The sequence below is a fragment of the Rhinolophus hipposideros genome (genome assembly GCF_964194185.1).
Source record: "Rhinolophus hipposideros genome assembly, chromosome: 17".
In the NCBI taxonomy this organism is placed as follows: Eukaryota; Metazoa; Chordata; class Mammalia; order Chiroptera; family Rhinolophidae; genus Rhinolophus; species Rhinolophus hipposideros.
Genome location: NC_138063.1, coordinates 1,451,821 through 1,523,909, shown reverse-complemented (window position 1 = coordinate 1,523,909; position 72,089 = coordinate 1,451,821).

The following is a 72,089-nucleotide window of genomic DNA, read 5'->3' as shown; positions in this document are numbered from 1 at the left end:
CTTGAAGGTGCCGAAGGGAGGATTTCACATTTTTAATCGATAACCATGCAGAACGATTTTTCTCTGAGCTATGAGCTTTAAACTAAAAGACCATGATGTTAGTTAGCAGTAGTTACCATGGTAACAAAAGCCAAAGCCAACTTTATCCCAAACTTCTCCCTGACTCCCTTTGTAAAAACTATTCTGGGTGAGGTTTTATTCATTTAATTTAACTGTCAAGGAAATGTTGAGATTTAAGTGGCCCTTGATTTTCTGTTGGTGGGAAAGAGTCTCTAGAGGTCAGTGAGTGGCCCCTGTTTCTGACAGGGAGCGGCTGGAGAGATGCCATCGTGGCTCTTTGCTACTGGAGGCCCTGGACAGGCAGTGCCGGGCCAGGCCCAAGAACAAAGGGGACACACGGCTGCAAAGTCATTGCAACACCATCACGAGGGCACAGAAACTAAAATGCTGCTGCTCGAAGGGCTCCGCTTACTGTTCTTCTCTAGGCCTCGTGTGTCACCCTCCACCCTCAATGACCTGCCCGGACGAGCAGTGAGAGGCCATGGCTCAGCCTGGGAGGAAAGGACCAAGGTGGGTTGGTGAAGACACTGAGAGAAAGGGGGAGTTTGGATCCTGTCTTAGATTTCTTGGGAGATTCCTTCAATTTCTCTGGGCATCTGTCTGAGTCAGGGAGGCTAACATGGGCAACAGAACAAGGGTGGGGCCGGAGACCTTCAAGCTGCATGTGTCCCCGCACCAGCTTGGCCAAGGGCATCTCCGGGGCATGTGCACGTGGCTTGTCTCACCTCAGTGGTGACCCCAGGGTACGCTTTGCCGGCAACAGTTCTAGCCCTAGTCTGCATTTTTGTAAGCCTAGTACCAACAAGGGTGTCCCTCATTTTAAACACAGATCACTTCATTGAACACCTGGCATCCAGCTCCATGTCTTTCCATTGATTTAATTAGATTTCTGCTTATTGAAAAAGATTAACACTATAAATTTGAGTTAGGAGGTATAATAGTATCATTAGGGTAAAGGAGGAATCGTATCTGAGTTAATTTTGAAATGTACTATCTTTATGAAATATTTTAAATTTATTTAAAGACACTTAAGCGTATTTCATATTTAATAATGGAGTTACCAGGACAGCACAGATCCTCATAATAATATTCATTCAATAATTTTCAGCCATGCAAATGCAGACTAATGATTTTTTTCAGAGTGAGTTTAGACTATGTGAAATGTATCAAACCATTGATTAGAAAATCTGAGGTAAACCACAGTGTGAATTGTGGACCTTCGTATTTAGAATGCAGCACTTACTGATGGTGAGGGGATATTTAAGCATAAAAGTCTCTCAGTCTGTCAGTAACACAGGTGAGAAAGACAAATGTTCAGGTTACTTCTCTTCTGTCACTGGGGGGGTACTGATAATGAAAATATCTCCCAACACAACCTTAACTATTTCCAGAGGCTCAGGATACTCTGAAGGGACAATAAAAGGGAAGTTTTAAGCGACACTAAGAAATGCCAGACACAGTGACTTTGGGAAGTCCCCAGGCCACCCTGTAGGCTCCAAAAGTCCAGTCTCAGAACCTGGGAGGCAATTCCTAACGCTTCACCCCCAATGAGTGTGACACCAGGAGTGTGAGAGAGGATGGAGAAAGCAGGCTGTCAAGGTAATTAGTTACTTATCTTAAAATTTAAAGTGTTGAATAAATAAAGCATGTATTGACTATGAGTGAGGAATGATGACTAAAAGTTGCACACACACGCACCACTCAGTTTAGGGAATTACTGTTAACTTCGAACTCCTCTTACACTCCCCATTCCTATGTAACCAAAACGCTAAATTATCTTCCTTTGGCTTTTCTTGATGGGACATGTATCCATCTTCAACAAAAGAAACGGTTAATTGTTAATGTGACGGTAGTCCACTTTCTGCACAATTTTACATCTTACAGATATACCATAATTCTGGCCTAGCCGGCGTCCCCAAGTTCTGCTCTTACAGATCATTGTCTGGCCACTTGCTGTGCTTGAACAAGACTTTCTGTGATTTGCACCGGAGAGCAGAATCTCCGAGTCCCAGATGGAACATCTGCAACTTTACAATTGAACCCAGCTGATGTCCATACTGGTTTTACAAATTTGCATCCCTACCAGAAATGAGCTCTGGTGTCCATTTTAATTGCTGTCAACTTTTTAGGGGGCAAAAGGAGTTTTAAAATATTTATTAAAAATCTAAAATAGATAACACATTAGTAACACATTTAAGTGGCTCCTACATCAAAATAGCACTCTAAAAATATGCACTAAAAATTATTCCTTGTTTTCCTGGAATTCAAATTTAAGTCAGCATCTTGTACTTTATCTGGCAACCCCGGGTGCGACCTTTATCATATTCAAAATTTCTGCATATGCTCCCAAATGCTAGCTCTATTTCAGATTGTGGGTTCTGCTCCCTTGGTCAGTTATATCTCGCTTTCTTCCTTCTTTCTTGCCTCTGTTTCAATTCACCACAAAGCATCACACATAATCAATGTGGAGCCTGCACCACGGTCGGGTGGCCTCCTATGAGGTCTGGCTGTAAGTCACGGCCTGGGGGCAAAAAGCCTTCGATTCATTTGCTATCCTCTGAATGTGAGTGTTTTTGCCTAAGGGACGTGTCTCTAGTCAATGTGGAGAACACACACCTGTTGATTCATACACCTGGTTTTCTATCTGAACGTGACATCAGCAGGGGTTCCTTGTTTACAGTGTTGTTGGTGCACGAGTGGGGGTGAGGCAGCGTCAAGCTGGCCATTTCGTCCCAGATCACTGCAGGGTAGTGATTAGAGGGAAGGCAAAAGCATGCACATTTTGGGAATAACCCTCACGGTTTCGGAGGAACTGGCACAGGAGCGATAACGTCCACCTGCAAACTGGCTCAGAACAGTCAAGATGAGAGATGGGGCACAAAGCTGTGGTTTTCACTGCAAAGAGCATGGCCTCTGGAGCCAGACAGAACTGGGATTGTGTCTGTGTTTCACCACTCATTTTCTGTGTAACCTTACGATGCTATTCACCTTTTCTCTTCGATGCACCCATCTATGCAATGTGGCTGGCAAATACTGTCCTTGCCAGGCCGTTTCGGGGACATTAGTAATGTAAACAAGGCATCTGGCACATGCAAAGTACTGTTTATCCTCCTGTAAAAGCATCCAGCATGCTAAATGTGCTGAAAATAGATGGGCTTCTGCCTCTATGGTGGAAGGGAAGCGAGGTGTTGTGAGGATGTGTAAAGAGCTCCGCGTGGGAAAGACAGGCTGGCCAGATCTAGATACAAAAGCACAGGGTGCCCAATTACATGAGAACTTCAGAAAACGAGTAAGTTTTTGTTTTTCAGTATAAGTATTTCCCAAGATGCATTTGGGATATACTTACACTACAAATTATACTTTGCTTTGCTGAGAATCCAATTTAACTGTGCGTTCTTTATCTTACCTAGCAACGCTAGTGGGAGACTATTAATATATTGAAAGACAGTTCTTTCTTTCCTTCTTTCCTTCCTTCCTTCTCTCTCTCTCTCCCTCTCTGTCTCTGTCTCTCTCTCTCTCTCTCTCTCCCCCCCCTTTCTCTCTCTCTCTCTCTCTCTCTCTCTCTCTCTCTTTCTTTCTTTCTTTCTTCCTTCCTTCCTTTCGTATCCTGATGTCTTACTGTTTTCTCAACAGCATCAAGCAGTGTTTGGCAAGGGTAGAACAAGGCTGCCGAAAAAATTAAAAAAAGAGCTGGATTGATGATCTGGGCATAACATACCTCTACTCGGTTTACAAAATAAGGAAATGATACCACCCATTTTGCAGGTTTGTGTATTATTATGATTAAACGAGTTAATCAATGTAATGGAAAAGCTCTCAGCATGTAATAAATGCTCACAGTGTTAGTCTTTACCATATTTCATCAGTTTTAGTTTGTCCACTCAATTCATATTTTAAGATTCTTGAAATCTGCAAGTGTCCCTCTAATTTAAAATCGCTATTGGTCGGGGAGGGGTGCGCAGACCTATGCATGGCCTTGGTTACAGCTGTTTACGTGGTCGTGGATTCAACCGTATTATATGAATTGTTTGGAAAAAAACATGCTTCACTCTTAGGAGGAGAGAATTCAGGGAATCTCAAAGGATATGAAAAGAGAAACCTTTCTCTTAGAAAGAAATTCTTCCAGGCTCAGGGACTGAGAAAGTCTCCTGGAACATATGAGTGAGGCGTGCTAGTTCTCCGTGCATTTTCCTGAATGTGAACCTGAACGGAGAATACGGTTGTTAAAAAATGGAGTCCCAGTGCCATGACGGACACAGCGACTTCTTGGTGATTCAGTCGACAAACCCTTTATAGACCCCCACCCCCCACCGCTGGCTGGAAAGATCAGGAAAGTGCCCATCTCAGAGCAGTGGCCGGTGTATTGGCGGCGACGTGAACTTGAATGCTTCATGCTGGGGTCCGTACTCTCGCTCTTAGGCTGCGTCCCCAGCTCTCCGGGTGATAGAGGACAAAGTTATGTAGACAAAACATGGATACTGGTGACTTTGAGAATCAAGCAGAGATTCAGAACAGTCAGCCTCCACGTGAGAAGAAGCCTCACGAGTGCCCTCACCACTTTGCATTGCTCACATTTATTACATGAGCACAAGAGATACTGACGATGAAATGGGTAGTAAATAAACCTGGGATTTCTCTAAATCAGAATACAATAACAACTTGAAGTGACCTGTGTCCTTTTCCACCGTAATTTCTAAGTGCCTGAAGTACTGGTATGACCTAGAACCAGTGGCATTTTTGAGTCGATAAGAGAGCTGTTATTTGGACATCTCCTCTAGTATTGTTCCTGTGAAGAGGAGAATAGTGATCTCCCTGCACTCAGGAGACCAGCCTTCATGCAGCATTTACAGGTGCTGGGCTCTGAGGAGAGGTACGAGGACAAGAGCCTGCCATGCTGTGGAGCGAGGCACAGGCCTTCTCTGCCAAGGGCCACATGTCAGCATTTTAGGCTTGGTGGTCCATACAACCTTTGTAGCTACTGCTCAGCTGTGTGCAGCGTGAAGGCAGATGGAGATAGTATTTGGGTGGGTGAGATTTTGTTGTCAAAGCTCTATTTGTGGGCACTGGAACTTGAACTTCCTATGATTTTTATGTGTCATAAAATATTATTCTTATTTTGCTATTTGTCATCCATTTAAAAACATACAATCCATTCTTAGCTCTCAGGCCATACACAAATATGTGGTTGGCTATATTTTGCTCATAGGCCTGGGGTTGTTTTCCAACCCCTGTTCTGGAAGGTGAGAGCAGCAGAACTCAAGCAAGAAAAGAAGAAATGAAAAAGTGCGTATTGTGAGGGAGCTCACACGAGGGCCTGGCTGAGCCTGAGAGGCGGTACCAGCTGTGGGAGGAGCTTCTCTGAGGATGAAGTCGCTGGAGGCTAAAGATAAGGAAGACACAAGCTGAGGTAAAGGGATGGAAAAATATATTTCAAATACAAATGAAAATACAAATGAAAATTAAAAAGCTGGGGTAGCAATGCTAATACTAGACAAAAAAGATCTGCGGTACATGTACACAATAAAATGTTACTCAGCCATAAAAAAAGAATGAAATCTTACAATTTGCGACAATATGGATGGACCTGGAGGGTACTGTGATGAATGAAATCAGGCAAAGACAAATACCACATGACGTCACTTATATGTGGAATATAAGAAACAAAGAAATGAACAGACAAAACAGAAACAGACTCATAGATACAGAGAACATTTTGACTGTACTAAACTTATGGAGGGATCACTTCATAAGTTAATAAATGCCTAATCACTATGCTGTACACCTGAAACTAATATAATATTGAATGTCAACAGTAATTGAAACATAAAAGATTTTATTTTTTAAATCAGCTTCAGGTGTGCACGTCACTGGACAAGGGCTCAGCAGAGGCACAGCTTACATGCAGAACTTAAAGCAGAAAAATGTGCGCGTATTGGGGCAACTAGGAAAGACCAGTGTCACTGGAAAGGACGGGGTAGAAGAGAAGAGATAAGGCTGAGACCAGGGGAGAGGGGCAAGTGCCGGAGAGTGGGGTGCTGGAGAGGAGCAGCACTCACAGGAGGGCTCCTCTGGCAAGCGAGTCCTCTGTGCGGGCGGTAGCCGTGGGCATCCACAGTGCGTGCTTGTGAAGCCGCTCTGGCTAGACTTGGCAATAAGAGAAACACAGTGAGTATGTGTGTGCACGTGTACGGGAAAAGAGGTCGTTAGTAAGCACCCATTATGGACCAGGTAGGCACTCTCCAGTCGGTGAAGACGGGCAATTAGCCTCAGAACACAAAGGACGTGCTGTAGTTTATTCCGCTCCAAAGGCAAGTTCATCTATCCTGAAAGCCTGTGCTATTTCTTCAGTTGCCAAAAGAAGTGAAAACAGAAATAATTGCATATAATAGTAATCTTCTATTGTTTATGAGGAAAAAAGAACAAAGTGATAGATTCAATGTGGGAACGGAATGAGGATTAATTATAAGCTAGTTTCATGCCTTTATTTTGTAATTAGTTCTTTCATGTATAATTTTAAAAACCTGAAATGATGTATAAGAGAGCTATCGCATGAAGACATTTTGAATTAATGTATCGATTACTCCATATTCTTCTAGAAACGGTGGTGCTTGTTCTTGCTGACTCTCCACTGGTGTGGCCCCTGCAATCCCAAACGCTTGGGCACAAAACAACTTCTCTTTGACCGGTTTTCTTTCCATCTGTTTGTCTTTCACAGATTTCCAGCCTTCTTCTCAACTCTGAGTTCAGGAAAGAAACTGAATGTATTAATGAGAATCTCCGTTTTCTTTTCTAAGATCTGGTTATAGACACAGTCTGCAATTTTACGTCATATCTGGAATGTAAGGCCCTTCCTTCCGCCTGAGGTTTCAGAATGGCCTGGTGTTTTGAGCACTGGAAAGTACATATTGATTTATTTATTCAAAGAACATTTGTTGAACAGTTAAGAGGATGAGCAGCCAAAAGATAGGCAATAAAGACTTAAGAGACACTCGCACATTCACCATATGCTGTCGTGCTTGGCCTATTGTCAAAAGTAATACTAAGGAGCACAGGGAAGGTCGAGGAGGGTAAAGGGGGTCAAGTGTATGGTGATGGAAGGAGAACTGACTCTGGGTGGTGAACACACAGTGTGATACATGGGTGAGGTAATACAGAATTGTACACCTGAAACCTATGTAATTTTACTAACCAAAGTCACCTCAATAAACTTAATAAAAAATAAAAATAAATAATTCTAAGTGGGGGTTTGAGGAGAATTGTGGCTGCTGTCTTATTTGTGTAAATATCTTTCTGTTTCAAGATTGTTTTGTTTCAAATTATCAAGTTTGTTTGGTCCACTTGCTGTTTTCAAAATAGTTAAAATATAGCAGATAAACTGGCATCTTCTTACAGAACTTCTAAGAAAGAGACAAAGCTCTTTAGAGAAACTTTAGCTACTATGTTTTTGGGGAAAAAAAGGACATCAAGCTATTTATTTCTCTACATCAATTTTAAAATCTTCTACTGTACTAGATTCTCTGTTTTGCTTTGGTCAGAAATTCAAGTTTGCTTGTTTATTTCTTTCTAATCGTTATGTCTCTAATTGCTTTTTCTTTTCTAATTGCTTTGTCTGTAACTTTTGTGGAAGCCTCAAGTGTTTTCCCATTAAGGGAGATGCTGTATTTGGGCTGAAGCACATAAAAAACAGTCATCAATTTCTATTTATTGCATATTTTAAGGTGAGTGAGCGATCAGTTTTATCAAATATCTTTTATATATCTAGGAAAGTCATATGATTTTTCTTTACCTCTATTAATATGATCAATTTTGTTAATGGGTTTTTCTAATACCGAGCCAATCCTGCATTCCTAGAATAAGCCTCCTTGCTCATGATGTACTTCTTTTTTAATTATTCCAATACTGTGATTGTTAATATTTTATGTCAGATTTTTGTATTGGTATGTCATGAGACTGGTCTGTATTCCTCTTTTTGGTACAATTGTTTTAAAAAAAATGTCTATCTGCATGCTTTTATTGCCTATGAAGATAGAATTTTGTACTTAATTCTTTTTCTTATAATAATTTTGTATGAATCTCATAAAATTGTATGAGATTTTTTTCTCTTTTGATTATTTTGAAGTAAGAGTTGTTGAGTTATTTTTTTTTTTTTTTTTGAGGGAGAATTGAACCAGAATATAGGAGGCATATATATATATTTCTAGCTTCACAGCTTTGGAGGGCCTTTATTTATTGCCTTGTTTCTTTGTGCTTCAATGTGATAAAAGATACGGACTCATAATTTCTGAGACCTTTCTTTTGCTCTCCTCCTTCCTTTTATCTAGACATTCCCTTCTTGTCTCTGATCTGCTCGCTAGGGATTTTTTTGTAGTAAGTGAAAAATTCTGTCCTTGAAGGTGTCTTTGGTTACTCTGATCCCCAGGCAATTTCAACACTCTTATCACTCTGTTCGTGCTGTTCATTTAGAGTTTAGTGTCATTTAGAATTTTGTGCAGACAGATAATGCAATGGAATGTTACCAGTGAAAGAACATAGGTGAGAACTAAATACTCTGAGAAAACAAGGGAAGGCTTCAGAGAAGTGTACATTTTTGAGACAAGCTATCTTACTAGAAGTGTGAACTACGTTATGGATGGCCAGGCAGTCACATGGCACCGAGATGTTGTGTAGAGCCACGTCTCAAAGGATGTAGCAAATGAAGAAGACTCGTTTGCCACTAAGTTGATTCCATCTGGAATGGATATAATATTTGTTGTATTTATAAATGTCTTGTCAATTGTTGCAAACCTAAGAGAGTAACAGTGCATTTCTGTGCAATCAAAAATATGATGCGTTGGGAAACCTGCCTGTCAGACGTCTGAGTCGTTACATTTGCAGGGCACCCAAGAGAGGCTGGATTTGTATGGCTTCAATGTACTGACTTCTTGTGTCTGGTTTGCAAGTTTTTACACATTAACATCTACTGACCTATATATGTTGTAAACTTTTGATAGGTCAGGTAGTCATTTACTCTCATCCAAATAAGAACACATTTGAGAGTGAAGAGGGGGGAAGAATTACAGTTACTTTCTACAACAAGTAATCTGGGCTGTGCTGGCCTAACCAGGCTGTGTGATCAGTACTCAGACCACATCTTCTTTCTGACCTTCCAAGTCAATGTCCAGTTAGGTATATGCACAGATGGTTTTTCCTTGTAATTCTCAAATTCTTCTTAGCAAACACTGAGGCTGAGACCTGTTATAACTCTATCTTGTAACAATCAACTTGTTTGAGGGATAAAAGTAATTCACTTAAATGTGACTCAAATCACATGAATAAAAATGGGAGTGGTTTATTCAAAATAGGCACAAACAGGCAGTCCAGTAAAGACCTCTAGGAGCCTTCAGAGTTCACGGTACTCAGATGTATGGGGAATCCTGGAAGTTCATGTAGGTGGGGGCTGTTGGTCCTTCGTCCAGATATGCTATGGCCGAAGTGAAAACTAAGGCCTAAGGCGTCTGCTCCTTCAGTTAGGCTTTCTATGAGCCTAGAGGCTCCACTATTAAGTAATCTGCTCATTGTTTCAGTTGGTTTTTTTGGGAGAGGGCATTGTAAAGTGACAAAAAATGAACTTTTTTGCAGTTATCTTTTTCTCAGTAATTATATCAGCTCTTATAGTTCAGTAATCTGTAGCTGGATCTCTAGTCACCCAGACGCCACTTCCTGTTCCCTGTCTGTTAAACATCCCCCTTGAATGTACCATACTCACCGCATACTTAGGTCCAAATGGATTTTCTTTCTCTTCAGACCTGTTGTTTGTCAAGGCTCTGTTCCCAAGCCTCGGGACTCAAGAAGCCCTCCGAGTGTCCCTCTCCACTCCGATGGCTAGTCTTGTCATCACTGGATTATGCACTTGCTTTAAATCTCCTTTCACAGTCAATGTGACTTGTTTTCCAGCTGTCCCATTCTAGTCTCATTCTCCATTCCTTCAAACTTAGATTATTCAATCCACTGTTTCCGAAGATAGTGTCTTATATTCCACTCATTCAGCTAAATGTGATCTGATTCATTGTCCTAAAGTCTGCGTTTTATGGCTCCTCTCTGTTCCCCACAACCCTGACCAACACTTGCTCCCGGTAGAATAATTTCCAAACTCCGACATGCACGATGCTCCACAACATATCCTAAAGCTTCCCGTCAAGTCTTCCTTTTAAAACTCACCACTTGACCTCAACTCCTTTCAAACATTTCAAGCCAAGGGGCCATGGAATAGTTCATGCTGGCTCTTCCTGTTTGTGTTGACGTCTTTCAACCTTTCGTTCTACACATTCAGTTTTTGTCCCCTCTGTGGCAGTGGCCATAGCAACCTTCCCGAAGAGAACATTGGCTCCAGGAATGGCTGGAGGAGCTTGGAACAGCCAGGTGTCCAGAGCGATGGCTCCTTAGCACCCTCAAAGCCCGGGCTGGTCGACTCCCATCATGCCTCCAGGATGATGTTTCACAAACGAGGCCTCGCGAGGCTTCAGAGCTTGGGTGTCTACTAACTAGACCAATTCCACGTCTGTTTGACGATGGGATCATGGTGTCAGATGGGACTTCCTGAAACCAACAATCTCAGCCTGACCCTTTTTCCAAGAGTCAGATCAAGTCTTAGCATTGAAATAAATACGAACTCTCTTCAGCCCCCTTGCAGTCACCCTATTGTTCTCTAACCACTGTTTCTCGCCCTGGTCTCCCAGCAAGGCATCCACTCTCTGTGCCGGTTGTCTCAGTCTTCTCTCCACATCTGTGTTGTGAGCCCCTGGAAGGCGTTTCCTGTGCCCCTTTCCTGTAGTCCCGACACCTAGTCTTGTTCCCTGTCGGCACCCAAACAATACTTCCTGATTACATAATTTGAACTCATGGGCAGTGGCCATCTTCATGAACTTTGCATCTCTGTCTCCTGGCTTACAGCTCTGTGTCACCTTCAGATTTGCAGTGGGTATCCTATTCTCTGGTTTCCACATTTGTAGATGTGTAAACTAAATGCCTGGGCTTTAGTTGAGTGGTACCACCTACTATTACATTCTATGCTTTTGTTCATCTGGAGTGGATGTTTTTCTTTTCCTTTCTGGAAGGAAATACTATCACTTTGGTAGGAAAATATGAATAAATTTAGTTATGACCGAAAAGGTAGAGTGGCAAGGTTTGTGGATTGCACAGCATGTGGCCCCCTGGCTGCTCACAGGGCCCCTGCAGTGCTCCTGCCACTCTGTGCTCTGGCCAAACTAATGGAAACGCTTTCATCAGAATCCCAGCAGAGCCTGTATCATGCTTGTGATCAAATGTTCTTTCAAAAATTGCTCTAACTTTTCATCACTATAGTTATTGCTACATGAACACATTCATTTTGTTATTTCAAAAGGGAAAATGCCTTTGGTCAATGTGTTTTATCTTGTACTTTGCCACAGTATACACTCAACTGCAAAGGGAAGCGAAAGTTGGGTAAAAGGAAGGTGGGCTGGAAGTTCCACTTTGATTCTGTTGTGGAAACTACATATGTGTGTACATTTAATTCTACTGTCCTTATACGGGTCCATGATTCCTTAGCAGCAAGGACAAAATCCACAAAGCTCTGAGAAATGAAGCTCTTGTACGTCTCTTCCAGTCAAACTGCCCCAAATGAATGTGAGCCTAGTTCTAACCTGTGCCTGTGTGGAGAGTCTGGTGATGAGCCACTCTCCCAGATCCCACTGGGATCCTATATGACATGAAAACATTCTTAATTCTGAAACACATCAATCCCCGAGACTTGGGAGGATTGTGGAGACTTACAGGGAGTGTGGACCTGTAATACGTAAATCAGCCTTGATAACTCCAATATTATAGAATGGTGTTAAATAGAAAATAAAACATTCTGGTCTTCAACCCCCATCTACTTCTCACATGACAGTACCTTTAATACTTCTTTTTAGGTCTCGTGATGAGTTATCACTGTAAGTGACATCTTTATACATTTAATTTCTTGATTTCAGGTCTTATACAATGACGTGCTACTATAAAAGATGGGGAATGTAGTGCGATTAGGTCAGCAGCCACTTTATAACTTCAAATGTTTATCTGCATTTCTGACTCTATCAAAAGTATTCAGTAACTCTTAACACCCACAAAATCAAATGAAAACACGAGTGCCCCTTGAACTTCCTTCACCTGTTCTCCCTCACCTACTCTCATATAACTTATATCATTTGTATCCTTTTTAAAAATTATCAGTATCTTAACATTTTATTTTTTTTAGTAATGTTGTGCTCATTTATAAATTATCTAAAATAGAAAATCAGCAATAGCATTAACACTATTAGGAATATGTAAAAGGGTTTTACTACTGAACCACGTAGTGTTGTGAGACCCTTGCAGAAAAACATGTGATTACACCTCAGCAAACAGGAGTCATTCTGAAATGTTCCAAGTGCTGAGGCTAGAGTCTCTGTTTCTCTTTCTCTTCTCTCCCTTTTTCTCTACCTAACCTTCCATCACTGGCCCCAAATTATAACCTTTCATATTATTTTATTTACCTACAGAGCTTAATTTTTAAATAAAAATTGTTGGGCATTTCCCTGTCATTTCTTTTCTATATAATTGAGAAAACAAATGTAAATAAGGTGATCATGTTAAAAATAATCTCATAGCATTTTCTCAGCAATTACATTACCACTCCCTTTACAACACATAATTTGAGCTGTAATGCAATGATAACCAAACCATATATTGGAAAATCTCTCAGAGCTTAAAAGTCAGGCAGCAGCAAATGCTGTTACGATTTTTCCTTTCTGCGCCCTTCTTCCGTGTTATGTGATCTCTCCCCCAGCACGGTTTTTAGGATAAAATGACACCAAATGCCAGAGCACTTAGTAAAATCACCTGCAGAGAGGCGATAATGTTGTTTCTGAAGGACTTGAGTCAGGCCTAAATGGGTAAAATGACCTGTTCCTGTCCTCAGCACATAGAAGGTGCCTAAAAATATTTGCCACTTTTAGGGCAGTTCCTTAAATCAATGCACGTTCTGGTTATGTTGTTATTACAATGATACTAGGATTATGAGAAGCTTCTATACAAAAAAAAAAAAAAAAAAAAAAAGGAGGCCCGTTTAGTAGAACAGAATGTTGATGTCTGGAATAGCACTTATTTTAATTAATATGAGTCGATGAAAGCAAACGTTAACAGGCTTGATGATAGCGGTGATGCTTGCACCAGGGCTGGAACTGGCTGGCTCTTGTGTGGATTGGCTCAGGAGCTGAGCAGGGCTCCTGGGGACCAGGGACAGGCTTCTGGCTGGCCAGGGGCTCCCTTAGCTCACTGTGGGCCAGCCTCCCAGCTCAGCTTGCAGAAGGCCTCACATGGACCTACCCATCTGCTACAGCTGCGGCTTCTAGTAGATTCCACTCATTTCTAACATTAGCCTGAATGTTAACATGACTTTCTCTGTAGAAAAATGAACAACTGTGAGAACCCACTGTAAAAATTCCCATACGACCTTAGTACCTTTACACGTCTCTGATTTCTTTCCAATACGTCGGTCTCCTTTTCTCATTTATGACCCCCACTGACTCTGGGAGAGCCCCGCTAAGCTCGTACCTCCTGGTGGGTGAGTGACGCAGGGACAGTGTCCCCTTCCCACGTGTCCGGGACATTGATTTTACATCCGCTTACATGAGTATTCACAGGATAAGGTGCATGTTCTCATTGAAATGATTCCAGCAAGAGGGAGGGGCTTTCCTTTGGTGCTGTGAGGGGGAGTGGGGAGTTCCTCACTCTTGCCAGCTCTTCATCAGAAGACAGGGCCCCTTTCCACTCCACCAGTGTCTTTGAACAGACAGGGGGCATCTGCGTGGGTTTAAAACCACTGGTGCTACACTTGTTTTTCAAAGGTGCCAAAACTCAACAGAATTGTTTAAAATTTAAGTTCAAGATGAGAGATTCCCAGAAGTTCTCCGATGCTGGCGCCTCCCCAACCCCATATTTCATTTGTTTCCAGACCTCTGGAGGTCATTCATTTATCCGATTAGGTATGAAACCCCATCCCTAAAATCAGATTCTAACCACCACCGAGAAGAGGTCTGAAGTAAGTGCTTCGTGCACGTGGTTCCCATGGTAACACGCATCTATTGCTGTCTCAACAACCTACGTGTTTATGCTATCTATTTCATTTAAAGGAAGAAGGCTGGTTGTGAAGGATAGGTGCCTACAACCATTAAATCATTAATTCTCTTTCAGCCACTAGCAATTGAGTGTTTGCTTCCCACTTTGTTGTGAGAGAAAAGAAAATCAAGGTTCTGATTCAGAGATGATGACTAAAAAGAAGCCGCCCTAAGTGACGACACTAACAAAGAATTTAGTGTAATATCACTACAATCTCTTTTTTAAGAGTGGCTCAGTAATGAAATTAGTAAGAGAAAGTCTGAGGAACGTGCAAAAGATGGCTTTCTTCCCCTTGCAGCCATATGTCTACAGCAATTTTATGTTCCAGTACTGGAGGGGAATCACCTCTGCCTCAGTGTCAGGAAATGTTGCAGGACGACGTTTGAATCAATGTGTTGATACTGTGCCTGGCTCTTTCAGTCTAGAAACCACGGGCTATGAAATTTGGGGATAATCTGGAACAATGCTCCTCAGACTTTTTGGTTTCAGGATCCCTTTTTATGCTTAAAAATTATTGACCATCTGAAAGTAATTTTGTTTTTGTGAGCTATATCAAAAATTACAAAGGCCTCTAGGTAAATACCACACCCAGAGAAGAAGGTATAAATAAGATCTTTCTTTGCTCCAAATAGAGCAACAATGTAGACGTCTACATTGAGTATGAGGAAACTTTGAACCAATTCTGAGATGGCCTTAGAGAAAAAGAAATGTTTTCCCTTAAAATAAAAAGTCTGCATCTAACCTATTTTTCTTTTTATTTCTTTACTTAAGTGTTGAGACCTTTTAATGTTTCAGCTGGCTTTCAGAATATGCTTCAGAACTTGAGAAACAAAGATGTGCATGGTACGACTGGATTGAACTTCCCACAGATATCAGTGACAGACGTGTCATAGGTGGGGCGTTGTCTAAATGACAAAGCCAGCATCCCAGGAGGGGCCACTTCCTGTTTAAGCCCAGCAGGCAAACCACACACATGCCTAATAGTGTTGCTATGGAAGCTGATTGTATGTCAGAGCTCCCCTTTGGATACAATTTTCTTTCCTGTAGAGAGGCAGTGCGACTTCCTCCACTGGACTGGCCATGCCATAAAAATAAAACATACGTTGATTCATTTATCACCAAGGAAGGGAAGTCTGGTTGTTGGGCATGACTTCGTTGCCATGGAGTCCATGTGGAGAGGCTGCCTTGGTTATTAAGTTATATTTACATCTCCAATCATCACAGCAAGGCCATGCCTGACAGCAGCTGACATGGCAGCTTCACGTTAGATGAGGGCGGCTGATAGTCACATGTTGTGTTCACTCTGTTCCCACCTTTTCTCAGTTTGACCAAACTACTAAGCTAGTTCCCTGTCCCAAAAAACCATACTTCTTATAGTACATTTCCTAAATGGATAAGCTTCTCAACCTGTATCATTTCCTGACAGATTCTTAGATTAGAATCTACTTCCATGAGGTTCTTTCTAATTTGGAATCGAATGTGAGTGTTACAAACATTGAAAACACACACGTATGGAAATGTCTTCAGCTGGTTATCCTATCCACATAATCCTCAACATTTGACCTCCGTTTTCCAAATGCATAAGTGTTGGCAGTGCTTGAGGAAAGCAGCCGGTATTGGTTGGATCTTCCCCATTCATTGGAAGCTTGGTTTTCAGTAGGAAGCCATGCAGCCCACTGAGGCTGGAGGGAACAGGAGAAGCCGGTGAAATTTGACTTTTGGTTTTCTTACAGCCCATTCCCGGTTCCTACCTCATGCTCCGAGCTTGTCCTCACAACTTCAAACTTGTTAGAATCCCATAGACAATTAAAATTCCATTCCCTTTGCACCTTGTCATCAGTTTCTCTACTGGGGCATTTCTGGATAACTGTCTGTCCAAGGAGTTAAGGAGGAGAGTGTCCAAATCTTCCTTAGCTCACCTGGTGGAAAGGTTTACACTTAACTACTCACCATGATATTAAGAAGAACAAAGCCATTTATTGGCGTCTGGGAAGAATAAGGAGGGAGTGAGGCCAGCTATCGTCCTCCCAACTGTCTCTTAAAAAGCGCTACTATTTTGCCTTCCTTTTATCATTATGTAGTTCGTACTGTTTACTACCTATAAAATGCCTTTTAGCTCTCTGAGAGTATCTGGAAATAGTACTCTAAAAAGAAAATAATAAATGCAACTTTAATAGAATAATGATGGTAAGAGTGACTTGTCTTACAGACTTTTGTTGTTTCAAAGTGTTTCACATTTTATATTTTGTGAGGAGTCCAGAGAGACTCAGCTTCCCACTTCCAGTATGAGGGACCTGGTATTAAGCAGGCTTCGAGAAAGAACACATTTCAGAACCAAGATTCGATCTCAACTTCAAGGCTAGTGCTCTTTTCCTACAAATCAGGAGAAAAATTAACTTAAAGTACATTTGACTGCAAATGACCCAGTGACGACCCAAACTGAATCTGAATGATGATGCAGAGACTGATAATTTGCCATAACACAGGTGAATGCGAATGCCATAATTATAACATTTACAATGATCACCTAATAACTTCAGACTTGTATATTTAGTCGATACGACTCTTTAAAATATTGCCCTTAGTTAAAACTTCAAGGTCATCGCATAGACTGTGGCTCTGTTTACCTCCAGAGGGGAGTGTGTTAAAACAGAAATCTTGTGTCTCCGCTGATTTAACCACTGTGATCATGTGATCATTACGCTCAGATTGTTATGTAATGATACAGCTTTCTACCAGGAAATTCACTGCTTTTGTTTCCCGACAAGTATGCTCCTTGTTCCACATTTTCCATAGTTCTACCTCTAAAGAAACATTCTCCACAGAACCAGCAACAATCCAGTGAGTGACCGCAGAGGACACTGCGCATCAGTTGTGCAGTGTTATTTACTGTTTCCATATCCTCCTCCGACTCGTCACATTGCGCTTCTTCTTCAAGCCGAGCTGAAACGCCGTCCCCAGAGAGCTGCCCATCCACTAACAGGCTCTGGTGTTAGTCTGGGCATGTCTCTCCAGGGGACCCACAGGGACACCACAGCCGGAGAAGCAAGTGTCCCCAGGTGTGTTGTTCATCCTTCTGTGCCTGTAACCTTCAGGGCACATCTATAATACTTACAACTATTGCTGGGGTCTGCTTAGTCTGTGTGCCCTGAACACTGAAATGGATTCAAATGCTATTTTAACTGCAAGGTCACGCTATATCAAAGGCATGAAAAGATTGTTTTCTGTTCTATTCCCATTTCAAATTATGTTCAGCAACATTGTTCAATAAAGCTCATAAGAGATTCTAGAATCCAAATAAATGATGATCTACAAATAAGTAATAAAAATTACATTCCTATACTCTAATTAACTAACAGTGTAAATTGTCCCAACTTTGAATATAAATTCCCTTTACAAAACTCCTGGCTGAAAATCTAAGAACAAAGAGCCAGCCCTTTGAAAGTTGAAGTCCAAACAAATTGAGGTTCTAAATCAAATTATCTGTTTCTTGTGCCTTAAATGGCCAAAGAAACTGAAGTCTGCAAAGCGTCCTCCTCCCCTGTTTCTTATCCCTCTCAGCCTAAGCCCGAGGCGCTCCTGGTGGGTGGGGGAGACAGGCCTTCCTGCCGCTGCGACCACAATCACTGATTCAGGGCCCCCACACCTGGGGTGGTTCTTTTCATGGTGTGGAACCTGCTCCTCCATCAGCAGCGGCCCGTGTCTCCACGCCTCAGGCGAGTCCCCACCCACAGCCACAGTGGTGAGAGCACTGGCCTCAGTCTCAGAGTAGAGAGAAAACAAACACCCAGTCCATGGAGGGTTATCCAGAGCAAGCAACTGGTAACAGGATTGTGTTGCTTAAGGATTTCGGAGACCCCACACCTAATCCAGACAAAGACACTGGCACAGTGACCTGAGGAATGAAACGTGGGGTGAGGAGGGTGGGCAGCAAGGTCTCAGCTCACGCATCGGGGTTCCAGGTAGTCTGATGCCAGCGGTCCTGAGTCCTGCCTCACAGTGCGACGGGCTCTCCATCCACCCGCGAGCGTGCCGACGGCTCTTCACAGAAGAATTTGCAGTGTTGCCATCTTCTGGGGTCTCCCTGGCAAGTCAAATGACATACACTGTCAGTTTTTACACCTATTTTCCTGGGAAAACACTCAAATCTGTCCGAGTTTTCTGAAACCACTTTGTGTAGCGATGACTGTTGAAGCGCTGCCCCAACCCGACTTCACTGAAGAACATTCTACTGTCACTTAACAAAGCACGTATCAGTATTTTACAAATCAACACTTTCCCGGATCCTGGCTCCCTCTGGCAGTGACACTAGCCTAGTGACTGAGATTTTCCTTATTCTGTCGGAGTTTCTTGGTCCTCATCACTCCGCATAGCAAAGGAAAACTCCTCTCACCTCCCTGCACCAGGGGAGGTGGGACCCAGGTGGATGCCATTTCCCTCTCACTGTCATCCAGTTCTCGCCCTGCCATCTAGGTGTTCCCATATCTTCCCAGCTGTTTTCTCATGTCTCATCATTTCTCTCTAACAATCCCTCTGATTTTCCTAGTGCAATCATCTTTACTTTGTTCCCATTTTGCCTCTGTCCCTGTTTTGCTGGCAAGATGGAAACTTGTTGTCCAGACCTCTTTACTTCCAGCTTGAATCTCTGGACAGCTGAATTCCTGGTGGCAGAGGTTTCCAGGCAGAGACCTTCATACACCTACTTTGCCTTGGATTTGAAATTTCATTGAATTGCTTCTTAACTGCATTAGTTTTCTAGGGCTGCCAAAACAAATTACCACAAATGTGATGGCTAGAGAAACAGAAACTTGTTCTCTCACAGTTCTGGAGGTTGGAAGTCCCATGTCAGGGTGTCCGTGGCCAGGCCCCACCTGCGGGCTTGAGGGGAGAGTCCCTCCTACTTCTTCCAGCTTCTGGGGTGTGCTGGCGTCCCTTGGCTTGTGGCTGCCTGATTCCAATCACTGCCTCTGTCTTCCCGTGGCCTTTTCTTCCTTATATTTGTCTCGCTGGGTCCTCTCCTCCTCTTGCACGGACACTATTCATTGGCTTTTGGGCTACCCGAAATCTAGACTGATTTCATCTTGAGATCCTTAATTACATTGGCAAGAACCCAATTTCCAAATAAGGTCACATTCTGAGGTTGTAGTTGGGAATAAATCTGGGGGGACACCACTCACCCACTAATTATCTGATGCCACAAGCTGGCATACTTTCCAGTTTTCCTATCCCTTTCGTGACTTTTAGCAGTTATAGTACTTCTTTAGGGAAGCCACGTAGAACAGAATCTCAGAAATCTCAGGCTTCCCACAGACACAGCACATGTAATTGACAAATCCAGAACTAACCTGAAAATCATGTTGGGGACTAGCTTTGGGGGCTATAGATAAACACACAAATTTAAGGATAAATCTTCTGTGTGTGTGTGTGTGTGTGTGTGTGTGTTTTCCTACTCTCTGGAGGAAATTCAAAAACAAAATAAAAGAGAGTAAAATTTGAAGAAATAACCTAATATCCCTGGAGCCAAGTCTCCAAAGATAGCACTTCACCCGGCTGGCTAGCTCAGTAGACGCAGAGGCTTCTGCTTGCAGGGATACATATAACTTTTGTCTCAGACCCTGTTCCAGCTAGCAAATAAACATACTAGCACTGCGATTTTAACATGAGTCTGAACAATGCAAACTAATGAGCTTTGTTATTACAGTTTTCTGCAATTTCTGAGAGGATGACTAAAGAAAAAGACACAAATAACAAATAACTAGAAAATGAAACAGTACACAAGGATGTGAAGAACTCATAACACTCACAACAATTACGTTAAATGAAATAATAATGGTGACTTAAGCATTCATGGTAGGTCAACTAATATTGTTTTATATTCATGTTCCTAGACTATTGAGTTTGAAGAGAGATACAAGGGCACACTTCAAAGAAAGTAGAATCCACAATCTATTCCTCAGAATTTACATATTAAAAAAAACAGAAATGGGGCAGAGAAATGTACTTTATGACAAGTATATCTTTTACATTGAAGGAGCATAAAGTTATTAATGCATCAACTCTTAATTTCCCTCCTAAGTTGCCAAAACTTCAGCGCTACAATGCTTCCAGCGTTACGAACATAACTTTTGAAAGTAAATTATAAAATGAATGATGCTCTGGGGCAAAATAATTGTTTTCTTCCAAAGACTAATAAAAGGAGAACTTCATTTGAACTCCAGGAGTTACAAAACAAATTTAATTTATGTCTTGCATCTTGTGAGAGAGAGCAAATGGGGACAATCTATGGCAAAATAGTAGTCATTTCAGCAAGCAAATGAACCGTGCTCGTGAGCACTTGAATGGGGATATTAATGGGAAATGTTTGTCCTTCGAACCTTGGAAACTGGGACTTAATTAACCAAATGGTCCAGTGATGCTGATGGCAGACTTGTGAAGACATAGCATGGCTTGCTGGAAAACTGAGTGAGAAAAAATGTGTGTGGGGGAGAAAAACAAGGAGAAAACAAAAACAGCCAGCAAATATCCAACAAGAAGTCTATAAAAATGGCTTAGTGGAAGGACCTAAAGGGACGGATAAAACCATTTCTATGGGGAGAACCCATGGCTGGTGTTAGCAGCTGTGGGGAGAGGTTCTAAAGAGTTCAACATATTGTTTCCACAGACTGACCTGAAACTTAGGCTTACGTGGGACAATGTGACAAGGACATTCTCTATTCTCTCTACCATGTGAAAATCCCTCCCTCATTCCGTCTCTAACAGAGACTTGTTAAGACTAACAAGTTTACCTGGTAAAGGTATATAAATATTATCATAGGTGACTAATCTCTTGAATAAATTTATTCATCCAGGTATTCAAAAACAGATAGTAACATAACAGGGAGAATAAAATTGACAATGACCCTTCTTTTGTAGAACTCAGGAGAGTCCAGTGGTCACCAACTTTATGAGAATTTGGTGAATGGACATTATTTTTTTTACATGAAATGTAATCACACATTTCATCCATATCACTCAGATATTTGTGGAACTCCTGGAACCCATCTGTGGACACGAATTTAATAAATTCTGATATAATGGAATGAATCTATTGCTGTTTTTTCCATTTTGCTTAGAGTTACCCTTAAATTTTATGTATGTACTTTAACCTGTATAACCACAAAAAAAAACAAAAACAAGAAAATTGAAATCAGGAAATTAGCATATATAACTACCATCAAATTTTCAAACAATTTAAGTTTTGCCCATTATCTCATTATTGTCCTTTGTGGCAAAGGGTCCAGTTCAGAATCACACATTTCACTTAGTTCTTATTGATGAATAATTGAGTTCCCCCAAGCTTTTTATGTTCAAATCCTAACCCCCATGATGACGGTGTTAGAAGGTGGGAGGTGTGTAGATGAGAAGGGTGGAGCCATCATGAATGGGTTATTGTCCTTACAAGACAGCAGAGAGCTCCCTTGCCTTTCCACCATATGACGACACCGTGAAAAGATGGCTGTCTGCAATGAGGAAGAGGGTCCTCACCAGACGCTGGCGCAATGGAGCCTGAATCTTCTACTTCCAGCCTCCAGACGGTGAGAAATCAATGCCTGTTGTTAACAGTCTCCCATTCTCTTGTATTCTGGTAGAGCAACTCAAACAGACTCAGACAGTCGTCATGACCTGCAGGCTCCTCAGCTGGGCACAGCTTCTTGGCCTTTCCTTGACCCTTATGATCTTCACATGTCAGAAGGTTAGAGAAGGAATTTCTTGTAGAGAGTCCCCCAACTTGGCTATCTTTCACATGAGCATCTTTGACCGAAGTATCCCAGAAGTGCCGTCGCACCCCCTTCCATCCCACCAGGAGGCACGTGCCTTGGTTTTGCCCATCGATGATGTTCACTGGTCAAGGTGGGGTCGTCTAGTTTTCCTGCTAAAGTTACTCTTATTTGAATTAGTACATGTTTAGTGAGTAATTGTTTACAAACTATTTGAATATCCCATTTCTCATCAAATTTTCAATCATTTATTTGTATCAGTATAGACTCATAATTTCCTATATTATTGAATAGGTTAAATTGTCATTATTTACTTTGATTCTCAATTTGCCTTATAATTGGCCATTGAGAGCCCTTTGAGCTGGCTTCTGTGTCCTTCTAACGTGCTCCCCTCACTTTTTGAGCATTTCCTCTCTTTCTGGAAAAACATGTTCTAGTTCGTTTTTGTACGTTTTTATTCTTGTACTTTCTCTTCCAGCCTTGAAATCAGCCATTTCTCCAAGGAGACTTGCTTCATTTTAGTAGAGTCTCATTCAGCAGCCATGATCTTGGAAGGTTCAAGGCTATTGGGGTTTCACTGCCTTCAGGCCATTTCAATGGACTGATGTGGGGAATATATACATATACATATTCCCTCCCATTCTTAGGAAGTTTTTTCACTTTCCCGTTCCCGAATCCCAAGATATAAACTGTTTTCTGTTCTCCACGATGAATCATTTCTACAAAGTGATGGCCGATACTACCAACCACCTGGGTTCAAGGAGCTGATTTTTCTGATTTCCTGACCAGCTTTTCTTGGGATTCAGGAACAGGAAAACGAAAAAAATTCCTAAGAATGGGAGGGAATTCCTGCCTGGAAACACAAGTATAAATATATATGCACATACCTATAAATCAATCAATCTATCTATCTATCTATCTATCTATCTATCTATCTATCTATCTATCCATCATCTCTCATCATCATATTTTTTGTCTCTATTGAAGTCTGTGAATCCACACCAATAATACCAATTTCAATCCAATACGACAGTGCTCGTTCTCATCCTCTCTTTCCATATTTGTAACTGTTTCCAACACTGGGAAACCTGGTTCCCTTTACCTCAATACACCTATTAATATATTAGTAATGTGATATTTCCTAATATTATTGATCCTGTTGCATGCAGCCAGCTCCCATTCCAGTGCAGTCCCCTTGACTGCCACCTGGACATGTCCCTCACCTGTAGGGCTCCTACTCACTGCTTCCGATGCCCATCCTTGGGTCACCCTTTTTCCCACCTTGGGCTCTGACATCCCTCTCTTGGCCACTCTTCCAGGAGGCTGCTTGACTTTCTGTGATTATTGAGTGTTTGGAGCTTCAGATGAGAAGCAGTGACAAAGCATTTCTTCAGGGAAGAGGAGATAGATCTTCCAGGACACACCGCACATCCTGACCCCAATCCCATATGACAAAGAGAAGAGGTTACGTCCACAGCAACCAGTCAGTGTGCCAAGTTCTTCGTTAGCCCCTGCTTTGTTCTTTCTGGTGAGATTACTACCGTATTTTCCCGAAAATAAGACCTAGTTGGACCATCAGCTCTAACGCGTCTTTTTGGAAAAAAAATTAATATAAGACCCTGCCTTATTTTACTATAATATAGGACCGGGTATATAATATAATATAATATAATATAATATAATATAATATAATATAATATAATATAATATAATATAATATAATATAATATAATACTGGGCCTGATATTAACTTTTGCTCCAAAAGATGCATTAGAGCTCATGGTCTGGCTAAGTATTACTTTTGGCAAAACATGGTAGGTAAAGGAAGTATGAGTTACCTAAATCTTTAGATATTCTCTTCATTTTGGAAATGCTATGATTCTCAGATTTCTCTGTCATAAAAAATAAGTACCCATGAGCAAAAGTAGCTTGGAAAACTGACCCTGACTCTGAAATTACTGTGTGGCAGGATTGAAGCACTAAATCAAAACTGGGGACGCAGACCACTGAAGTCTGTTAGGAGAGAATTCAGGTGAATCATCAGATAGACTGTCATCACCTTGCAAACATTGCTCTGGCAATTCTGCATTTTCTCACCTGTGTTCAAGAAGCAACTATGCTGAATGTGTTTGCTATAGTCTTGGTAATTGCCAGATCAGATGCCACTCAGTTGTTATTGCAGCCTCTGTTAGAAATATTTTCTAATATACCCGTCTGAGATAGGACGTAAACAAAGCACTCAGTGAAATTACATGAGCCTCAGAGTTCAAGCATTCTTGAAAGTAATTTAGTATTTAAATCATTTGAGTGTTTGTAGAAAAGATAAAATCACTTTTGATTTACTTTTCTCATTTCATGGCTGATGAAAGCTGCTGTAGAAAACGTTTTTTTTTAGGTTGTTTTTATTTAAACTCGAATTTTGGCTAGGGCAAGAAAGAATTTTAGAGATTCATCTTCTATCCTAATGGGCCTACTAGATCTAAAGACTACATTTGGCTGATTCATATTTATATGACTTATTTTTCTACAGGAAAATTAATCTTGTCTTCCTCACTCTCGTCATAGGTTTTTTTTTTCTCTCATGGAAAAAAGATCCATGGAATTCACATTCTCCTTTGAATTCGTAAAGAAGACATTTGAATAAAAACCACAATTCAACATATATATGTATATATAACACATACAGGCACACTGAAACACACCTTGAATGCTTTCTCTTTCCTTTCTTTCATGCCAGCTCCCAGATTATGTTTCCTAAATTGTAAATGGGCAATATATATTTATAAAGCATAGCTACAAGCATAGATATTATATGCCCCTTTTTAAAAATTACCTGGACTGATTTATTATAGCTTTCAATATCTCTTTATAAAACACAACAAAAATCGAAACAAATGATTACATTAGCTATAGATTTCACAAGTTATAATATTCTTTCCTTTTAGCAAAGATTGTACGTGTCAAGGATTTTGAGATCACGATTGGGATTTTCCGTGTGATGATGTGTTCGGAGGTTTACATAGAGACGTTCAGTGAATGGTTTTGATGGCACAAGAGAAATGAAAGAGCCAGACTGACAACTGGAATCAGAAGATCCATAAATGAATCAGTTCATTTTGCCTCTTCTATTCTCTACAACTATAACAAACTGGATTCAATTTCCTCATTGGCCTTTTAGTGCCTGCCACTCCCCAAATCTTGAGAGTAAAATTATGATTACATTCAGAGCATCGAAGGAAGCTAAGATCTAAGCCTTATGTGAGCGGACACATTTCCTGCCATAATGTTATAACATTCTGGTACACAGCTTTGGCTGAATAAGTGGATGAATGCATGGCAATTGGAGATTAGAATCTGAGAGGTCACCAGGTACTGAGAGCAATGCCCGCCTTTCTCAGGTCCTTTGTGTCCTCTGGTTTTTCCTTACTTAGCCTGGCTAGAGGCTTATTGATTTTATTGATCTTTTCAGAAAACTAGCCATTGGTTTCACTGATTTTCTCTATAAATATTCTGTTTTCATTGATTTCTGCCCTACTCATTGTTTTTTCTTCTGCTTGCTTTGGTCTTAAATTGCTCTTCTTTTTGTGGTTTCCTAAGCTGGAAGCTTAAGTAATTGGTTTTAGATCATTTCTAATGTATGCAATTCAGTGCTATGAATTTTACTCTGCTTTCACTGCATCCCAATTTTGATAATCTGTTTTTCATTTAGCTCAAATTGTTTTTTAATTTCTTTTGAGGTTTTCTTCATTGACTCACATGTTATTTAGTAGTGTGTTGTTTAAACTCCATGTATTTTGGGATTTTCCAGTTATCTTTCTGTTATTGATTTTTAGCTTCGTTCCATTGTGACGTGAATGCTGACATTGTATGATTCCTATTTTTGAAAAATTTATTGACATGTGTTTTGTGTCCCAGAATGTCGTCTTTCTTGATAAGTGTTCTGTGTGAGCTTAGAAGAATGTGTTTCACTGCTGTTGGGGTCTCTGTAGAGGTCCGTCCCACCCCGTTGATGGATAGTGTTGAGTCCAATTATGTCCCTACTGATTTTCTGCAGAATCTGAACATTTCTGATAGAGAGATGTTGAAATATCCAAGTACAAAGTGGATTCATCTATTTCTCTTTGCCATTTTATTAGTTTTCACCTCACGTGGTCTGAAACTCTCTTGTTAGGTGCAAGCACACCAAGGATTGTTATGTCTTCTTGGAGAACGGACTTCTTCCTCATTATGTAGTGCCATTCCTTATCCCAGGTAACTTATCTTGCTTTGAAGTCTGCTCTGTCTGAAATTAATACAGCGACTCCTGTTTTCTTTTGATTAGTGTTAGCATGATATGCTTTTCTCCATCTATTTGTTTTTAATCTATATGTGTCTCTATATAGAAGATGGGTTTCTTATAGGCAACAACAGATAGTTAGGTTTTGCGTTTTGACCCACTCTGACAATGTCAGTCTTTTAATTGGTAAGTTTAGACCATTAACCTTTAAAATGATTACTGATGTCGTTGGATTAAAAGCAGCCATATTTACTACTCTCCCGTGTTCTTTGTTCCTATCATTGCCTTCCACTCTTTTTTTTTTTTTTTGCCTTTTGTAGTTTCAGTTGATCATTTGATATGATTCCCCTTTCCCTCTTTTCTTAGCATGTCTGTTATACTTATTTATTTTTTTTGCAGTTGCCCTAGAGTTTGCAATGCACGTTTATAGCTAATCCAAACCCACTTTTAGAAAACACTGTACATCTCATCCTCAAGGGGCTCCTTGCTTTTCCTTCTTTTCCAATCTAGTTACTCAAATTGACTTATTGGTTCTGCTCATTTAACACAACACATTTTCAGAATCTTCATTTTTAAATAGAAAATTGTACGTATCATTTAAAACTCTGAAATAGTGTGAGTTACCATTAACAACTCTTCATAAGGACAATACGTTTTGGAGAAATCGTTTGTGTTTTCTTCCTGTCTCTTTCCGTCGCTTGCCGTCTCTTCCTATAAGTTTCAACACAACACTGATAGCCTGAATCATCCCTATCCTTGAAAAATGCAGAGGCTTCTCAGCACGCAGCTTTCTGAGGGTTACCAGAAACGAAAGGAGGAAAGGCTGCTGTCGGGCCAGGGGTGCTCAGGCCGCTAAACCATCTTCCTCACGGAGCTCTCACTGACCGTCTGCAAGATGTCAGCAGTGACACAGACTGAGTTCTGCACAGCATCTTTGGGGGATGGCGGGGTGCCCACTTGGTGTGTGCAGATGTACAAGGGAGGCTGGTGACGTTTTCCGGTGCTGCCCAGCACCCTGACTTCTTGGAATGGTACTTAACAAAATATTTCAGTCAATTCTAGCAAAGTGGTCACTTCAATATAAGTAGCAACTATTGAGAGACTTAATTCTTTAGCACTTGATTAGTATGAAGATCTTATGAGATATAAAGTTGAAAGCATCGTTTGCCCCTAAAAAGTGAAGGAAAACATTGCATTTTGCACCAGGAGAATGCAGGTGGTTCCCAGCACATTTCAGGTCACATTTTGATGTTTTCTGCCCTTGGACAGAGATGCTGGGTGGCTTTTCGGTTCACTTACATAGCTCATGAGAGCTCCTTCTGATCTGTCCACAATACCTGACAGAAAAGAACACTTAACCGAGACATGCAAACCTGGGAAAGATACTTCCTTTCTTTCAATATTTCTGAAGGTCGTGAAGGTACCCAGGATGTGTGGTGCTGAGAACCAGGGGGTTGGGCCGTGAACGTGGTCCTTCTGGAATCACAGGGGTATGAGGCCACAGACGAGCAATTGCAGGAATAAACTGTGAAACAGGTGATGGGAGAAAATGACAGTGTTAGGGCGACTCAAGACTCTGAGCCTGCTCCCGACTGAGTGTCAAGGAAGCCATCTTTTCAGGAATGATCTTCAGTGGCAACATAAAGAATGGTGAGGGCGATGGGTGTGGAGGGCCAGGCTTGCTGCGAGCTCTGAGGAAGAGTGAAGGTGGCCTGTCTGAGGGATGTGAAGAAGGCCAAGGTGGAATGCCAAAGCTTTCCTGGGACAGTGAGGGGAGTCACCCGGACGATCCGCTAAGAACTGTTACCTTCACCCCCAGGGGGACAGAAATCCAGTGAGATGCATGCAGCAGAGAAATGACATCAGTACATTTGCTTTAAAAAATAACAATTTGTTCTGAGTGGAGTGTGAAAGAAGCACTGCAGAAGGGAGAGTTGATGCGAAAAGCCCAGAGGTGCTTGCACTGTGGTGCGGGTAAGAGGTGAGAGCAGAGGAGGAGAACAGATGTGAGTGGGTCAAGAATAAAAGAACATGATGGCTGATTGTATTTGATCAGAAAGGTAAACAGATATAAAGAGAAAAGAGTGGCTGAAGTGAAAATAGCCACCTATCACCCTGACACGTCCTGCCCCCACTCCAAGTTAGGAGAGAAATGTGGTAAAAACAAATACAACATCAGTAGCCCCTCCTGGACCAGAATGGGCCTGCTGCTGGGCTCCATTGTCAGCTGGCTGGGCTACTCTTATCTGTTGAGTAACATGTGCGTGCCACCTCTCAGCTCTGTGACGAGGACCTACCAGACGTCTCGGACCCGCGTCTGCATGGCACTGTTTCCTCCCTATGAAGAAGGTACACCAGAAGAAGAATGCTTATCTCTCCTGATTTTATGTCCTCCTAAGATCCAATAAAAGTGTGAGAATCTAATTACCCCTGAATGAACTACTCTAACTTATTTAGGGAGAAAAATTGAATAAATCAGACATTCTTTGGACTGAATCATGTTGACATGAGCTGTTATTCTTGATTTATGATACATTTGGAACCATAACATACTTATTATTTGAAGATAAGCATTAATATAACTCTGTGTTTATTCTCCAAGAAGAAAAAAACAAGAATGGAAATGCACTAGGAAAAGTTCCAAGATAGTTTGACCCCTCACCTACCATTTTAATCTGAATCTTGAAGTCTACATAACACAAAGAGAATTATACAAAAATTTTCGTATGGAAACAATTTAATACATTTCTAATATAGGCAAATAAATCCATCCCATCCGAAGGCCCAGCAATTGTTTTGAGCCTCCCCCCTAGAAATACTATACAACACTCATTCAGTCATGAATTTAACAAATGTCCACTGAGCTCCTAGCATTTGGTAGAAACACCCAGTGAATAGTTTGTTCAACTGTAATATTGAGTCAATATGCTCAGTGAAGGGTTGAGTGTCGGCTGCTATGGCATATTGTGCTGAGGAATGGGGCCATAAAGATTAACAGGACTTGGCTCTTGTCGTTAGGAAATGAACACTGCAGTCTATATCTTACTTTATTACGTTATTTGAATATTCCATGATACATTGGTGGTAAATATGTTGAAAAGACATTCACTTCTCAGGCTACAGAAAACGTCTCAAGAAAACCAGATAAGACTCAAGTTCAGCCTACAGGTATGTCTGGCATCGCAGAGTTGCTGAAGACCCCAAATCCATGAAACTGGATTTTTAGAAATGTAAAAAAAGGAGTGGGGATGTTGGTGAGTTTGGAAAGGAAGTGTGCGCTTAGCCTACTCCTTTACACACACAGCTCTCGGTATTAATTCTAATACTTGATTTTCAGATCTTCCCCCTGGTGTTGGTGACAACATTGGCTCTTTCTTTAGGAAACACACTCTAAATTTCTCTGGGAGGGAATCTGACAAAACAGGCTATTAGAGGGAAGAGAAATCCCCATGAGGGGAATGTCCTGTGCAGACACATCTTTAAGAAAACATTTTGTTGAATGCATTGAATTTGGAGACATTTTTGTTTTGTTTTGATCAAGGAGAAATAAAAAAATAAACTATTAGACTTTTTACAAAAATCAGTGCAAATAAAACGAGGAGTAGTTGTTCGTTTTATGGATTTTCTCCTGGGAATTAATGAACTATGGGAAGTATCATCTAGTCCAATGTTTCTCAAACTTCCAGAGAGGTAATCACTGGATTAGTGATAAAGGCATACTCCTATTCTAGAGGAACACACAATTTCACTTAGAAGATAGCGTAAGAATTTCTATAAACAAATTTTTTCACATATATTTTAATTTGTACAATTATTTGTGGAACATAAAAAAAGAGATGCAACTTGATATAAAGTTGTTTGTAGTTTTCCTGTTGCCCTCTAAGGAGAACGGCCACTTGTAAAGGATGGGTCATTCGCTGAGTAACATGGCAACCATGATGGGAGAAATGAAACCGGGGTTATCATAGGAGACTGAGGCAGCCAGGTGTGGAGGTGGGAGCTGGGGCTGGAGGGTGTTGAAGGAGGCATTAGAGGGGAAAGTTTTAGAGAAAAGATGCATCTAACTAGGGAGTGCTGTGTGCTCTACACTATAGTTTGTTCTCTCTTCCATCTCCCCTGTAGAATTACTAGTACAGTAATCATTTCTCAGTAATGCCCTGTAGGGTGGATTTTCTTTTTTTAGAAGGAAGAGAATTGATCAGCCTGATCCAAGGCCATTACAGGAAAAAAAAAATGTTCACTCTTACATACATGCTCGTCACTCATTACATTCACAAATGTATTTTTAAAAATGCAGTGGGATAAACCCCATTCCATCAGAAGGGCTAAAGTACAATGTTTCTTGAATTGGAGCTTTTTTATACAAACGAATTGGAGTTTTTATACAAACTCTGACAGAGTGTCAGTGGTAGAATGAAGGCTTACTTCCTGCAGGGCACCAAAATTCCTTTTATTTGAGAAAGGAATTCATTCCTTGAGAAGGAGCCCTGGGGAGTTATCATTGTATTAAATACTTCTGCTGAAGGTTTGGGTTTCCTGGTTGATGTCAGTAGTGATCCCTCCTTACTTACAGCTTGCTTAAAATCATGTTTCTGACTTCAGACACAACCTCTAGTCCAGTCCTAGGAACAGCTGTAATAACTTGGAAGACCTCCTTCAGAGGTTGAGCACCAGAGCTCTTTGTAAATGAATTTAGAAGACTTCCTGTTTCTGTTTTGTAAATCACCATGGTTAAATGAAGATTAAATCAATGTCCTCAGGATCTTGGAACATTTAACCTATTCTTGAACTGAGAAGATACTGATATTTCTCCCAAGACCTCTGACACAATAAAAATTCTGTGGAATGATGTATTTCGCAAACAACAACATAGAGAGAATGGCAATTGAAAATTACTGGCTTTGGTATTTGTGTAGATTTCTGACTCTAAATTGAGGAAAAGCGATGGGGTTTCACATAGTTGGCAATTGTCACTTAGGGAGGAGGGGAACCCAGCATCCCAGAACCATCTCAGAAGCTTGTTCACCAGCCCACCTAGACCCACACTGGCCCATCCCAGTTGCAAGTATGCTTTTGAGAGAGAGTAAAAATTACTGGTGGAAGGAAACATTCCTTAGGTGTTTGGGGGAATAAAATGGTGGGAAACAATTTGTGGAGACCTCATCTAGCATAAGATTTTTTCTGGAATCTGCAGCCATTGGTGAAAATACATGTAAATTCATTACAATAGTTGACTGATGTTTTATAATTTGAAATGAAGTCACGAGGGAAACACTTATAATAGGTCAGTGCATGTTTTCATTCCTTTAAAAACAGTTTAAATACTGTTGGAAGAACTGTATCTTTTGATGTGTGCTCTTTAAATACGTTGTTTCAGGAAGTGAAATTAGACTGGAGACGTTAACATAGGTGGTAATGTTTTCGGGAGGCAGGAGCTGAGGCTACCAGACCTGAACATCTGGGCTGCGGTGTCCACGGCTCACTTCCTCTGTGTCTTTCATGCAAAACTCTGGTCTCAGTTGTTTTCTGAGAAGCAGGCTAGATTGCTGTGAAGTTCAGAATGATTATTTAGAAGTCCCTACACTGAAGGTTGATTTATAGAGTGTTTGGCCCACATCACTTTCTCCACCAAAAAAGGCTTGGGTGGGCTTTTATTTTCCTTCTATCCAACAAAATTTCTGCCAATGCCATTGAGAATCTGTTGAAATAAACCTGAATAACTAAGAGTCCTAACAACTCAGCTTCTCCTCCATTCGGCCAGCCTCCATTGCATGTGGGTTGTGTGCTGGACACTGGGCTGGGAGCTGGGAGAAAAAGACGACAAATGAAGTCTCCATGAGCAGAGTGTGCAGGGGAGATGCGGAGTGTGGGGGAAACTACAAATCTGCAGAGTTAACTTGGTCAACAATTTAAAATCGCTTGCCTCTGTTACAGAGACTCCACGTATTCTGGGCTGAAAATATTTTTGAGTAGAACAGAATAATTTGGTCTGGGGTTTCTCATCTCATGAGGTACATATGCCAAGAAACTTTTAACATCATCTTGAGGCAAGAAAGTCGAGTTTCTGAGCTGTGCTTCTAGAATTCTGCATGTCTGTATCTATGCCAGAATAACATGTTTTATCACCTGTACTTGATTTAATGAGCTTAGGAATCAGGGCTGTTAAGACACTTGTGAAATTATTTGAGGTAAAAATTAATCAACTTGTTTACCTTTTTTATTTCTCCAGAAAAAACTAAGTCTAATGAAGTTATTTAAGCTAAAATCTTGCTCAATGTTATACATTTGTTTCATTCCTCAGTCATAAGAATGGAAGTGACTGGACCAAGTCAGTTCCACTTCTTGGAAAATCTTGTCTCTTGGAAAGAAATGGATTCTTTCCTCAGGAATCTATTTCCTAATCATCAACATGCATGTTCTTTAGGTTTTCCTCAGGAATTCTAATACCTATGTAAACAACTGACACTGTTTTCATTGCATGGTCTCAATTCGGGAAACCTTTAAGATAAAGCAACAATGCAGGTAAACAAAGGGCATGCTATCTGGAGGTGGGGAAATCGTTTTCTCTATTGTTCTATGGCAAATAACAACAACAACAACAACAACAATCATAGGAAATGTTGGTCCTGTAATAGCAGGGAGCCTGCCATGTGCTAGACTATGACAACTTGGCCAGATCAGCAACTCTAGGATAAGACACCAATTTGTAAATCCTGATCAAATTGAGCAGGCTGGGGGAGGGCATGAGGCCGAGGACGGAATCCCCAGGGCTGACACCTGAGGGAGGACATCCTTGATGGTTGAGGCTCTACTTCTGTGACTATTTCATATCCAGTAAGCCTGGGCTGCATGCTGCGTCCACATGGCCCATGGATTAGAAGCAGGAGTGTAGAGGAAGTGAGAATAGCAGTCAGGAACCACCAGAAGTAACTTCAAGTGTAACAGGCAGGGGAGGGAGACAGAGGGAGTGACGCTGCGGAAACATGAGCCCTGCCCAGGCTCGTGGACTCTGGGAGCACCGGCAGCCTTTTGCCTGGTCCTGAAGGAATGTCTGGAATTAATCCAAGCCCTGCACTCATTCTTGTGCCTGCTGGAAGGCGGAGGGAAAACCGCTGAAATCCCTCATCCCGACCAAGACAGCTCATCAGAAACAGTGTTGTACACTGGGAGACCGAGGTCAGGCGCTGCCATTAGACGACCTGAGATATTAATTGCTGAGTTCTGGTTACTGTTTGCACAAAAAAATTATCAACAAATAAAATATAACTTTTAAAATTCTTTGCGTTATTCACAGGAATTATGCTATAAAATGGAAATGTTATTTTAATATCAAATATTAAATCTTCATAGTTATTCTCCTAAACGGTTGCACACTAAATTAAACCAAGAAAGGAAACAGATGCCACAATCTATTAAAGGAATGACTGAATGGGCTGTATGAGAGAGACACTTCCTGGTTTGGTGATATGTATTATAGACCCATATGTATTACATGCATACATACACATATATATGTATATTCATAACAACCTTGGCATTTGATAAACCTGTCACATTTTTTGACACAAGTTTCCCTACTTTCTATCTGTAAAATAGTGGTCTGTTGGAACTTAACATTTTTGGACTTATTTCTTTAACAAATTTTACATACAATGAGCCACCATCTCAGCATACATTTTTTCAAAAGCCCTTTGTCCCCAGTGTCCCTCACAGAAGCCTTATTTCAGCATGTGATTAAAGCATTTTAAAATTTAATTTCATCCTTTTTCCTGTTTCATTAACTTGTATTTAATACGCTTTGACCTCTGTTTGCTCTTTTCCCGTTTCCTGTCCTTAAGTTTTCGCTGTTTCAAGTGACAAAAATTGACTTTCTGGATCTTAATTTTGTTTCCACTCTGCCTCACTGATCCTTAGAAGACCAAATTGTGTTTATAATTAATACCTTTCTTCTCTAAAAACATTAGTTTACATTTGACCAAAGTTCCAATTGTTTTAACTGAAGTCTATTGTACCAGAAATCACTGGTTCAAACTGGCCGGTCAGAGCCACGTCCCCTGTGCCTGTTCTGTGTGCAGACTGTGAGGTGAAATGAGGAGGTGACATCACACTCTCAAAGTACCAAGTAGTATTGGAGTAGAATTTGGTAGGTTGTTAGGGAGCTTTCCAGAAACTATCCTCACAAGGGAACCGGCAGTGAAAGTGGACATGAGCCCCCAAACTGTGTCCTAAGATCCCAAGAATATCTGTACAGTCATTGGTGTCATACAGTTCGAGTCGCATTTTCTTAGTATTTGTGTTATATGTGCCAGAAGGAAGATGATGAATCTGACTTGGAGATGCGGGTTGTCTTCTGAGTTGAGTTGAAAATAATAAATTTTTCACATTTCATGATTACTGTCAGCAGTGATTGTTCCCCAGAGAGTCTGATGCATTAAGTGTTAGGTGGAACGTGAAGGAACAACCAACTAAATATTATAATGCATGAGACCTGTTGTAATCACCACGGACCTGCTTATGGTTTTATGCATAAAAATATGATGGCCTCAATGAGCTAAAATGCCGAAGAAATGTGAGAAACTTGGTGTCTCTTTTGTTAGCTACTTCTGGACCCCTAGAAACATGAAGAAAATTCTCTACATGTGTGGGTGCCAGCAGGTCTCATGGTTTTTTTTGAGGAATCAGCGTAGTTATGATTGAAATGTTTTACACAGATTTTTGTCAGTCTAAGCCTTTTGTCAGGTGGCCTTTGAGTGTCGATAAACCTCTGTCAGACTCTTTCTCAAGGGTTCTACCTTAGACTTCCTTTACTGAACTCTGCCCTGCCTGGAAACCTCCCTGAGAATGGACATAACTGGGGCCACCCACCACCACTGACTGGGGGCATTCTCTTAGGTGTCAGAAATGCAAAATGCGTTCTCCTACTTTCACTTCTGAGAAGTTTTCCAAGAGAAAGGCTGGATATTTGTTTTCTGAAGCAAAGAAACAGTTATCTCTATTAGTTTCACTTACATAGAATTATTTTTTTTTTGGCTTAGTAATTAATTCAACTCAGGAAATAAGCTGGGTCGCTTGTTCTCTTTACGGGTGCGTTCACGAAAGCTGTACAGACTGGATCCTTGCCTTCACTGTGTGAGAGCAAGCCATTTTCCTTTTTTCCTGTACAACATGATAATGTGTCCCTGTGTTGAATGGCCACTGAACTATGTGACCATTGTGACTGTACATTTTGTCTTTGTTTTTTTTTTATTTCACAACATAAAAATATTTGATGGAAACAATACATTTGATACCAAAGGGAAAACTACTTTATTTTGGTAGAATCTACAAAAACATTATTAACCAATAGTTTCTAGGAGCACATGGAGGCAATTGATTTAGTATTCTAAGGGAAGTGTACTAACTTCCTTTCCTGGAGGTGGCCTCCCAGCTTTCCACCCATCCCACTTTCTCTGGTTCTATTTTTCAATAGTTTAACCAAGTGATTGGTTTGATATGGCTTGTGATAGAACACCAAAGTCTTGTTCAATGAAAGCTAACAACTTTCCTCTACCGAAGGAAGAATAGGTCAGTAGGAAACTAGTATCAAATTAACCCAAGAGAGAAATCTTATTATAATTCTTCAGTTATGATTCACCATCATTCTTCAATTTTTTCAATTTAAAAAGCTAATTTAGTTTTCATGAGGGATTTTAGTTTTTTTAATAAACAGCACGAAAGGTATCGCTTGTTCTCTGCAAAGTATGGGGAAATAAAGTACACTATCATTTTGTCTGTATTCCTACCTCACTAGCATTTGTACTCTTCCAGTCCTCTTCTCAGCTGCTTGTAATGAACTCATTTCGACACTGGATATTGGCCCACCCTAATTGGAAGAATTGCATAAAATGAATTTCACTGAGATCTGAAGAATCCTTGTTTAAACCAAATGAGAGAGCTGTGTACCTAAGAATACACTGCTCCCTTCTTCCTCATAACACATATCTTGCTTATTCTCATCATTAAAAGTACATCAGACAAATGACTGTATATGTAGATACTCATATTATGGCCATCAGAAGTTCAGTTTCAACCAAAAAGTACTACAAATTATTCTTTATGTCTGTAAGTAAAGATCTGTGTCTTCTGCGTATACCACCGAAATATTTTCACCGGCACTGCCCTATTTTAACAGTGAAAAATGGGTCTCCTTTAGTCTATTTCTCAAGAAAACAAATTATTGGCATAATACGTAAGTATGACAAGAGTGTGGGCACAGAAGTAGATGAACTTGTCGATATCAAGCTGTTTTCATGAGAGTATTTGTGCGTGCAATCGTCCCTTCTTAATTACCGCCTTTCCTAAACAGAGCCTCGTACGAGTATAATTTATTGTGATGCCGCCTTGGATGTAATGCTCTAAGACATATTGAGTATGACTGCTACGAAGACATGTTTGACAGTGTGAAATATGAATTCGAAGCACTCGGTCGTGGTGATTGATTAGAAAAAATGGATGCAATGTTATTGAACATTTTTTTATGAAATGCATTATGAATAGAGAAATATCTTAGATCACTTCTTATCACTAAAAAGCAATTTATCATGACATGTATTGATTTTATTCTTTAGAAATTTCCACTTCGCTGACTGTTCTAATCATGCAACGCACTGACATTTGTCAGTTGATGAGTTTAATCTGAAATAATAGCATACTTAAAGTTTCTGTTTATTGGGAGTTGTTTTAGAAATAAAGCGGGGATGATTTTTAATTTGTACTGTGTACCCTTTGCTTAGAATTCTTATTTGACTTTACAATGACTTTCCATATAGGTGCATATTTCAGTAAAACCATTAAAACTGCACTGTTGTGAACTGATCATTTTCTGCTAGGTGGAGCTAACCTGCTAGAATCAAGTCCCTGTGCCCCAATTCCCCATGAAGCTCTGCCAGATGCAGGTGACCATAGATTAGCAGGGCATGGGACTTCTGAGATTCGCCATCCATGATGTCGGAAGAACACATTTTCCAGCTGCCAGCATGACACGTGTGCTAATTTTACTTTGAAGAAGGAACTCATTGTAAGTACAGCCTCTGTTGATTGTTCTTTCGTCATGGTACTTAGCACGTACAAGATCTGCTGGGACACATGTGGAGGGAAAGTTACCGTGCAAGGTGGAGAGGGACCGGATGCCACAGAGCACCTTCCCTGAAAGACAGATGCTAGTTTTCTCATTCCAGCTGAGGGGCTGAAGTGCGTCCTGGGTCTTGTGCACTCTGGGAATTTTTAGTTTCAGTCTGTTTGCAGCCCATCCCTCTGTTCACCGTGACCAGCATGTCTCCGCTGAGTGTGGCATGGAGGTGTGCTGGGGCTGGCTTGTCCTCATGTCCCCTCTTGTCCTTCTCCACGGGGCAGGACAGGGGCCTGTCTCCCATTTGACGGGTTGGCACACAAGCCCAGGACACTCAGCACCCAGGTCACCTGCATGTTGGGGAGGGGTGAGGGTGGAGGGCAGGGTGGCCATGAAAGAAAAGCAGCTGGTCTTCCATGGAGTCTGGGGGAAACCTCTCCACTGTAGATTTCCTGTAAGGAATAGAACATGCGACGGTGGTGGTGACAGCAGTGCCACCTACTGAGGTCCTGTCATGTGCCAGGCACTGACCTAAATTTCTTACGCATATTAATCTCATCAATGAGCTTTTGAAGTAAGAGCTATTATTGTCCCATTTGAGCTGGAATTTAAATCTGATCTGTCTGATGCCGCTGTGGGGCCATAATGGAGAAAGGACATCCTAGATGGGAGGGGATGTTAGTGAAACAGAAAACATGGTAACCGAAGTCAGTGCGTCCATTTGGGGCACATTTTATGGTAAATTTGACCAGAAACAATACTATGACAATACTGAACAATACTATGCTGATCAGCCTAGCTGCTTATCAAGGTGTAAGGATTAGAGGTGAGGCTTTCCCAGGCAAGGGCACCCACTCTTAAACCACATGTACCTCTTTGCTTAGACCAGAGACATTGGCTATGTCATTACTTCAATCAAAGTTTACGTTTAGTATCTAAGTATCAGGGACTGAGTGCTGGTGTTTCCCCCAAATTCAAATGCCAAAGCCTTACTGGCCAGTGTGGCAGTGGGAGGAGGTGGCGCCTCTGAGAGGGATTAGGTTTCGATGAGGTTGTGATGGGATGACTGTGTCCTTATGGAAAGAGAGAAGACACCTTGCCCCCTTCCTCTGCACCATGTGAGGTCACAGTGAGAAGCAGCAGAAAGAATGCTCTCACCCTGACCTCCTGACCTTGGGCCTCCAGCCTCCAGAGCTGTGAGAAATAAGTATGTGGTGTTGTTACGGCAGCCGAGTGGTGTGTCTGCGGTGTATAAATGTTCATTTATCCGGGACGACTCCCAGCACGGTACCTACCCACTTAGGATAATTCCACAAATCAGGAAAAACACGGAGGCAAGCGATGAGAGGGAGTGAGGAGGGCGCAGGAAAAAGTAAGATGACTCTTACTTCTTATTTACACCAAGAAAGCACATATCCCAATGAAATGGGGAAACTGATATAAAACCCTGGGCTCCATATTAGCGATGTTAGAAACTGGAAGAAAGCTCCAAGACGCAGTAGACACACAAGACTGGGAAATTGGCTGGTCTTGGAGATACTTTAAAAGAAGGAAAGACACAAAATGCTAAAAGCAAACAGAAGAAACACTTATAAGAAAGGCCCCCCTCCCATCCGAGCACTGGGGTCACATCAAGGTTGGCCATCCACCTTGTCTCACGTCTGCATATCCCCTGCAGAAGTGGAGGAAGGGCCCCGCGGGGGCTCACGCCCAGTGGAGGGCCCGAGAGAAGATGATCTGCTGTGACTGTGGTCTGTGCAGAGCACTCCCTTCTGGGTGAAGCTCTCCCTCAGAACGCACATCGTGCTGAGCTCGTCCACCTGCACCTTCAGGAGGAAGGGGGCAGTTTCTTCTCTTGCATAAGAAGAGGAGATAGTAGGGGATATGTCTGTATTTCCTTTCACTGGACCGTTGCCTTCGTTTACCTTAAAAATGTGTATGGGAAGAAAAAAAGTGCGTTTTCAGGGAGATGAGATGAAAGAGGAGCTAAGCGGTTGCTTATAACACAGAATGGTAACAGCTGGTACAGTATGTACGGGTGTTTGCCATATATGGATGACTTCACCCTAACCGGTACAAGTGACAGTGTTTGGAGAGAGTCTCGTTGGCTCCACACATGCGCTGTTAAAGTTTATTATTATCTAAGTCACTCCTTGTATTACATACTTATTAACAACTTTATTGTTGTCACAGGAAAGTAAAGCTGAGCATAGTCATGTGTCCTGTTCACAGCTTGTAAATGACTGAGCTGGAATTTGAAATTCATCTTCCTTCACTCAGAGCCCCAGCTGGTGAGTTCCACAGAAGACCGTCACCAATCGCTATGTGGACACATTAGAGTATCAAGTATGCATAATGCTGGAAGCTGTAACAAGAGTGAACAACAGTAATAATATTAATAGTGTAAACAGTAGCTAGAGCAATGCTGTTCTATTTTAAACCCACGCTTTCTATTGTTACACTATCTCCAGAGACCATTAGGGCCAAATGTGTATTTAGAAATCCCGCAGCAAGCCATTTCTTTTCTCCTCCAGGTTTCTATGATGAACACACAGTATGAAAGGGGTAGGTAAGTGACACTGGCATTTACAGCACAGTTTCCCCTTCACTTATACAACACATATATTGTCCATACCTGTGATAGGATAATGTGTTGTTTCCTTTTTTTTTTTAAACTTGAGAATGTTCCATTCACTTGTCAGAGACACCCTCTCAGGCTTTCTGCTATTCTGCCCTCAGTGCAAACTCTCTTTATATTTAACGTGAGGCATTTGAACAGGCCCATTGTAACTGCACAAGCAATGAATGAATATTTTCAATGTCATGAGCTCTTCTGGAAGGATAGGAGGCAGCCTGAAAAACCTGCAGAATGGAGGGAGTTATCTACAAAGAACCCGAAGGAGGTCCCTAGGAAGCCTAGCCTTTGCTTGGTTCCCAGGTTGGTTTTTCAGAGCACCTGAGAGCTCACTCAGACACAACACGTCCCTTATTCCCTGTGCGTTGCTTACTGGACCCCAGGAAATGCATGCGGATATAACAATATCCGGGCCTCCCTCCGCTGCTGCCCTCGTGGACAGTCTTTCTAGAGTTGGTTCCACTCCAGCCACCTGGGTGTGGTTACCCAGGTGGAGAATGTAGAGAAAGTTGGCAGGACCTGCACAAGCAGTTTCCGCCATCATTAGAAGAAACCTGCAGTGTGGATGGCACAGCAGGACACACATCTGTGAAGAGTCTTTTAACAGAGGAATGAAACTAATTCTGTCTCAGTAAGAACGTCACCAGTGAACATCGCTTCCAGGGAATTACCTTCCCGAGAAAGAACCATCTGATGTTGGCGTGGAAAGAGCGTGGCGGTAGCTGCTCGTCAGCAGGAGGAAGCCGGCCAAGTGTGTCATTAGATGTCACTGAGCATGAGTGCTGGTGTCCTGGCAGCACCGATGGCTGCCTGGGCTCCCTCAAAGTCCTGCCAAGGCCTCTGGTTCCTGTGGGAGTTTTGATTGCCCACTGGCAGCCTGGGCACCAAATGCCAGCTGCTCAAAGCTCTTAGAAAGAATTTCCTGTGTGAGGTGATGGTAACAGAAAGAAATGATATGAGAGTAGCCAAAACAGATTTCCTGTTCCCCAGGCTCTTTTTTTCTTTTTCTCACTGACACAATGAATATAATATCTGTGTAGTTTACAAAACGCAGTCACTCATTGGGTTGCTTACAGTGGAAAGAACTGCATGGGGGTTCCCTGTGGCCACTGGGGGATTCTGACCCTAGGGCTCTCCAGGACCTCCTATGGCTCTCAGGCTAAGCTTCTCCCTCCTGAGTAGACTGTCTGTAACAAAAATAGCATATTGGCCCCATGCACCGTCATTTTGTCTTATTTCTCATTTTTTTGAGAAATCTACTAGAAACTTCCAACCCACAATAACCGTGTGTAAGGCTACCCATGACTCACTTTCTAATAGTGGTATTTGGGGTACAAAGGTTAACTTGTACCTACACTTTAAATTATTATATTTTTGAAATAATTTTTTTTCTGTGCTAGATAATTGCAAAGAGTTATCATCTATCTTCAGAAAGTTTTAGAAGAAACACATTTTTAAAATCAAAGCATGGTAGCATTTTATCAGAAAATGGTATATCCAGTAAGAAAAATCTCATTTCTATGTCAAATAAAATCAACAAAGATTTATCGAACACCTTCTCTGTGCCTTTGTTACGTATTATATACTATAGTTATTATGAACATTCGAGGGCATCCATCTTAGAACCAATTCTACGAAACAAGATACAAACACATGAGTGAAAGAACAAACTATCTCTATACCCGTTTTTGAACTCACTGCCACACTTGTTTTTTTTGCCTTTGTTTGCTTCAGCAGTTCAAATGGAGGCTCTGGAAGGCTCCACAAAGGAAATAAGATTTGACCTAGATTTTGAGAGACAGAGTTTAAGGCGACAGAGAGAAGGCAGAAAAGCACCCCAGGCAGGTGACTTGGCAGGTGTACATGGCGGAGGTGAGAAAGACCAAGGTGCACGTGCAGGGCAGAAAACAAAGCCCTCTGGGATGAGGCTCTGTGGCTGGTAGACCAAAGGAGGGGCAATCAATGGACCACTTGCTTGCTCATCTGAAGAACTGGAAAGAACTGTCCCAAATTTACAATAATACTTTCTGGCTGGATGTGACATTGGTTAGAAAGATAGGTAACCAGTGGTAGAGACAATTGTTAGTCTCTGTATCAAGTAATGATTGTTCAGACCCAATGAGACGATTTCATGAACCAAAGCCAAGAGGATGCCCTGGGCAAAGGAGCTGATAGTATGTATACAGTAATACTTATCACACACACACACACACACACACACACACACAGTGTTTGTTACAGTGAAATCACACAATGCCTGGGAAAGATGCTTGAAACCCCCCAAAGTACTGAGACATGTAAAGTATTTAGCATATAGAAACTGAGACATCAATAACACTTCAATAGGGAATTTCATATTCAGATCAGTGCTGGGTGCACATGAGTGGGTTTCTCTTGGAAAGGCTGAAAGGCGTGAGAAAGCTATTATAATACTCAGTAATGCATAATGGCACAGACACCTTTTTCAGCCTGACAATATATGCTCACAAGTGCTAACTGTGTTATTACAAGAGTCAAAGATGTGGAAATGAAGCTATGTGGGTAAGACCTTAGCATTGGAAAGTGTGAAACAGTTTGGAAGACTGCTCTGTCTGGGCCTGTGCATGAAACGGAACATAGGATGAACCGGAGCTGGCAGGCCTGCTCTGATGCTCCAATAACACACTTTTTATTGGGAGGAGAATCGAATAATTTCCCCCAAAGTGGGGATTTACAAAACACTTTTCTGGAAACTTATTTTTGTGGAATTCAAAGATGGGTGGAAGTATGCATTGGCTCCTTCTTTTGGACTTTGGTAGCATAGAACTGAGTTAATCCGATCCTCAGTTCATGACCCCACTGTTTCCTCTCCAAGACCTTAACTTCCTTGTTATCTCATCCCCCATTGGCGATGCCATCATTCAGTTCGTTTAACGTCTCCATCACTGGGACAGAGACTTCACCATATTTCAGTTTCTGTGGAGAAACGTTTCGACTATCATTTCTTCACTACTCGACAAAAGGGGATGGGGAAAATGAAGAGGGTAAAGAGGGTCAAATAGATGGTGACAGGTGAAGGCTAGACTTCGGATGGTGAGCACAGAGTGGGTACACAGATGAATTATAAACTCGTACACCTGAAATTTATGCAATGTTATTAGCCAATGTTACCCCAATATGCTTAAAAAACAACTTGAAAAAGAACTATACGTTGTTGCTGACAGAATTTGGGATGAGGAGACACATGCTGTTTCACACAGACTGGAGAGAGACTCATCCCAGGGCCATCTGCAAGTATTTTGTGGGTAAAGTGGTAATAATAACAACTAAATAACTGACATCTTTTGAAACTCAAATTAGGTAGCATGGAAATATCTGGCTCCTAATAGGCAGTGGACAATTCTGTTTTTTCCCCCAAATTACTGCTAAATACTAGATAATAGACAAAAACTACTTCAAATGTGGCATAAAGATTGGGGCAGTCAAAATCTAGCACCCTGAAAAAGCATTGCACATGCACCGAAAAGATGGAATTCCAAGTTGTCTCCCAAATAAATTACCGCAGCCTTGCTTGAGGACTAAGTCCAGGGCATTTTCTAATTACAAAGAGTGTGACACGTGCAATAAATAAACATTGAAGGGAAAAGGTTAGCGCATCACTCCTTCTGAAAGTAAACAAAAAGTCATTTTAATTCATGTTTATTTGGGTGTTTTCATGATGAATGAATATGAGTATACAGTATCACGTTCTAAAGAAAACTGTAATGGCCTCTTGTTTAAGTAAGAGTAATGTGCCCGAGATTATCCATCTATTTCATCAGGCACAATAATTGGGCGTCCATGGAGACATTCTTTAAACTTTATCTCCCTGTCTGTACTCCTCTTCCACACAAAGTTTCAGAAGAAATACTTGAACAGATAGCCAAGACCCCATTAATACCCAAAGAAAGAGAGTAATCCTATCTCAGTATCCCCTAAGCTCTAAGACAGTGCTATTACCTGGAGAAAAAAGTGATGAATCCAATCAGCTTTTCAATTACCACCCTAAATAGCTGCATTATAAATAATCTCCTTTAATCAGTGGCACGGAGAAGTGACTTAAATGATACTTGCAACCATGTGGATTAGTTCATCTTTAAAAGAAAAGGCATATAACATGTATATAATACTGTCTTGTAAATGTTTTTATTGTCTTAGGTGACTTTTGATGATATTTTAAGAGTTTCATTTATCACTATGTTTTTCTAAAATTATGTTTAAGACAATTTACGAGCAGGTTTATATATTAGCATACAAAAATCCCTCAACTCTTAAAGACTATACTCTATATAATCAACATTTGCTGTGTCAACTATCATAAATTTAATCTTAAATATCATGATATTTCCTCAATAAATGATTAATAAAGAAAGGATTATTTTCTCTTGCCCTATAATTTTTATTACACTGAACAAAAAAAGAAGAACTGACCTCGGTCAATGAGTGAATGTTTAGAGAGAGATACTCTTTTGTTTAGTAAAGTGGAATAAACAGAAAGTAGAAGAACTTGTGTATCTCAAGATATCTGGTTGGCTAAGATGGGTTATTGGGAGGAATTACGTCCTGTAAGTAGTATGCCTAACAGAATGCACGAAGCCCAGCTGTTGGGACAGAGTGACGAAGAAATGCTCTAGAGAGCTTATACTTGAACATATTTAAACAAGTTAGTAAAGATCTGGGGAGTGAGAAGTGTGGTAATAACACTATAGGGGAGAGGGAAACTTTGGGCAGAGTGGTTGTGGAGCAGACATCTGACTGAGTTCGGGATGACATGAAGCAGGCAGCTAAGAGGAGACTGGCAGGAAGTGCTCCCAGAAGTTACCGAGATATAACAAAGCATGCAATGCTCACTGGATGCAAAGGATTCCAGGGGGCTGGAGTGCCAGGATGAAGTGCCAGGATGAGTGCCAGGATGAGTGCCAGGATGAGTGCCAGGATGAGTGACAGGACGTGGCAGTGGACAGTTAAGCAGGGTCTGGGCAACTAAAGGCCACAGAAAGGGATTGTATCTGTTAAAGGATGGTGGTGAGCATGATGGCGATTTTGTGTCCTGTGAGTCAGCCTTGGGAAAGGCCTCATGCCGGCTGCCTTGCATGTGTCATGTTTTGGCTTCATAGCTGAGAGACAGCTATGCTGTGTCCTATAATACAGAAGCAAGACAGTTAAGTCTTAGAAAAGTGAAATAAATTGCCTGAGTGTTTATCGAAATCCTATTACTAGAAAATATGTATCTTAAAGTCCCCTCACACTAAATAGTTTCATTTCATGTGGCTTTAAGTGAGTAACGAAACATCTCCTTGAAATGCCAGTTTCCTCCACCTGAAATCTTAGGGCTGGTTATGGGCCCAGGAAAGGTGGGCACCCACACGTTTATAATTCCTGTTTCCTCCTTCACTTCCTGTTCCCGGGGCCCAGGCTTCTTACTCCTGGTCTACAAATGTCCTCACGTTCTCCCAGGGAACAATCCAACTTCTTTAAGAGAAAACCTGTAAGTTATGACTAGTATTTATGCATGCAGAAAACTAACTTGACGAAATGTTTGAAATTAAAATTTCCTTATTAAAAAATAATCTGTTTACATAAAGTAAATAACGAGTATGCAGGACTCTACTCTCTATAATTAAAAATTAAAATGTTTTTTTCTTATCTTTTGGCTTTTTTTTTTGACTGAGATGTTCTGACTTTGATCCTTGACCCTCCAGTGGCCCAGGGTTGAGATGAATTTTCTGAACTTTAGTTTGCTGTCTGTCTAAGAGGGTGGATTGTCACCACTAGCTCAAAAGTCTGCTCTGAAGCTTGTGTGAAATGTTACAAACACTGTGAAAAATTTAATCATTAATTCTTCCATATTTCTATGTGTATACATACTTGAGATAATTACTAAAATTAGGAGTAATGCGATATATCCTACTTTGCAACTTGCTTTTGCACTCAGCGTGCCTTGGACATAACGTTCATTTCATCTTATTCATTGTTGATCTACCTCTTACAAGAGTGCTTGACATACAATAGGCATCAGATAAATGCTTGTGGAATGGGTGAATACATTAATAAATGACACATGTTTTAATGGGTGTGGCCACAACAACACTGCGTTTTCACTAAACCTCCCTCCTGTTTCTCTCGGTCACAGAGTGAGACCAAAACTTGGCCCCCTGTGCCCTGGACACAGCCACACCTGTTTTCACTCTCAAAAGTTTGGATGATAAATTGTAAGCTCTTCCCATTTCATGGAAGTGTTGACTGGCTTCATAAAAGTTTAGTGGCTTCAAAAACTACTAGTTTGCACCATGTTAAGATACGTGGGGAAGCTTTGACTGCAGGCCAACATGCAGTTGGTGACAACCTTGTCCCCCCAAAAGGTATATCCATGTCTAACCCCTAGAACCTTATTTGGAAAAAGAAGCTTTGCAGATGTAATCAAGTTAAGATGAGGTCATAGTAGAGTAGGGTGGGCCCTGATGCCATCAGAAACTTGGGACACAGACACACAGAGGTTAAGGCCGTGTGACCATAAAGGCAGAGACTGGAGTGACGATGGGTCTACAAGCCAAGGAACGCCAAGGATTACCAGCAGCCACCAGAAGATGGAAAAGACCAGCATCTTCAGAGGGTGTGTGGTCTTGCTGACACGTTGGTTTCAGACTTCAGACCTCCAGAACTGAGAGAGAATCAATTTCTGTTGTTTTAAGCTGCCCAGTTCATAGTAATTCGTTACAGGAGCCACAAGAAACTAATACAAACCGCAAAGGCATTTTCCATGGATTAAGGCAATGATCAATGGAGGATGTCTCACCTGGATCACAATTTCCGTTTTGACAAACTTGATCTCTCCCAGAAGCAGACACCATGTGGGGTCCCAGGGAAAGCAGGAAGCACGGTGCTCAATGAGGGTGCAAAGGTGATGCCTGGCGTTGCCGGAGGAGACGCCCAGTGTCACTGCACACGTGTGTCTGTGGCATCACCCTGGACGTTCGCCATGGAGTCCCTCATGCTGTGCCCGCTGTGCCCAGGCCCTCTTTCCCAAGAGTCCTGTTCTTTTTGGTGAGATTTTGCAGAAAACGCCTGTCCTCTTTCCTTACTTGGGGATCCCTTTTCCAAAGGAAGAAACATTGTTTTCAACTGGTTTTGTTTTTCCTTCATTTTTTTAGAGGTATTGGCCACCTGTGGATCTAGGACATTTTTTCCATGTGCTCCCAACACTTTATGACCATAGAAAGGAAAATATCTGTCGTGAGGTTTAGTTTCTTGATAAAATGGATATCAAGTAGTAAACACCAATATGCCTTAAAAGCTCCTTGATCATCATTTGCCCATTAAAACGTTCCTCTGCTCCATCAAGTAGTTAGAAATAATATGGAGAAAAGGGATCTGAGGGTTGTTCCAAAATATCCGAGCTGAGGAAATGACGGGGAGCTTGGAGCCACAACGACCTGTGTCAGCCTGAGCGCCCTCCCCACAGCGTGGAGGCAGCAGAGCTCACCTCGCGCGCCCACTGTGGGGTCAGCGCAGGTGGGCTGAGCACCTGGACTCAGGGGCACCAGCAGGTGCTCCAACGTGGCGGGTGCAGGCCGCCCCAGCGGAGCTAATCGGAAACGCTGCCTATTCCAGCTGTGGCATATAATTCAACTTTTGAAAATTACTGCTACTCGGCGCTCTTAAATCCCCAAGTGTCTTCCTGAAGGAAATGAACAGACAAAAAGCAGAGAGATTGCTCTTATTAATCCTATGTTCTGCTTCTGTCATTGGAGAAATGATGGTGGGTCCTGTTTTCAAGTGCCCTGTAAGTGTTCCTGGAAATTCATATATATATATATATAATGTTTTCATTAACTTTCTCTCCAAAACCACGTAGTGTAACATTCTTCACAGGTATGTTCTTCTTTCTAGGAAGTATCGGTTTTCAATTACTTTCTCTAACAAGTTGGGTGACTTTTCCTGTGGCTTAATGTGTGTATTTATCTCATGCTATTCAGTTGTGTTTAATCTCCAAGTAAAGTGAGCTCGGGGAGTAAGTTTCTGCTCGGACAAACACCGCCTTACACAGCAAGCTCAGTTTGGTGCCCATGTACTGGTCAGAAATATAGGGGCCAGTGTTTCGGAAGAATAGGTCACAGGGGTACCCTTTGTCTGGGATGTGTCCCCTCTCAGATGGAGAGTGAGGTGTAGCTGGATAGGCTACATGTCCTTCAGTGGGAGTTATGGCGTTCTCAAAACGTGTTGTTGCCTTTTCCTTGTGGACAAACCAGGAGTCATCTCATTCCTCTCCTTCCCTCACCCCACCCCACCCCACCCCAGTAACCCATCGTAATTTCTATCAACCTTTGCCCCCTGACACATATCAAAGCCATTGAGCTGAGGCGGTCTCCTCTTTCCCTCACCCGGGTCAAGCCTCCATCTCTACAAGTACAAACTCTTGTGGCGTCTGCCTCAGTCACATCCTGTGCAATCCTGTCTCCACTCAGCCACCAGATACCCCTTACGGCAAAACCCTGTCATTTGTCCACTAAGAAATTCCCTGAGACTGAAACACTTTCCACCAGCCTTAGAATAAACCCTGGGTGATTTCAAAGCTTTAAGTCCCTGCGCTGCGGCCCCTTCCACCTTTCTGACTTCGTCCTGGGCCACCACTTGCTTTCTCACCGACTTAGCCAGCCTGGCTTCGCTTTTCCCCAAATGCACTGAGCTCATGCCTGCTACTGCCCACGTTACTTTTCCTCTGCCCGAGGGTTCTGCATGGGCTGGTGCCCCCTTCCTGCTTCCACATTCGGCTTCTTGCTTCAGCTCCACCTGTTGTCCTCAGAAGGGAAGGTACAGACCACACAGTGTAACATAACATGCCCAGCACTTCCTGTCACTGTAGCCTATACTCTTCACGGTATCTAACAATATCTGAAGCTATGGTGTTCATTTATTAACTTGCTTTATTTCATTATCACCCCTCACTCCCCCAGTTCATTGCCAAAGTCTCCAGAAGGATATTCTCTGACTGTAATCAGAGACCCGGGCTCCCTGAACTCTCTCTGCAGCACAGAGAGTGGCAGTGGTACTGACCTTGGGGATTCAATGTCACGACCAGTTCATAACTCCAAAGTGACAAATAGCGAATCAGACTCTCTTCTCGGCCCAGAAGAGCTGCCATAGAAGACACGCGGGGTTTGGATTTAATTGGGGAGCATCTCAAGTCAACAGGCTGCCAGTGACAGGTAGGAAAAGAGGTCGCTGAGTGCCGTAGCATTTGAAGGGTTAGACAAAGCACCCACCACACATCTTGGCAAAAGCTGGGTAAAAGCGAAAGCTCCTTGTTCAATTACGAGCAAACTGAAAACAAGTGATATACTCAACCAGTCAGACTGCCCGGAAAAGAAAAGGCTAGAGCGTCCTGAAGGCTCAGAAGAAAACTAGTGACAGGAGGCGACTTACCGCACTCAGCAGAATGTCTTAACCACGCTGGGTCAGTCATGCTGAGCACACCAGCTCGGCCTGCAGGAAATGAGAGGACACGGAAGCCGAGGGACAAGACCAGAAGCTACTGCGTGGAGACTGCGTCAGACAGCACGTGGGGCTCACTTCCCTCAGATTCACCTTAATTAAAACCGCCAACCACGAAAAGAGCGAGGTATTGATGCAAACGAAGGACGTTCAATGGAGCCAATAGAGTCAGAGATTAACTTCAGAATATATGAGGGCTGCGTGTATTAGTAAGATATAGGCACGGAAAAAATTATTTTTAAAAGCATAAGTATAATTGAATATATTTATTAATAAAGTTAGGGATTCACTTTTACATAAATACTCTTAAAAACGTAGATCTGTAAAGAATGCGGATTAATTCTCTAGTTTCAACAGTTATAAACAATTTGGCAAACTTGTTCATTTATCTTCTCACTTGTTTATTGTGTTTTCTTCCAGCAAATCCATCATGTCATTTTATTCCTAAACATTTCTCCAGTATACATCTCTAACTGATAAGAACTTTTAAAGTTGAATTATCACACCATCATTTATCTAACAAAATAAAATTTATACTGAGATATTAAACAATCATTAAAAATGCTTCCTAGTAACAAAACACAATAGCCATGATAAGTGAAATGAAAAACATGCTTCTCAACTGTATCTCACAATCACAATATCATTAAAATGTGTATATGTTTGCACAGAAAAAAAAAGATTGGAAGAAAATAAAAATGTTAACAACTGCTACTAATTAATAGTGAAATTTTGGGACCTCTAGTTTTCTTCTTTATGTTTTTATCATTTTTCTAAGTCTTCTGGAATAAGCATATACTTGTTTTATTTGCAGAAAATATCATTTGTAAACAGGATTTTTACATCTTCAAATATGCTGTCAGACACAAAATCTTGTCCTGGGAACAGACACATTTCAAAATATTTAAGGAAATATCGACCTAAGTATCCCCATGACACCCTGAATCTATACAGTACCCTTCAGACACATTTACTGAGCTAAATTTTATTTTATTTTTTAATTTCTGTGGGAGCATTGCCAGCAAGTTTCTGGACTTGACATCAATGCGTGAGAGATGTACGGGTTTTGCCCACCTTCAAGTACATTAATTCTGGCTTTGTTTCGAGACATGTCTTCAAAAGCAACAGTCTGAGCATCACTTAACAAGTAAATGAAGAGAAAATAAGGGAAGCGTTCACATCTGCTCCAGGACTGCTTGGAAGAAGTGATTAGTCACAGCTTCCATAGAGCAGCTTTACTGGAAATAATAATAATGAGGAACTAGGCAGGGAGGGCATGTTTCTGTACCGACTTAACACTGACTCACAAACTTGCCTGGAGAGAATGAGAAGATGCACCAGCGACACATGTCTCAGCCTCCAGAGCTCCCTGTGAGGTCCCTTCATCTAATGCTGCCCTCAGGTGCTGCCACCCAGCCAGGGATAAAGGGTCTGATAAAGGGGGTGATTTTGGAGAGCTTTGCGCACAGGCTTTCAATCAGTTTAGATTTGAAGCTGATTTTGTTTAATCTGCCAATGTCCACGCCTGACTTTGATTCCTGCTTGCTAACTTTCACATTGCCACTGAATTTTGAAAAAGCATCATTCCAATTCTCCTGGCTACATCGTCCCTGTTCAGCTGGGGTGCAGGGGAGATGATATCTGAGCATGATGGCTGGCCCAGTATGTGATATCTGAGCAAACCCTTAAGAGGAGGACTTGACCAAACAAACATTTGAGGGATGAGTGTGTCAGCTTAAAAAGGAGGGAGTCCTTTGGGAGGGTGCTAAGATGGGAATGAGCGTGACAAAGTGCGCACGTTGCCTTGAGAGGACGGGGTGACGGGCAGGAGAGGAGGTTCAAGAGGTCAGGGGCCAGATTCCACTGCACCTGGTGGCCATAAAGAGATTGTCCTCCAACAGAGGAGAGGAGAGCTGTGGTGTGGCTCACCATTGACAGGAATCTCTCTGGCTGCTCTTTGGAGAAGAGAGGGTGAAGAGCAAGGGCGATGGAGGGACAAGTGTGAAGACATTTGCCGTAAGTTGCCCAGCAGAGACCACTGCAGCTGTGTCTGCCGGAGCCATGGAAATGGTCAGAAGGGCTGCCATCCTGGATCGTCTATGAAGGTAGGGCCACACGATTTCCCGATGGGCCGAACATAAAATGTGAGAAAACGATTCCTGTTGAAAGGAGGTTAGACCTTGGCACAGATAAGTGAAAACAACATATCATCATGAGCACCTTGGGACTCGGCCGTCTTGAAACGGTTCCTAATGAATCCAAGTACTTATTTCTTCAGATGTTGAGATTTCAAAAGGATGATCACGTGAGTCTTCCATGTGTTTGGGAATGAGGGCACTATTTGATGTACGAGAGCAGACATCATCTTAGACTGAAACGGGAAAAGACTCATTTCTATCTGTATTTATATTCTGTCTGTTTGTTGTAACAAACACATCCCACAAAGCCTTTGAAATCTTGGGGACACTTGAATCAATGTTCCTAAACACTCAGGTAAATAGGCGGTTTAGGTTACTTTCAACAGCTTTGGATCGTAATTGGAAAATATAAAGATGTGGTACACATTTTTAATTTCACTAAAATTGTTTAGAAAAGATTTTAAGCTTATTAATATATGGGGTAACAGGAATTTTATTGTTGTTGTTTAAGTATAAGTTGGGTTCTTGTACTTGGAACATCCCAAATACACATCGAGTAAACTCAATTTTTTGGTGGCATGTTAAACGTGGGTTTCAGGATTGTGAAACCCACAATGTGCTGGTACTACGGGTAATCTCCTCTCCACTTCGCTGGTCACTAAACAATGACCCAGGTAAAAACCAAAACTTTCAACCTGGACTCTATTTCCCAATTTTCAACACTGTAGACTTTTGCTACATTTTGAAGGAAAACTAAACATTTCTAAAGCATTAGACATTGTGCTATCTTTTTTCTCATAATAACTTTAAATTATTTCCTAAATGAAGAACATTTTGCAGTGATTAGACTAAAGCACAAAAATGGGTAACCAACTTGACATGGAGAAGAATAATTCTACGAGGAAAATGTGATTCAAACTCATTGCTTTCATAACATGGAATCTGCAAATAGCCCATTCGTTTCCCCAAGCTACAGATTTGACTCAGCATAAGAATTTGAATACATTCTTGAGTCAATTCAAGAAATGCTAATGTGTGTTATTCCATTTTCCCTAATACAGCCCTCGCTTCTCTGACGGGTGCGGATATCTCCTCCAGGCCCAGCTGTGGTTCGGAACGTGACCTTAGGCAAGTCTCCTTTTTTTCTGTCATGGATTTCTGTCTCATCTGTAAAATGATAATGCCATGTTCTCTCACATCTAGACACAAATGACTGTCTTAACAGCTCTAAGCACCATTACACTAAGCAGCATAAAATACTAAAAAGAAGCAGACAATCATTCAAAACAAAAATAAAACAAAAACTTAAAGTCTCCTACGCAGTGGTGCACTGGTAGGATTGCTAACTTCTGTCACTTCCTTCCCCAAATTATCAAGCTGGCAAAGTTTGGAAAAATGGAATAATTGAATGTAAGTGCTGTTTCTCTTCTGCCTTTCAGATGTGGGTGGATACCTCTCCATGGCACGCCCACTGCCAGAGGTGTGTTCATCCGGTTCCCAGAGCTGCTCTGGACCAGTTCTGGGCCCAGGACCAATCCCTCTTCACTTGGGTGTCAACGAGCTAAGCTATCGCTCTGTGAACGTGGATGCATGTTTGTAGAATATGGTTCTTTATAAAAGCAACCAGTATGTTCACCTCCATTACCACCTATAATTACAACACGATGGAGAAGATGCAACTGGCACTGTGAGCTGTGCCTGTGGGATGCTGTTTCCTTCTGCCCCCTCTGGTCCTGGAGTGGCAGTGACTCAATAAACAGAGAGAGACAGAGCGGGGTCGTGCAAAGGTGGCCAGCAGAAGAATCCCCATGTCTTCCCAGCTTTCGTCTCAGGAAGTCACCCCATCCTTTCCCTACACTTCCCCACAATTCATGATGATTACGACACCTCACCTTGATTCTACCTGTCCGTTGTGCAGCGTCCACAGCCCCCACACCCACAGAAGTCAGGGCAGTTCAGTTCCGAGGCCTCCTTTATGGATTCCGTTCTTCCATTCTGCTTCCCTTCCCTGTTCCATGGTGACTTTTTAAAATATAGGAGCTCTATTTGCTCATTTCTTTTTTTCTAATAGTTTCTACTATAGCAGTTTGTTTCCAATGTTAACCACCAATTTCTCTCTTTAGGGTATCAGTTCTCAAACTCAGGTTCCACGTAAGAAACAGCTGGGGAACTTCTGAACAAGACTTCCGGGCTCAACAGACCAGGAGCCAGGTATGGCTGGAGCGCAGTGACTGTGAATGAATGAGCCGCTGGATAATGCTGCTGCCTGTGAGGACAGGTGACCATGCTCCAGGTACTGTCTGACAAAGAGTGTGGCCTCACAAGTTGCATGCATCAGATTCACTCAGTGTTTATTCAGAATGTCAATCCCAAGGCTGAGGTCAGGCCTATGTTCTGACATCCTCCCAAGCCAAGCTGCTAGACCCATCAGACAAAGTCTGTGGAGTCCATGCCACCAGCATTCTGGTATCCTTCAGGTTTAAGCCTCCTTAAACCTGTGACCCTGGCTTAACCTAATCTTGTGAAAACTTGTGACTGGAGGGGCCAGAGGACATCAGGCCAGGGTGGACCCTCTGTGGGTCCAAGCAAACACAAGGCCTGCTGGTAGCTGCAGGTGGCATTGGCTCAACCCGACGTCGGGGGTCCCCATATTCATGTCCCAGCCACTCAGGAGAGGGTGCTTGGGTCAGCATCTGGGAAGCTGCAGGGCACTGCATGTCCATTGAGTGTGTCCTTGAAGCCTTCGGCTGCAGACGCCTTCATCGGGAATACATCTCAGCTCCTGACGTAGGCATGGACTTCTTATTCAAGAAATATGCACCCTCCGAGGTAGTTAGCCAAGGACGCAATTTATAGTCTCTAGTCCCACCCACCTTTTAATCTCATCTTTACCACTTACTGCCTACAACTTAAAGTCTTTATTCGTCATGTCCCTCTACCTGCAATATAAGGATGTAGTGGTAGCTACTTCATGGGATTCTTGTAAACTTTTAATATAGAAATACAAATAAAGCACTTAGAACAAACCTGACAAATAATAAACACTTAGTTATATATTACAATTGTTGTTGTTAACATTAGAAGAAAAACACATTCCCCAAATATTGGATAGCAATCTCTTCAGAAATCCGGCACTTGTGAGACCTACAACCTACTCAGAAGTCCCCAAGCAGTATGCCACAGTTTTGAGTGTGTTTCAGGTGTATGGATGTAAGTCTTCTTAGCTCTTGGGACCATTGAGCAGAGCCTGGGGCGGGTCTCCTTCTATGATGAGCATTCTCGTCTAGTTACTCCAGGGCTTCCTCCAAATGTGACCATTTTCTCTCTGTGCCGTTGGTGACATGCCATCACCCGCTGAGGGAAGACCAAAGCCCGTAATTCATTCAAAATTCTACTGATTCTTATGTCAACAACTCCTTGTTGACCAATGCTGTGTCTCGACTATTTGGGAAGACCTAGTCAGAATGTTAGTTTTCTTCTGCATTTTATGATTCAGACCTGAGTAAAGATTAAAGGTCGATCATCAGAGACATAAATGACAAGCCTCATAGCCCCACACTGGGCTGAAACCTGAGAACTCAACTGCCTTCTCTTCCTGTCCTGGTCAATCTCAGTGAGACCTGCATAGCAAGGATTCCCACACATGCTCCTGTACTTCTCTCCCATGTTGGGTAAGGCTCCTGACTACCAGTTCCCACTGTGCCTTGTAGAACCTCCATTCTGTGCTAAACAAACTCTCTAATTTCTAAGAAAAATGCCAGAAAAACAGAGAGAGACACGATCATTTTAAAAAGTAATTTCCAATGGGGCTGAAGTTGTTCTGGGGTTGGGACTGCCCCTATCGTCCAGTGGACACAAGTGTAAGTCCGCTCTGGAGGAAAACATCCCTACTTTTCATCTCTCCAGTTGCACAGAATAAATCAAAGGTCGTCAAGATGACGGAGAGAGCCACAAAGATTAAAGAAGAAATGGGAAACATCAAACTAGTCCTCAGATACTTCAGATAGATATTCAGATAGACAATATAAAGTAATTATGTAAAATATCTACAGACATAGAAGATGGAATCAGCAAAATGAGCAAAAGACAAAAATATAAGAACTTAGCAGGCAGATCAGAAAAAATGAATAAAACTTTGTAAATGATGAACTACATTTCTACAATAAACAATATTCAGTATAAACTTGTTGAAATTAAAAACACAATGAGAACACATTAGACAAAGTAGCGAATAGAGAGGACAAAGGTTAGATATAAACAACCTATGTAAAGATAAGTTACAACTATGTAACGTGATGGGAAAAGTGTAAGAGGAAGTGACATCCAGGAAAGAGTGAGAAGATTGAGCAAAAACCTACGTGATGATAATGAAGAGGTGAGAGAATGGGGGATTACGGCTGCGAATTTGTCAGAGCTGTTAACACACGGAGAGCACAGTTTACACCAAATAATATTTTAAAAATCAAAGTTATGCACATTTTGGGGCAATTCACAGTACCAATGACAAAAGCATAACTTTACAAGAGCTAAAGATAAAGGAGGGAATACACACAAAACTGACAATTCAAAGGGAGACTTAGCTGTAGAAATAAGTGGAAACTGGATCCTCAAGAGTTAACAAAAAGTGTTTTGAGTTCAACAAATACTAAGACTATAGAAATCTTTAAAAAAGTAATTGAAGCTGATGGCAGTAAAAAGACCCGAGAAGCAAGAAGAAATGAAGTAAAAGGAAATTAGTAAATAGATAGTAAATCCAAACAAACATTTTCTGCATTAAATAATAATACTAATGCAGTAATGATGGGATGTGAGTCAGGAGATTATTTTATTTTCAGGGGATGAATAATGATAATCTTAGAATATCTTATATGCGGTGAAATTATACAGTGTATCTTTCAAATAAAGCAAATACAGTGCATAACTTTCAAACCTGAGGGTTAAGAAAGGAATAAGATAATCGGTTCAAAAAAGTAAATGATGAGAATAAAAAGAAACATACAACATGTGGATGCAGACATAAGTCCAAATTTATCAATAAACAATGAAATAGAATAACAACCAAACCACTTTGTACGATTGAAATCACACACCACACAGGCATGTGCACACACTGACACACACACAGATAGAAAATACAGCTTTTATTACGTAGATAATACATATCTAAAACATGGCTGCAGATCTGTTGAAATTTTAAAAATGAGATGATGTAGTCATCAGAGAAAAGGATCACGCATATAACAGTTGTTACAAATCTCGCGTGTCTGCCTCTTTTTGGCAGAATAAAAATTAGAAACTTGTACCAAGGGGAGTTCTACAAATAAATGTAGCAGCTGACTTTTCCTCTATTGTAAAATACCTTTTCTCCCCAGCAGAGATCCTGGGTAGCTTTAAATAAGCTAGCTCTTCTGACGCACATGCGTTTTGGTTGCATTTTAGTTTTGTTCTTATCTCACTAATCACACATCACCGAGTCCGCTTCATTTGGGCTGGTTTGCTCAGGCGAGTGCCTCAGTGGTGACATCCTTTGCAGTAGGGAGCAGACAGCTCTGGTCAGACCTCTCTCTTTCTGTGAGGACATTCAGCATTCTGAACACAGGACACAGTGGCAATAGCAGTTTCTAGTCAGTGTGACAGACAAAACGTGCGGCCACCTGGTTGCACCTGGTTTTATTTACCCACAAGTTTCTCTCCTTCTTCTCTTCCATTCCTTCTTCTGTTTCTGCTGCTGCCTGGGCTCAGCTTTCTTTTTCCTGCAGGATGACATTTAAATCCCTATAGTGTCATGGCATCAAACTTTCTCCATTTTTGCCCCTGAGAATGTTTATTTTACCCTGCTTTTGTAATCCTTTCTCTTTGGGTTTAGAATTGTGGGTTGACAGTTATTCAAGCGCAGTGTTTTAAAGATGCTATAACACCATGACTTCCCTGTATGCTTCGATCAGTCAGCTGTCGGGATGGTTCTGCATAACCATCCATAGATTTTCCTGTAATTTTCTTTTCAAGGAAAATTGTCTTGTCTTTCAGTCTTTTAAGATCTTTACTTTGTGTTTGGTGTCTTTTGAAGTTTTATCAGGTGTCCTAGTCGTAGACTTATCAAGCTAGGTAAATCTTAAATAAATCTGAAAATTAATATTTTTTTATGAATTCTGGAATCCTCTCAGCATTATTCTTTTAAATATCACCTCTCCCCCATTTTCTCTGTTAGCTGCTACTAATGGAGAACAGATACGTATTGGACCTTCTCATTCTATCCTATATATCTTTGGGCCTGAAGTTTACGTCACTTCCCCCTATTTACATTCTTTTGTGTTGTAGTCTTAAAAACGTATGCAGGTTCATCTTCCAGTTCAACCACTTACTTATTCTGCATAACCATCCATAGATTTTCTTGTGATTTCAATGTGACAAAGCTACATGTACGTAGATGTGCGTATAAACAAATAGATGCCCAGTAAACACATGGAAAATGTTCCCTGTAGACAAAGAAACTTAAAACTAGGACAATTGGGTTAGCTCTCTGATCAGACAGACAGGTTAAAAATAGTATGATTTTCTGTGTGTGGTCATGTGGCAAACAGAGGTACAAGAAACCCCTCTCTATACAAAATGCTCCTAATTGCTGGGGGAAAAAAAAGTCTTCCCAATTCAACTCAAGTTAACCTGGGAACCAAGTAAGAAGTAAATGAAATCTACCATGGAAGGCCCATAATCGAGGTACAAATGGAGCCTAGAATGCAAGGTTCGTAAGTGCCAACGGTTAGGGGCTGACGGGGTACCAGTCTAGGCAGTTGGGAAAGAGTGATGGACTAGACAGACTATCTGCCTCATGCTTCCCGGAGTTTAGGGAAAACAGTGTCTGCTGTGAAGGACTAGAACGCTGCTCTCTAGTTTTGTGATTTCATGACTCACATGGCAAGTTCTCTAAGAATATACCATCACCATTACTACTAAACATGTTGAAAATTTTACTGACTGCTCAGTTGTGATATATTTTACACTCAGTCAATATTATCGGAGTATAAAGACATCATTAACAGGACAAATGAACACAGCCAGACTATGCAGATCTATTGGAATGCCCGGGATATATGTAGATTATTCCCCGATTTTATATAACTACAGCTGAATCACCCCCTAACTCCCTTATCAGAAAAGGTAGGTTTGGAACCAAGCTTGGCACGCACTGTTGTGCTCAAGTCCAAATGCTTATTCTGATAGATAATATGATTTCTTGCAGACGTTAATGGTAAATATTACAAATTTAGGAGGTAAGTAGGTTTTAATCATTTAATTTTGTTCCCAGATAATGGAAATTGAACAAATAACAACCAACCATGTAGTGTGACTGCTGCTTGTCTATAATTTATGGTTACACAATTACACTAGGAAAATTAACTGCAGTATGAATATCATTAAAGCTTTCTGGAAAAAGGCAGCTTCGGCTCACATCTGATCACCAATGGCGACCTTTCCTCCAAAATTGTATGAAACTGGTGCCATCTGCTGGCTTGGAACACTTAACAAAATGCACTGTTAGGTTTTATTTGACTTCCAGAAAAATCTAATCCCAATCATCAAGTAGTGTGGCCTTCACTAATTTCTCTGAGAAAGCAAACATATAATGTACCAGAAAATACACTAAAAAGCACACTTATATTGACCATCCTGTAATTTTTTGATGATTGAGACAGTCGTTCAGTATCTTCCAGTAGACCCTAGATCGTTATGAAACCCTATTACCATAAACAGGGTAAAACATTCTAAGAAAGTGACGTTTGATGTAATGTACTGAAATGTCCTTAATTTAAAATATTGTGCTTATTGAGTACTTAATCGGTTTTAAATTATAATGGTTAAATATTGTAAAACATAAAAGAACTCATTAGACACAGTCCGTTTCCTCATTGTTTAAAAAGAGGAGTAAAAGAAGTTAGGGGGTGCTGGCACAGCCCCACGTAGTGCTTCTCACAAAGGGCCTTCAGAGGCAGGAGAGGGCGTGCTCACACCTGGCTGTGGGTGCGACGGGGCCTCGTGAGGACGGTGGACTTGGGCCTGGGTACAGATGTGTGGAGCAGAGGCTGTGTGGCAGGAGAGAATCCCAGGGCAGATTTCATGAGAACAGTCATGGAGACTGGACAGTTAGGAAACAAAGAGGTGCTCAAGGTAGCTGAAAACTGGGTGTGTGGGGAACAGTTGTTGGAATAAAACCAGAAAGGTAGGTTAGGGTAAATGCATTGAGGAGCTGGAAATGCAGCCCCCAAAGTTCTGGCCACCAGGAGCTGCAAGGTGACTCTGGGATCCACTGGGGCAGAACGGAACCAACTCACCAGATGAATCCTGCATGAGAAAACCCGACTTGTTTGGGAATATTCTTGTTATTTTATTCAGCACTTCCCATGAGCTAGGTAATGTTCTATGTGGAGAATGAAAACAGACGTGAGAGGCATTTCCTGCCCTGTCCGGGCTCACATTCTCAGGGCAGAGGCTGTGGGGTTGTAAGAACACACCGCTGGGAAGGAAGGTTGGAGTCTGGGAGGGCTGGGACCGGGGAGGGGCAGCTACCTCTGACTGGCGACGTTGACAAGAATTGATATGAGGAGGACGTGTGGGATGTGGAAAGTGGGCAAACGTGTTTCAGCAGAGAGGCCAGGAAAAGGCACTGCAGGCCAGCTCAAGGCCTCGTAACACCCCGGAGTCCTGAGGAGGACACAGAGTGAGCGTCTGAAGGACTGCCACTGCAGAGTTGAGTTCGGGTCGTGAAAACCTGGGGAGTACCTGCGGGCGGTGACGAAATCTCTCTGGGACTTACTACCTTTGGCACACCAGCAGGGAGGTGCACTTACAGAGACGCAGTGGGAGAGATCCCTGGGATTCGAGGTAGAACCTGTCAGCACACAAATGGGACCTGGCCATGCCAGAGAGAGCAGAGGCTGGCTTGTGAGAGCCCGCGGGTCTGTGACACGGAATGCAGTCCTGCGCTGTCCCCCGGAGCTGGCCTGGCTCTGACAGGACGTGACACAGAATGGCATCGGGAGATGCCTCTGTAGTGACAGAGAAAGGCTGCCGCTGGCCACACCACAGCGACGGCCAAACATCCCGCTTCTGACTAATGTCTCAGACGACCATCTCTTCACCACTTCAGCCCTGCTCTGTTTCATGGACCCACCAGTCGTAGAATTTGCCCAGCTGTTGACAGCACCCGATCTGAAACCCTGAGAAATACTGGTGTTTCAGGGGTGAGCAGAGCAAGTAAAATTTCTGAATTAATTTGGTGGACATGAGGCTTGAGGGGCAGAAGGAAGTGGAGTGGCCTGCAGCACGGGTCACTGACGGGAGAGACAAAGGCAGAGCACGAGGAACAGTAGGTGGCAGGGAACACACAGTAAGCCATTGCCCACGGTCTCTCTGTCTGGGACTATCCTCTTCTACATCAGCCTTCACTGTTGAAAACTCTCCGATTTTTATCAGATATTGACCTCTCCTGGAAGCTACAAAAGTGAGCACATTGAACTATTTATATGACGTTTCCACTTTCAAGTTTGCACAAAACCTTAAACGCAACACCTCTGAAGCTGACTTCATAATCTTCCCGCCTTATCTCAGTGACAAGCACATCACTTGTCCAGGAGCTTAATCTAGATAGTTAGGAAGCATCCTTCACACCTGCCTTTCCTTACTCTCACACTCAGTCTGATCTATGGTAATTTTGTCTGGAATATTCCAGGAGGCCATGCCCTCTGCTCCACTGCCACACCCCCACATGTGCGACTTCTGATTCCCCTCTTAGCAGGACTAGGGGAGGAGCCTTCTACCCTAACTGTTCTTTCTCCCTTCCTTCCTACCCACCTCCTATCTGTTTTGATTCTGCTGCCACAGTGATCTTTATAAAATGAAATCTGATCAGTCGTGTATTAGCACGCATCCCTTGGAGGGAACATAAACAACTCAAGCTTTAAGAGTTGCTATGGGGATTAAGGTCTCTCAAGATTGCTGGGAGATCTGGAAAGCAGAAGTCAGGGTCGCTCCACCACAGCTGCGGCCCCATGGACTCAGGTCAGGTTCCTTTTCCTGCTGATTCAGTTTTGAGTCCCTTTCTTCCACTAGAGGGCTCCACGGACAAGAGAAAATTGTTAAAATCTTGGCTTTTGAAGCTATTTCAAATGAATGCCATTTACCAATTATAATCTCTTGGTAACTTTGAATTGATATTCAAAAATAACTTATTTTTATGGAATTAAGAAATAGAATAGTATTAATATTTTCATTTTTTTCTGACTGATTGCCTCATTGTCAGAATTTATTTCACAATAAACATTGTGAAATGTTTATACCACAATAAATTTTTGCCCGTTTCTCTCTTTATTTATGCACCTGGAACTTACACGTAACTTTACTAACATTTGTCACCCCAATAAACTTAAATGTAAAAGAAATGAAGTTACAGTTGGCACTAAGTGTTTTTGGATATGAAAGTCTCTGATAAGACAATGATCTAGTTAATAATTTAGAAGTCAGCCCCCTTATAATTTAATACTACTCCAAGTTTACTTAAAAATTAAGAATAACATTATAACACTAAAGGGTCTGTGTTCCTAGACAGGATCTGTACTCACTCAGACAGATTCCAGTGTGTGTGAGAATATTTACTTCTTATCTAATTTTAAGTGGCAGCAGAAAATATGATATGAATTTCATAGATATTGATCTTTTACATAAATATCAGCATATTCTTATATCCATTAGTGTGTTTGAAGCAATCAGCAGCTGTGGATGGTACAAGCACTGTAGAGGGCCATCAATATCCAGTGTTACAATGACATGTTATCTAAAGCTTCAACTTTTCAATAAAAACATTATGAGACCTGCAAAGAAACAGGGAAGTGTAACCTAGGCATAGGGAAAAAAGGGAAAAAAAAAATGGTGAGAGGGACCCGATTCCACACAGACTTCACAGCAGGACTTATGAATATATGTTCATGGAATTAAAGGAAATCCTGTTTAAAGAAGTAAAAATGTTATAATGGCAATAAGAATATATAATGGCAATGAGAACCACGTGGAGAATATCGATGTAAAAATAGAGAAATAATGTAGAAATGAAATAAATGAAAATACTGTATTAGAAAAACAATAACTGAATTAAAAATTTCACTAAGGGGCTTACTGATAGATTTGAGTTAGGAAAAGAATCAACAAACTTGAAGATAGACCTATAGACATTGTATGCTTACAATCCAAGAAAAGAGAGAAGAAATGAGCAGAGCCTCAGAGACCCGTGGGACACCATTTAGCACACCAACATAAGTGGGATGGAAATATGAAAAGGAGAGGGGAGGGAAAAAGGAGCAGAAAAATAGTAGAATAAATAATGGCTGAAAACGTCTCAAATTTGATGTCACATCATAGTAAAAATGCTGAAAGCCAAACGCAAAGAAAACCTCTTCAAAAAAGCAAAAGAAAAATGCCTCGTTGTGTGCAAGGAACTCCAATAAGATTAAGAGATGATTTCTTACCAAAAACATTGGATGTAAAAAAGCAATAGGTTAGCAAGATATCAAAATACGTGGTTTCCAACTTTAGTTCCCCTCACAGAAAATGCAACTAGTAACTGTCCAAGGACAAGAATTTGTGAAAATCCCAAAAGCCACGGGTGAGGCAGAACTACTCTCTTCGATGACAAAAACAGAAATTCCACATTCGAAGGATAAGAGAGCAGCTTCACTTTGACCACATAATCCTCCCCAAGCTGGTGCAGTACTGCAGTGAGGAGCCCCCCCCACCAGGCCTACAGTTTCTCCAGTAGGAAAAGGGGAGCCCAAGGCAGATATGCAGCTTCTCCAGTGATTCTGGACCCTTCACAGGAGTCTCATGTGGGTATCGTCTCTCAAGACACTGAGGGAATCAGCTAGAGAAGAAGGAGGATGGGTGGGGCTCACAGCAATGAATGCATTAATTTTGGCAGTCCACAGTTCTGCTGGCAGTGGTGCCCGCATGAAGACCCCAACCAGTGGCTGTGCTCATTGGCAGAGCCAAGCTAGTGGCCTGTTTGGCCGGGAGTCTTGATAGGTATTTCTGCTTGGTTTGGATCTACAGCCAGTGGGTCATCCTGGCCATGGAGTCCAGACAGGGAAACAAGTCACTGGTCCCACTCACCTGCTGAGCATAGTCGTTAGCCCTGCCTGACAGAGATGCCAGGCAGTAGCAGAGCACATCCTATGGCCCACCAGAGCAGAGAATCAAGTCAGCAGTCCCACCCAACTTCTGAGAAAAGCTGGAAGAAGGACCGAACAAAAATCCTAGAGCTGAAGAATATGATGACTGATCTGAAGACTTCAATAAAGAGCTTCAAAAGCAGACCTGACCAAGCAGGAGAGAAAATCAGTGAAATCAAAGAGAGCTCATTTGAAAACATCCAGAGGAGCAAAAAGAAAAAAGAATGAAAAAGAGTGAAGAAAGCCTATGTGAATTACAGGATACCATTAAAAGAAACAATGTACATAGTGTATTTCCCCGAAAATAAGACCTAGCTGGACAATGAGTTCTAATGTGTCTTTTGGAGCAAAAATTGATATAAGACCTAGTCTTATTTTACTATAATATAAGACCGGGTCTAAAATATAATGTAATATAATACAATATAATATATTATAATGTAATATAATATAATACCGGATCTTATATTAATTTTTTGCTCCAAAAAATTGCTCCAAAAGACGCAAAAAAAAAAAAAAAAAGCAGAGCTGGTTGTCCGGCTAGGTCTTATTTTCAGAAAAACACGGTATTATTGGAGGCCCAGGAGAAGATGGAGAGAAAGGGTCTGAAAGCGTATTTAAAGAAATAACAGCTGAGAATGTCCCAAACATGGAGAGAGATTTGTGTTCATGAAGCTTATAAGACTTCTAAAAGTTTCAAATAAAAAAGGTCTTCTTCAAAACACATCATAATAAAACTGTCTAAAATCAAAGACAAAAAATTTTACTAGCAGAAAGAGAAAAATTAATTTCTATCATAAAAGGGAATCCCCATAAGAGGATCAGTGGGTTTTGCAGCAAAAATCTTACAGGCCAGGATAGAGTGGGATGATATATTTAACTTGCTGAAAGAAAAACAACAACAACAAAAAAAACAACCTACCAACCAAGAGTACTTTACTGGAAAAGGGTATAGCTCAGAAATGAAAAATAAAGACTTTCACAGACAAATAAAAGCCGAGGGTGTCCATCACCACTATACCTGCCTTACAACAAATGCTGAAAGGAGTTATTCAAGCTAAAATGAAAAGATGCTAAATAGTAACATGAAATCAAATTAAATATATAACACACTAGTAAAAAAAATAAGTGCAAATTCAGGTTACTTCAATACTGTAATATGACGGTGTATTAACAATTTATCTCTAGTGTAAATATTAAATGACAAAAGTATTAAAATAACTATAGCTACAATAATTTGTTAATGGATATACAATACAAAAGGATGTAAATTGTGAGAGAAAACCATAAAAGGGGAGGGGGGTAAAAGGGTTATGATTTTGTATGCAATTAAAGTTATCAGCTTAAAATAGACTTTTATCACTCAAAATGTTTTATGTAAACCTCATGGTAACTACAAATAAAAATACCTATAGTAGATGCACAAAAGATAAAGGGAAATGTTATTCAGTATTTTATAATGAATACTGTTATTTCTATTATCATGCAATTTGAAGGGAAACGTAGTATGTATGTACATATATTTTTTTTATCAGTTGCTTAACTATGTGAATGGGCTTCCCTAAGTACTCATATGACTGCCATACTTAATGTAGGACATTTGGAAAACAAATTATAAAGACAAACATTTCAAAAAAAAAAAAGAAATCAAAGCATGCCACTATGGAAAACCATCAAATCACAACGGAGAGAAACAAAGGAAGTGCAAAATAGCCAGAATACAATAAGATGGCATTAGTAATTCCTTACCTACTAATAATTATTTTAAGTGCAAATGGATTAACTTACTTAATCAAAAGATATCAGCAGCTGATGAATGAAAAAACAAGACTTAACTATATGTTGACTATAAGAAATGCACTTCAACTTTAAGGGCACATATAGCCTCAAAGTAAAAGGCAAAGGAAAAAGATATTCTATGGAAGTGGAAACCAAAAGAAATCATGGATACCTATACTTATATCAGACAAAATAAACTGTAAGTAAAAAATAAATAAATAAATAAAATAAACAAGAGACAAAAAAGGTCATTATATAATAATGTAGGGGTCCATTAAGCAAGAAGACATAATTATTGTAATATGTATGCACCCAACATCAGAGCACTTGCACCCATTAAAGAAATACTAACAGATCTAAGGGAGAAATAGGGAGCAATACGATAATAGTAGGCAATATTCCATTTCGAAAAAGAATAGGTCATCCAGACAGAAAATCAGTAAGGGAAATTTGGACTTGACCTGTGCTTTAGACCTAAGGGACCTAACAAGCATATATAGAACACTTTATCTAACAGCAGCAGAATATATTTTTCTCCTGTGCACATGAAACAATCTCCTGGATGAATCATGTGTTAGATCACAAAGAGGAGACAAGTGGTACATAGAAACAAAAGGATTGTAAGATACTACTATTTATAACTTCATGCTAACAAATTAGACAATCTAGAAGAAATGAATAAATACAACCTAGCGAGACTGAATCATGAAGAAATAGAAAATCTGAACAGATCAATAACAAGTAAGGATATTAAATTAGGATCCAGAAACCTCCCAACAAAGTCCAAAACCAGAGACCTTCATGAGTGAAATCTAAAAAACACTCAATAAAGAATTAATGACAATTCTTCTGAAACCCTTCCAAAAAATTGGAAAAAAAAAACACTTCCAAACTCATTTTACAAAGCCAGTTAGCAAAGATGAGCAGAGATGGAAGTTAGGGTTTTAAAAAATGGACGCTCGGTAGAGTGAGGTGGCAAGTTAGGAAAGATAATAAAGGAGGTGAGGTGGTGAGTCTTGGTCCTGTGCCCGAGGCAGTGATTTAAGGAGAATATTCCAGTGTCCAGGAGGAAAGAGAGAGATAATAAAATAAACATTTTTTAAAAAACGTAAGTATTCTGCCTCTATTGCAGGGACTGGAAAACTCATAAAGATTCTTAAGCACCAGGATCCAAATGTAGGTCTGGTTCCTGCAATTGCTGCTAAAGAAAATATAAAATGAATAGAAAAGTCTTTCTATTGCCATGCTGATTCCATTGCACAGTCCTCCCTTACTCCTCCTTCATTTGTGTTTGTATGCAAACATTTCAATTTTTGTAATCTGCCTCTCTCTCTTTCCTTGTCTCTAGCCTTCTCCCTTGGTCTCTGTCTCTGTCTCTTATACGTTGTCTTCTCTTTCAGAGCATTTGGACAGGAAGCCAACTTGATATTTTCTCTGGAAGTTTTACCACTTGCCTTTAGGAAAAGTCTAACGTCCACATACTCATGTTACATATTCATCTATTGCATAACTAATGATTAGGAGACATAGTCAATTTCTTCCAAGACTTTTGTAACTTCTTAGTTATTATTTGTTTAAGAGTAACAATAGTCTTGTGTGTTATTGTTTTATGAGAACTGCTGGTTATCTTAACTATACCATTAAATCTGCTTTTTAATATTTTTTGGGTATTATTCTTCTATCCCTTCTCACTTCAATTAGAAAATGTAGAAGTTCAACAAACATTTGAATGTTTCTTATGTGCCAGACACTTTGTGGAGAGCTTCCACCAATTATTCATTTCCCCCTCAAGTAAGAAAAAGGTACGGTCATTTTCCTATGTTTCAGAGGGAACTGGGGCTCTGAAAATCTTGGCAACTTGCCTGGGCTGGTCACATAGACAGATCAAAAGCAGGAATTTGGTCATGTAATTCAGTACCACTGTTTTTCTTCTTAGGTGGTGATCACATAAGAGTTTGAAAGTTGACAGGACAATGCAATATTTCTGACCGTATGAAGTGACCAAAAGTAAACATAAAGGCTTACTTTCACAAAGGTCACATGAAATTCTTTAGAGTATATGGAATGCAAAGATGATACGAATATTCTAAGTCACTGGGCATTACTGACCTTTAAGTACAATGGCGTGTTTCATCTGGTCACCAGCTACTTAACGTTGTCATTTCTTTCTTCCTCACGGTCTTACAGATCATTGGATCTTATGTAATTACCCATGAAATTGCTGCTGTTGTTTCCTGACAGGCACTCAATAAAACCTCTTTGTTGCCTAGAAAATGATTAACCTCTTCCTGGAACCACTGGGATATGATATTTAATATACGTGTCATAATATATATGTATATAACTTTAGTACACGACATTTAAAATAATATACTTATAGGGCAAAGTTTGTCCAGTATGACCTCATGGACTAACTACATTAGTTGAAAATTTCAGGCCAAAATAAAATAGTTATCTAAAATCGTATAGCTTTTATCCACCGCACAGCATGGATATTCACACCACCCCTCTATAAATGTTTGGTCCAGATCTTTCTTCCATTTAATAAAGTTTGACAATTTGTGACAGGATAGAAAGGAAATTCATTATATTTAGTAATAGAAAACCTATTTCTCATTTTTCACAAACCAAGCAGCTACAATGAAATTGCCTAAACCACTATATCACAATTCTACACCTTTGTGGTTCCTAAGGTCACCCTCAGAGGTCTTCAATTTCCTTATGTTCACAGCTTGGCATCTGGTAATTTTCAGTATCAGAAAATATAAGGGGGCTATATATTTTTGTCCTAAGAAGAAATATTTCTGATTTGAAAAGAAATAAATCTGTCAAGAGGAAAATATGAAAAATAAAAAGCACGACTGTAATAATCACATTGGTGTCACAGCCAATTTTGCTTTTCCAACTCGGTGAAGGAGACTCCCTGCCCCCGAAGGAGCTGTCAATGTGAGAGAAATGGAGTTTTATTTCAATAACCACTGTGGTGTAAGAGTAATTTATGTATAAGGAAGCACAACAGCCTCAAGAATCAAATTTCCTTAAAATATTATTTGTATTCTCTCTGCTACAAAGCTTAGTGAAGTTGATGGATCAATGTGAAAGAGGACACATCTGCTTCTCCAAGTTATAATCTAACACACACTGCTCATCCTACCAGCAAGAGTAGGGTTTTACATTTTGTGTAGGACTTTTAAAGTAATATCCTCAAATTTAAAATCCTTTTAATTTTAATATTAATAATGAAAAAAACAAACAAATTGTGTTCGACCTCACCTGTGAGGGGTAGCAACTCTGCCACGGCCCTAATCCCACCTTCTGTCACACACCGACCCTTTGGCACAGTCACTATTATTTTCATCAATAATAAATAACAACACAACACATCATTTCACTTATTTTTTTAGTGAAGATCTCTCCAGGAAAGGTAGAAAGAATGTTCAAATATTTAAATAAGCAACATAAATGTTTACTTCTTTCTAGAATGATCTGTGGCAATAGCTACTATAACCATCTGTATTTAGGATTAAAAATGAAGGAATAAAAGTATATAAAACAACTAAATCGAAGGCTTCATCTTTACTCAGTGCTATACAGGAAATATTTATCACTCTCCCAATAGCAATTCTTTTCCTATCACATCCACTAACTCCAGACGCGGCTATGAGCATGCCATCAGTCTGCAAGTGTATCTAATGCTTATCCACCTTCCCACCCACCACTGGCGGATTAGCATGTTGTTTCTGCATTGCTCGATTTGGCCTTGCCGCTAGGGGATCAGAGGGTCCTCTCTTTGCACATGTAATACTTTTCCATGACAAATACCATTATTCAAAGTTATTAAAGATTGGCAACTACTGAACCATAATATATTCCCCAGAAAGTATTCAGCATTTTTCATTTTTCAAAATAACCAATTTATGGAAAGGAAGGAAAATAATAGATATTTGCCAAATTTCCAGATGTCAGATTCCAGTTAGGAGGTATGTAATTTTAATTCTGAAACAGACAAAAAGTAAAGAATGGTTTTCATAATTGTGGCAAAGAGGGATTAAAATAACGATAATAAAAATCTTCAAACTTCATTTATAACTGCTTTAGTTACACTTGGGATTAAACATTTGATTATAGTTTGGGTTTGGGTGGAGAATACATGATATTAATGTGAATGAAGATACACAATTTTTGGCCGAAGTTTCTATTTAAAGCGTGTTCTCTTCTGTTATCCTCGGGAGGTCGGCACATAAGCTCAATGTCCGTGGTGTTTGGATGTGGATTTGACACCTGACCTTTTTGGTCGGTATCTACTTGTACCAAAACGGAGAAAACGGGAATAGTTTCCAAATTTTAACAATGTTTGATTTTTTGCATTCTTTAAAAGATTTACACATTTCACGTTATTATTTTTAAATTATAATAATTTATTATTATTTTTCCTAATATCAAAGGCCATGTGATATGCAAATTTTGCTCAGACAATTGGTATTTTTCCATTCCCCCTTCCAACAGTTCATATTAACTACTCTAACTTTATAAGGAGAATAAAATCCTTTTTTCTAGGGAGATTAGAAAATTATTAAGACACAAAAGCAGAATCTATAAGAGATAGTTGCTCAGAAGAGTGAAAAATGAACCAAAATTAGTGAAAAGCAGAGAAGGACAAATCTTTCTCTGCAAACGTTAGATGGTGACATGATGTTCCAAAATGAATGGCACACATTGAAGTGGTCGACCAATCGTCCTGTGCCTGGAGAAGGAAGTTTGGTGGCAACTGCAGGCTCAAGGTGCACCCAAGAGGTAAATGTGAAGTCAAAACATGACTGGAAGCAGTGATTTCACACCAAGGGGAGAACGTGTCTGGACAGAGAAACAGAAGTAGTGCATACATGTAGGCAATCTTTCCCTGATAGACTGTAGATCAAATAAACACACTCCTCCAGAGGCACTAATGGCCACCAGCCACCCTGTTAGGGGCTAAGAGTACAATGAGCAAGAAACCATAGTCTCTGTCCTCAAGGCAGCTACCATTCTCCAAAGTGAACTACTGTTTTTAATCGGTAAGAAAACACAGAGCTGTTGATATAAAATGAAAGCTTCAGTTCCTTCGTGAGGAGCCTATTATACATGTGCTGTATAGTTTGTGAAAAGGTTTTCTCAGATGCTCTTAAACCATGAAATGGAAGTGATGCATTTTAAAAAAGAAATAGAAAAAGAACTCTTGTGAATAAATATGATAGCAATAGTAAGGAGAAACATCAGAACTGGACAACCTTCTTAGTATGGACATGTAGAAATTCAGTAAAGTGTTATGAACACAGTTGGTATGCAAGTAATGATCATGGAATCGAAAAACAAGTTTGCTTACAGGATGAACCGTTACTAATGCAATATAAAATCTGGAATTTCCCCTATGTCCCGTTACTTTATCTTTCCTCTGTCAAATGAAATGGCTCCAGGGTAAATAGTAGGAAAAAGAAAGAGCAGAAACAACAAAGCATAATTCAGTGAACTTGCTTTTGGATTCTATGGTTTTTATTTGTAGAATTAACCTTAAACCATCAGAATCTCTAGTTATTTCAAAGAATATATGTTACTATCTCAGTCTTATCAAATACGATAACAATTCCAAAGGCATACTAAAGAAAATTAGACACATTACCTTTACAACTTTAAGTTATTAGTAAAACATGAGCTGGTATCACTAATAATTTTTTTTCTTATTTAAAGAAGACATTAAAGAGCCCAAGCTCTAAAGTCCAAAAGTGTCCCAGCTGCCATTTACAGGCTATAGGTAACGCTACACTTACAAATGGGGTAATAATGGTGCTCACTTCACTGGGCTGTGCATGTGTGTGTGTATACTTCATATACGTCTGTATATATTACATATATTTCAGATACGTTTCTGTACTAGTCCCGTTGTACCATCGTAGCTTGTTTGATCTAAAGAAATGCATGTTCAAGTTTCTCTCAACACTAAATTTTCATGAAAACAAACAGACGTTGAGCATTTACCATGTACAGGCACTGCTCCAAGGGTTTTCCATGTGTTAACTAGTTTAGTCCTCCCCAAACTATGTGAATTAGCCACTGCTAGCCGCCTGTTTTAGAGATGAGGATGGAGACAAACAGTTAAAGTCCCTTGCTAAAATTACGAAAACGCTGGGGGTTGCTTTATCAAGATCATTGTCTTTCTATTAATAACAACCCTACACACACACACACACACACACACACACACCGCACACAGCACACACACACCACACACACACACCACACACACACACCACACACACACCACACACACACACACACACCCCTCCCATTTTTCAAAGGATCCAACATCATTTCAAAATGTGTTTGTTTCCTTGTTATTTTTGCACTTTGGGGGCCATGAAGGGTTTCCTTTCTTCTGCTCTCCTGGTGATGCTGCACTAGACCCTCTGAGAGAAAGTTCTTCA